The sequence below is a fragment of the Squalius cephalus genome (assembly GCF_949319135.1).
Source record: "Squalius cephalus genome assembly, chromosome: 23".
NCBI classification, from domain to species: Eukaryota; Metazoa; Chordata; class Actinopteri; order Cypriniformes; family Leuciscidae; genus Squalius; species Squalius cephalus.
Window position 1 is genome coordinate 16,943,179 of NC_137144.1, and position 71,052 is coordinate 17,014,230.

At 36.3% G+C, this 71,052-nt stretch overlaps 6 protein-coding genes across 13 annotated transcripts in view; 2 read left to right on the plus strand and 4 right to left on the minus strand.

The window, feature by feature from the left end:
* Window positions 1-1,050: 1,050 nt before the first annotated feature.
* On the minus strand, window positions 1,051-5,135 carry hapln3 (hyaluronan and proteoglycan link protein 3). The gene is made up of 5 exons (XM_079858683.1): window positions 4,299-5,135; window positions 3,642-3,815; window positions 2,913-3,284; window positions 2,459-2,761; window positions 1,051-1,710 (listed from the first exon to the last, which is right to left on the minus strand). Exons 2-5 carry the CDS (start codon window positions 3,772-3,774, stop codon window positions 1,424-1,426), a joined length of 1,095 nt encoding a protein of 364 aa, XP_079714809.1. The 5' UTR covers window positions 3,775-3,815; window positions 4,299-5,135; the 3' UTR covers window positions 1,051-1,423.
* Window positions 5,136-9,708: 4,573 nt separating this feature from the next.
* Window positions 9,709-32,996, minus strand: mfge8b (milk fat globule EGF and factor V/VIII domain containing b). Of its 2 annotated transcripts, none has more exons than XM_079858579.1 (10): window positions 32,773-32,996; window positions 24,857-24,982; window positions 24,591-24,722; window positions 18,332-18,445; window positions 17,915-18,096; window positions 17,680-17,835; window positions 17,071-17,215; window positions 14,024-14,208; window positions 12,516-12,671; window positions 9,709-11,343 (listed from the first exon to the last, which is right to left on the minus strand). In XM_079858579.1, exons 1-10 carry the CDS (start codon window positions 32,852-32,854, stop codon window positions 11,200-11,202), a joined length of 1,422 nt encoding a protein of 473 aa, XP_079714705.1. In that variant the 5' UTR covers window positions 32,855-32,996; the 3' UTR covers window positions 9,709-11,199. The 2 variants fall into 2 exon arrangements, with proteins under 2 accessions (XP_079714705.1, XP_079714704.1); XM_079858578.1 differs by having other exon boundaries at window positions 14,024-14,226; window positions 32,773-32,985.
* Window positions 32,997-35,972: 2,976 nt separating this feature from the next.
* abhd2b (abhydrolase domain containing 2, acylglycerol lipase b) lies at window positions 35,973-49,173 on the plus strand. Of its 2 annotated transcripts, none has more exons than XM_079858833.1 (11): window positions 35,973-36,094; window positions 36,749-36,815; window positions 37,207-37,439; window positions 39,143-39,318; window positions 39,563-39,730; window positions 40,874-41,057; window positions 41,406-41,498; window positions 41,637-41,738; window positions 41,880-41,949; window positions 42,028-42,112; window positions 47,441-49,173. In XM_079858833.1, the coding sequence occupies exons 3-11, from the start codon at window positions 37,228-37,230 to the stop codon at window positions 47,614-47,616; spliced, it is 1,266 nt and encodes a 421-aa protein (XP_079714959.1). In that variant the 5' UTR covers window positions 35,973-36,094; window positions 36,749-36,815; window positions 37,207-37,227; the 3' UTR covers window positions 47,617-49,173. The 2 variants fall into 2 exon arrangements, with proteins under 2 accessions (XP_079714959.1, XP_079714960.1); XM_079858834.1 differs by having other exon boundaries at window positions 36,011-36,094; window positions 39,143-39,240; window positions 47,441-48,497.
* On the minus strand, window positions 49,084-58,320 carry rlbp1b (retinaldehyde binding protein 1b). Of its 4 annotated transcripts, none has more exons than XM_079858837.1 (8): window positions 53,317-53,580; window positions 52,456-52,492; window positions 51,882-52,010; window positions 51,348-51,552; window positions 51,059-51,237; window positions 50,372-50,530; window positions 49,809-49,919; window positions 49,084-49,722 (listed from the first exon to the last, which is right to left on the minus strand). In XM_079858837.1, exons 2-8 carry the CDS (start codon window positions 52,465-52,467, stop codon window positions 49,594-49,596), a joined length of 924 nt encoding a protein of 307 aa, XP_079714963.1. In that variant the 5' UTR covers window positions 52,468-52,492; window positions 53,317-53,580; the 3' UTR covers window positions 49,084-49,593. The 4 variants fall into 4 exon arrangements, with proteins under 4 accessions (XP_079714963.1, XP_079714965.1, XP_079714964.1 ...); XM_079858839.1 differs by lacking the exon at window positions 53,317-53,580 and adding an exon at window positions 58,267-58,320 and having other exon boundaries at window positions 49,095-49,722; XM_079858838.1 differs by having other exon boundaries at window positions 49,095-49,722; window positions 53,049-53,322.
* isg20 (interferon stimulated exonuclease gene) lies at window positions 54,573-59,207 on the minus strand. Of its 2 annotated transcripts, XM_079858836.1 has the most exons (5): window positions 59,131-59,207; window positions 58,054-58,721; window positions 56,000-56,200; window positions 55,653-55,892; window positions 55,078-55,596 (listed from the first exon to the last, which is right to left on the minus strand). In XM_079858836.1, exons 2-5 carry the CDS (start codon window positions 58,696-58,698, stop codon window positions 55,459-55,461), a joined length of 1,224 nt encoding a protein of 407 aa, XP_079714962.1. In that variant the 5' UTR covers window positions 58,699-58,721; window positions 59,131-59,207; the 3' UTR covers window positions 55,078-55,458. The 2 variants fall into 2 exon arrangements, with proteins under 2 accessions (XP_079714961.1, XP_079714962.1); XM_079858835.1 differs by having other exon boundaries at window positions 54,573-55,892.
* A 1,672-nt stretch (window positions 59,208-60,879) lies between these two features.
* The window catches only part of cacna2d4b (calcium channel, voltage-dependent, alpha 2/delta subunit 4b), a 40,997-nt gene continuing 30,824 nt past the window's right edge, over window positions 60,880-71,052 (plus strand). The window contains exons 1-8 of one of the 2 annotated variants that reach the window (XM_079859591.1): window positions 60,880-61,385; window positions 61,470-61,600; window positions 64,148-64,229; window positions 64,450-64,566; window positions 64,715-64,774; window positions 64,993-65,155; window positions 66,478-66,609; window positions 66,735-66,795. In XM_079859591.1, coding sequence (XP_079715717.1) covers window positions 61,380-61,385; window positions 61,470-61,600; window positions 64,148-64,229; window positions 64,450-64,566; window positions 64,715-64,774; window positions 64,993-65,155; window positions 66,478-66,609; window positions 66,735-66,795 — 752 coding nt within the window. In that variant the 5' untranslated portion in view covers window positions 60,880-61,379. The other variant, XM_079859592.1, reaches the window with a different exon arrangement.

The window sequence follows — 71,052 nt, forward strand, 5'->3', positions numbered from 1 at the left end:
TTTTTTAAAAAAAATTGTGTTAAGGTAGAAAAGAAAGTCCAGATCATTTTTTGTCTTCATTTTGAACATTGTTTATCTTTTGATTTATCATTTTACAAACGTCTGTTGTGATATATATTGGGTGTACCAAATGGTACAAAAGCAGTCGCTGTGGTGGTACCCTGTACACCTTTGTACCTAAAGAGTGCATATTAGTACCTCAAATGGTAGGCTACATATTAGAACTTTTTTAAAGGGTACCTATCACCCCAGAGACAGCTTTTGTGCCATTTTTTTCTGACAGCGTTTTTCTTTCTTTAATATAAATGTACTGATGTGAGACACAGGTCAAAACAGTTAATGTGGATATACCCAACTTAACTCAACACACAAGACCTCAATTAAAAGGCAAACAACACCGTGCCTATGACATTTTCTCAAGGGAAAAGAAAATCCTAAAAGCTGATGAATACACCTCTCTTACCTAACACTGTGCATCTTTATGTGCAGTTAGCTGAGTGAAAAAGCCAGACTGAGGAACACTGCTGGCTTTTCATGTGCCTCCCCCGCCCTTCATCTATGTTTGGGAAGCAGGTGTAAATAAGGCACAACTTTGACGCAAAAGCATCCTGGAATCCTGTGGAAAAAAGGGTGGGATAATCATACCCTCTCCCATATTTGTTAAACAGTGACACCGTTATGAATGAGGTCGGCGGTTAGCTCTAACTGAGAGAGTTGTTGTTTGTTTTAGTTCTCTGCGCGATCCCGCTGACTCATTTAAGCGCGCCCCCTGTTGGTCAGGATAAGAAACTACTCAAATGCCATACAGAGGACGGGACAAGGATGATTTATTCCAAAACACAAACAGGCCTTGTCTGCCTGTCTACGTGATTTATAGGGTGGTCTGGACATTTGAAATGGCTGTAAGTAAACACATACAGAATACTTGTTGGTAAAAACTATTTATTGGCAAGACATTTGGCTTTTCGGATGACGACGTCTCATATGACAGTAAGAAGTCATGCATACAAATGTGATACCAGCAGATGGCACAGACTAACTGAGATTGTATTATTTTTTTGCATTAAAATGCTACATAATTCAAGAAATCAAATCATAAAAGCATTTTTAAAAAAGACCCACCACAAACTTCAGGCTTTAACCCTAAAGAAAACATTGTAGAACTACATGCTGAATGAAATGTATAACCACACAAAGCGAGTTAGTTTTAACCTTCAAGTTTTCAAATGTAAATATCCAAATCAGCACTGGGAATGTAGTTTTGCCACACAGTATAATATTGTTGGGGAATTCCAGGACATTTCAAATCAAATCAAGACACAATGCAAACACGTTATTATGATTTGAATATCAGTAGTGTATAAAAATAAGTACTAAACTGTTCATTGTGGTTTTCTAATACATTTGAAATGAATTGTACAGTTTACCAGCGGACTTTGTAGCAATACACGCCATGTTTTAAATGCTTTGGAGGGAAGCCAAAGCTGCGCACACCTGGTTCTGATGTACCACAGTTCACCCTGGGTTGGACGATTGGGTAACGTACACTACCATCAGCCAACCAGCCCGCATCACACTGGTCAAATCCCACAAACCTCCAGGCTGCGTATAACTGGCCAACTTTAGCAATGTGACCTCCATCGTTCTGACAGGCCTCCACCGCTTCAGTGAAATTTAGTTGGATAGGATGTTGCAAGAAGTAGACCTCTCCTGAAGTTGAAGAAAGACATAAGGTAACTTGTCACATCATCCCCTGGTTTCACAGACAGGGCTTAAGACTAGTCCTAGACTAAAATGTAAGTCTGAGCTGTTTCCACTGAAATAAACTTGCACTGACTGATCTTAAAAATATATCAGTGCCTTTTTAGTTTTAAGATGCACATCGGTAATGTTTTTTTCTAAGCATGTTTATAAAAATTACTTAAATGTCCTAATTGATCTATGGTCTAATCCTGGCTTAGTCTAAGCCCTGTCTGTGAAACCGGGCCCATATTTGGTAACTTATACAAATATGACCTCACCTCAGAATTGAATGCCAATAATTGACCCCAGATAGACTGCAGAAGCAAACTATAACTGGCATATAAGGCATGCACAGCTTTAAAATATATGCATGACTGATTAAAATGGGGAAGAAGGCCATTTTATTAATAATCCTTGTTGGCAGGTTGACCCAATATGTCAACCTGAACTTATAGTTATAAAATAGGAAATTTTTCAGAATAAGCCATGCAGCCACAATTACAATATGCCGAGGGGAGTTTACTATTAATCATCTTTGTCTTATTTAAAATATAAAACACCTGTTGAAAGGACAGCTACAGGAAATTTTAAACATTTATCGTTAAAGATTCCATGGAAACACGTGTAGCCTAAACCAAGACTGGATGAAGTTATGCAATGTTATAATAATGTTATATAAAAACTCCACTTGTAAATATATTACAAATATTATTACCTCTAATGGACGAGGTGAAGCAGAAGGCATCAAACCGGTCCAGACTTTTGTCTCGAACGCCATAGCTCCGCACACCAGGTGCCAGGTCAGTGCCGCCACAAGCCTCTCGTGGCACTGAGACAGGATATTGTGCCGTCCCATCAACAAGCCACCCAGCGTTACACCAGTCCAGACCTTCCTGCCAAGCAGCGAAGAGCTGCTCAAAGGTAGCCAGGTGTGCATCTTGCTTCTCGCATGCCTCCTTAGCCTCATGAAAGTTCATCAGATAGCGCCCCCTAGGGGAGAAGTAGGGGAACACCACACCTGTGGAGCACAAGAGCACAATGCACCACTGAAGAAACTGTACTGAACTGTAATATCAGAAATATAACATAATTAAAAAAGAATAATATCGCACAAAATAATAAAATAAAATGATATTGTTTAGGTAACGCGGACTGAGCTCATGACGCACCTCGAAACTTAAGCTGTACAGTCACGCTCTCGTCCTCGAGACCATCAATAATTTCACACCGGTAACGGCCGGTATCGTCGGACTGTATCGGGTTGATGACGAGGGACGCATCGCCTGGGACGCTCCGGCGGAGCCGCACGCGTCCTTTGAAGTCTCCGTAACTCCGGTGACGTGTGCCGATGGCCACCATGACGTCACGTTCCTGCCCTCCGCCGTTTACGGGCAGCCAGAACCACTTGACCCGTGTTCTGCGGGGCGCACTGAGCGCGGGCTCGTAGCGGTAATGACAGGGCAGCGTGACATTACTGCCCTGAACAGCTGACACAAAAGACTCAGGAGATTCAACGTGAAGACGGATCTTGTGGAAGTATACTAAAAAAATTATAAAAAACATTAAATGATTAGGCCTATCTATCTATCTATCTATCTATCTATCTATCTATCTATCTATCTATCTATCTATCTATCTATCTATCTATCTATCTATCTATCTATCTATCTATGGCATAAACCATCCTAAATGTAGGCCTATATTTAAAAAAAATTATACAAGTTCCACTGAATTTAGGCAAATGTTTGTTCTGCAATTTTAAACAATTTGAAATAATAGGCCTAATTCAAAATCTTTATAGCACTTTTAGCTTTTGGAACATGGTAGCTGGTTTGTTATTTTGCACACTTGAAAACACGTGAAAATATCAAGAGCAACTCATAAATAAATCAACTTACTCTCCGTATTTGCATTGCCATTTCCATTTCCATGAACAATGTCCTGATAATAATAGCCATTGGAGTATCGCTGTGCAAAGCTTCCGAGGATCAGGTGCATAAGAAAAACCAGCAGATGGCGTAAAATCCACATAGTCACGGTGTTCCCCTGTGTCCCGCAGATTTCCAACAGTCCTTGCATTTTAAGACAAGCCAAGATGTGTATAAAGATCAGAAATGAGTTCATCAAACAAACCTAACGCAACATAGATTTATCTTTTAGTACTTTTAAAGTCTGATTTATTTAAAAAAGAATTTGATTTGCTCGCCATAACTGATCGTCATACAGTTAACTTAGCCTACAACAATAACTGCATATGTACACATAATTGCTGCTTAACAGAATGCAGAAACAAAAGTAAAAAAGATACAACTAGCTATCCTACATTAAGAGATAGCCTATAAAAAGTAGTTAGCCTACCTTTAGTTAAACTTAGTTCACAAATTCCACAATAGTCAAACTTAAAGATATAGGCTATTACACATTTAACATACAAAGATTTGAAGTCATAATCGAATCAGGCGTTTATTGTAGCCTATTATGTAGTTAAATTCAGCATTCAAAGGATCTGCTAACATGCACATTTATTAAATAATAAAAGAATTTTCGCAACTTACCAATGAAAAAATACTTTCTCAGGCTCCTTTTGCTTCAACTACTCTGTTCATCGTCCGAGGTGAGGGATAATAGCGCTCGATCGCTCTCTCTCTCTGTAATATTGTGGAACCGTGAGGTGACGTCACTCAGGCATCTCTTTTGAAGTTCTCCAGCTCGCGAACAATAATAATTGGGGGGTCTACAAAGCAGGCGAGGGCTGCCGTCCATCATCACGGTATAATTTTACAGCATAAGGTGTGTTGATAATTCCCCAAAACTGAAACTGGAGCTTGTGCTCACGGTGCCAGAGAGAATACACCCATGTCTCTTGTTACGTGGATTTGTCACAAAAAACAACAATTCTTATTGGCCCCAGAGGCCAATGCCTGGCCTAATAACACAGTTGGTAATAATAGAGTCACATTGTCGCATTCTTATTTGTTTTTTTACATTCCTAATGCACAGAGTGTTATAAAGTATGCCCTTTTAGGTGAAAACATAACCTTAAAACATGTAGCCTACAGTAAAAATATATTCACAGACATTAACAGTAATGAAACGGGAATACTACAAAAATTACGCTAATGCAAATTACACACCAGAAGCATGACTGCTGACCTTTGACCGAGGTCTCAAAAAAGATTACCATGGGAAAGTCAGTGGTTGAAATTCCACTTCTCCTCAGTAAAGCCTCCAAAGTGTGCTAATTTTCCAAAGTCAATAGCAGAGGAAAGTATCCAGCCTTGCAGATGTGAAATTTTCCTCTTACTCGTGACCACCAGGGATTCAAAAGTTTGTAGTTCTCTGTCAGCACACCTCTGTCCAGCAGCCAATTGTGTTCATCTTTTATCTCTTCCCCTAAATTCTGACATTTTTTCCTTTTTATTTAGTGCTACAGTTGATGTGAGATCTAAATAGCAAATTTGAAAGAGGAAAGGACTGTTAGACGGCCTTTGGAGGGACCAGGATGTTGGACTGACAGCATCACTCATTATTGTGACCCCTAAATGTACCACATCGCACCGCCCTTTTTCTATCCCTTTCTCTTTTTCAGTCACACTTACCGTAATTCAGTGAACTGTCACGGACAAAATCCAGTAACTCAATCCACCTTATTTTTAAACCACCTTCCGGTGTCTTTAGCTTCCTGATATTTCCAACTGGTATTTCTTATCATATTGTTTTAATGTATTGTCATAATTTTAAACACGTTTGTAGTAGTGCAAATTGTGTTATTCTTCTGATGAACGATAAAAACTTTGACAGCCAATCAAAAAAGCGGCAGAAGATAGAACTGCAGCACGCTTCGAAAAAACAGAACGATATCGTGCGTTGGTGTGGACGCTATTATAGTTATCGTTATCGAAGTTATCGTTCTTGGTGTGAATGGGCCTTTAGTCGCAAAACTCCCGATCACCTTTTGGAAAGACTGGGGGGTTGTTTACATGACAATTTTTAACTAAAAACTGAAAACCTTTTATGTCTTTTGGCCGTTCATTTACTGGACGAAGGAGTTTTGGGGGCCTGCAAACAGCTTTCAAAGTGCAAGTAAAAAAAAAAAAACGATACCTTCATTGTCTCCGTGTAAACTACGAAAAAACGTGAATTTGTGAAAATACACTCGCGCGTATTATGTGTTCAGTCTATAGGCGCATTTATGACATCACCGATTACTGGCCTGGCATGCACAAAACACGTTTTTAGTCGTTTTCGAAGATCCGTGTGAACAGATCGTTTTGACGACATTATCTGTACGTGAAAAACTCGTTTTTAGTACATCGTTGTTGTCGCCGTACAATGGTAAATGTGCCTGCACCTTTCTGGTTATTTAGCAACTAATGAATGAGAAGTCTTGCATAGCTTAGAATAAAAAAGTAATTAAGATAAAAAAGAATTAATTAGCTAATTTACGCTTTGCAAAATAATGTGCATATGAATTCATGAAATCGGGAATGTCGCTTGAGACTAATTCGTCCCTTTGACCAACAGAAACGCTGTTAACAGGGAACATTCTCAGAATTTTGGCTAACGTTCTGGCAAGATTTGCTCAAAGTTATAAAAAAGTTCTTCCACTAATATTAATAGAATGTTCTTTTGTTATCATCTGGTCTTTAATGTTCTCAAAACATTAGCACAAAAACATTATTTATATACAGTGGGGAGAACAAGTATTTGATACACTGCCGATTTTGCAGGTTTTCCTACTAACAAAGCATGTAGAGGTCTGTAATTTTGTATCATAGGTACACGGAATCTAAAACAAAAATCCAGAAAATCACATTGTATGATTTTTAAATAATTAATTTGCATTTTATTGCATGACATAAGTATTTGATCACCTACCAACCAGTAAGAATTCCGGCTCTCACAGACCTTAAGTTTTTCTTTAAGAAGCCCTCCTGTTCTGCTCCTGACAATAGGCAAGCAGCTTGGTAAGAAGGCAACAACTGTTGGCGCAATTATTAGAAAATGGAAGAAGTTCAAGATAACGGTCAATCTCCCTCGGTCTGGGGCACCATGCAAGATCTCACCTCGTGGGGTATCAATGATCATGAGGAAGGTGAGGGATCAGCCCAGAACTACATGGCAGGATCTGGTCAATGACCTGAAGAGAGCTGGGACCACAGTCTCAAAGAAAACCATTAGTAACACACTACGCCGTCATGGATTAAAATCCTGCAGCGCACGCAAGGTCCCCCTGCTCAAGTCAGTGCATGTCCAGGCCTGTCTGAAGTTTGCCAATGACCATCTGGATGATCCAGAGGAGGAATGGGAGAAGGTCATGTGGTCTGATGAGACAAAAATAGAGCTTTTTGGGCTAAACTCCACTCGCCGTGTTTGGAGGAAGAAGAAGGATGAGTACAACCCCAAGAACACCATCCCAGCCGTGAAGCATGGAGGTGGAAACATCATTCTTTGGGGATGCTTTTCTGCAAAGGGGACAGGACGACTGCACCGTATTGAGGGGAGGATGGATGGGGCTATGTATCGCAAAATCTTGGCCAACAACCTCCTTCCCTCAGTAAGAGCATTGAAGATGGGTCGTGGCTGGGTCTTCCAGCATGACAACGACCCAAAACACACAGCCAGGGCAACTAAGGAGTGGCTCCGTAAGAAGCATCTCAAGGTCCTGGAGTGGCCTAGCCAGTCTCCAGACATGAACCCAATAGAAAATCTTTGGAGGGAGCTGAAAGTCCATATTGCCCAGCGACAGCCCCGAAACCTGAAGGATCTGGAGGTCTGTATGGAGGAGTGGGCCAAAATCCCTGCTGCAGTGTGTGCAAACCTGGTCAAGAACACCAGGAAACGTATGATTTCTGTAATTGCAAACAAAGGTTTCTGTACCAAATATAAAGTTCTGCTTTTCTGATGTATCAAATACTTATGTCATGCAATAAAATGCAAATTAATTACTTAAAAATCATACAATGTGATTTTCTGGATTTTGTTTTAGATTCCGTCACTCACAGTTGAAGTGTACCTATGATAAAAATTACAGACTTCTACATGCTTTGTAAGTGGGAAAACCTGCAAAATCGGCAGTGTATCAAATACTTGTTCTCCCTACTGTACATTGTTCATGGAAGGTTTTTTTTCGGAAACATTGTAGTAATACGTCTTTTTTTCCCATTGTTACTACTTGTTTCGGAACGTCCAGAGAAAATTCAAAAAGCAACACCCATAATGTTTACCAAACGATATTGCATAACCGAAAAAACTGTTTGAATGTTCAGAGAACATTCGGAAATAATCCCAGATGGCACAGGTACGTCTCTAAGATGTCTGCTAAAGAGCGCTTAATCTCGAAACCATCTGTTGTGTACAAACATCTAATGAACGTCTTAGAAAAAGCAGTTTTACATACATTCTAAATCATTAACATCTTAAAGACGTTTTCTAAACGTCTATTTAACATCTCTCAAGAAACGTCTTAGAGACATATTGCAGATGTAAATGCAGACATCAAATAGACGTCTCTGATAGCTCAGAAGCTTGGTTTGAAAGTGACTTCTGTGTGAGTTTCGTACATCACTACACTAGTAACGGACAATGGACCTTTTTCCCCACACCTTAACACCTTAAAGGACGGTGAAAAAGAGGGAGCAGATTTACATTGCCTCTCTCACAGATGCTCAGAACATTAGCGACGCATTTGAAGATCCCCAGTCAATTAGTCCCACAACCAAGATGAAAGCCCTCGCCTAAGGCAAGGAACGCCAAGAGCCTTTGAATAGCTGTGGGCTTCACAGAAGCATGAATTTGGCAGCTATCTTCGGGAAGGACATTGTACTCTAATTGTTTGCCCAAAATGAATAGGTTCAAAATGGCTGGATGTAAATGTTTTAGATTCTCCTGACGCACTTGTCAGTCTTAGTTACCACAGCCTGCCAGAGAAAAACTTTCTTCATTTTATTAGAAAAACAAGATGTTTAGGATTTTAAACACTACATCAGACAAATGAAGTTTTGAAATGTTAATAATTACATTGTGAAAATCATTCTAATAAATTCTAAAAAATAATATTTTTTATTTTTAATATTATATTTTCAGTGTCCTTGCTGAATATAAGCATTCATTTATTTCTTTTTTTAACAATAGTGTTGTTTTTTACATGAGGGACAAAAATGATAGGCATTGTGTAGAATCAGTAGTATATACTGTATATTTAGATTACATTTTTTCTTTAAAAAGGAATTTCTTAGGGGTTTTGATCCTTATGAATAAATGCGTTGAGAGGCCTTGAACAATACATGTACATGCTTCCAAACGTCTTTCTTATTCTTGTCGAATGACTATATGCATGTGAATGAAAGGAATTCAGCCACACAGTTTTGTGGGTTTTTGATTTATTTTGGCAGTTTCCAGTGAAACTCTAGTAATACTTGTGTTTATGCTGATGATTTTGACATTGAGGGTGAATTTTAAAAATGTTGACCCAATTTAAAACCCCTCATAAACCTGTCAAGCAATGAGGCGACGAGGCGAGATTTCCTTTGTAGAGATGTTATTAGAAAGCAAAGAAAGTTTGCTCCTGACAAAATATTTGCCACAATACCTCATCCAAAATAGCTTTGTTTTTCCAGAAAAGAATCCTTCCTGGCTTTGCCCATCGGGTGCTGCTGTTTTCCTGCCATTCTTTAGACTATCACTTGATTCTCTCCTGCCTTCCTGCTTTAAGCCTCTATAGAGCAGCTATTAGTATGTCCCCAGTCAATCATCAAAACACATAATAATGCAATAAAATCCTCAAATCATTTTCTTAAACAATCAAATAAAATATTAAATTTACTGTTAAAATAATTGTATAAATTATGTGTCATATATATCATATTATTAGTGATCTTATATAATTAAAAAAATATATATTATATAACAGCATGCTACGGAGAATTCATAACAAGACACAACATGTTTCAAAAGCCATAAGTATATATTTATATTCTTTATTTCTTTCTACATTTGAAAACATGAAAATATTTCAAGATATACTAAGGAAATGCATCTAGTCTAAACAATCTGAACACAAGAAGTGCTGCAGTATGAGGCATTAAAACAATTTTTTTTTTTTTAAGTATCATTGAAAGAGCACACTGAATCAATGCGTCAACTTTCTGAGAAAAATCAAATGCTAACATCGGTACAGAGTCCAAAAGAAAGAAAAAGCATGCAGCCTAGATGCAGAAATCATGCTGGATTATTAGAATATACTTCAGTGTTTGTTACCTTGAATACCACTTCAATTGTTCTCAGAAAATATCTCAGAGAAATACTGCCCATATTTAAAAGCTCCATTAATATTAATTCATATTAATACTTATATCATATTGCACAAGCCCAAAATTGTAAATTTATTCGAGTGGAAGGGTTGGGGGGGGGGGGGAGGGGGTGGGTCACAATGCATCATTTTGAAAACATTATGTAGATTGGACGGTCATATCAGAGATTCAGTGCCACCGTAGAAATTATTCTAAATTAGATTCGCACCCGTCCCCGCATCTTATTATGCGACCAAGCTAGTGACGGTTTACGTCAAAGCTTATACTGTAAAAAACAAAACAGATTACACATTTGCAAAAATGAGACCACTTTGGTTTTTAAGAGTACTTTTTTTGAACAAAAAAAAGGTTTATTTCAGATTTATGTTGGAATAAAATAAAAAATTTAAATTCAGTAGCACACTGCAATTGATTCAACTGCACCTGAGATCCGTGGCAGCTCTGGCCAAGGCATCAAATTTACAACAAAACTGATCAAATAATAATAGATGATTGACTGTCACATTTCATATTTAGGTGTGATGAGGTTTAAACAAATGCATTAGTCTTAAAAAATGTTTTGTTGATTTAAAGCAAATATTGTTTTAAAAGAAGAAACATGATCAAATGGCAACTATCATTACACAAATTAGCGCAGAGCACAACAATATTTTGTGATTCATCATTTGCTAAATTTAAACTACTTCATAGGATAAACAGCTTGACTGCAATCACAACCAAACACACCGATTCATGTGAAAATAAATAAATTATGACTCATTTGGTATGTACAGTATTACTTCTTTCCAATTGGTTGTCATTCTTCGGTTAGTAAGCAATTTCCTAATGTCTAATTTCCTAATCTAGGGCAAATAAACATTAATATAAATTAGCATTGACTTCATCTTCAAAGGGCCACTGCAGTCAGACTCACGTTAGTAGAAAACATTTAATGCTAAACGCTTCACACTGTGGGTTTGAGCTTGGTTTTCTGCCGGCCGCCGTGACGTCAGTCCCCTCGCAGTGCAGAGTCGTGTGGTGATGGTGCCCTCTGTTGCTAAGAGTGAGGCAGTGCAGGTGTGGTTGAAGGAAAAAGGAATGGAGGGAAGTATAAAAGAGGAGAAGGAGAGAGAGAGAGAGAGAGGGAGAGGCAGAAGGAGGAGTTCTACTCATCGCAGCCCAGCAGCTCCATTCGCAGGGTGATGCGTTCATGCCACGCCCACGGCAGGACGCGGACGAATCGTGCGAAGAAGGGGGGCTCGAACACGTTCTTTTTGTGCACGTTGTTGTCACTGTTGCCAGGGAAAATCTGCAGGTGAAGCAGAAGAAAAGAAAGATGGGGTGAGACAAGGACATGACAGATGGATAGGGAAAAAAGAGCTAAATCTACTCAAGATGACGGTTGAAAAGATGTGGGGGAAGTTTGGAATCTGTTCGATGAAAATTCTACTATCATGTCGTTCCAAACCTCTAGGACTCTTTCTTCTGTGGAACGCAAAATAATAAATAATGCAAAATGATATTTTGAAGAATGTTTCAACTTTTTTTAGTCCATCTAATGAAGTCATTGGGGTTCAAACAACATATTGATCACCATTCATTTTCATTATATGAGGAAAAAAAATTCAAAACATCTTGTGTTCCATAGTAGAAAGTCAGTCAGTACAGGTTTCTATTTTTATTTTTTTCATTTTTAAATGTGATTTTTTTATCAAAATGCATCTGTGTTTTTGAACTTCACAGATCCTACAAGTAGACCAATGTTGAACACAAACATCACAGCCAGTGTCATTTTAGTATTATTTATATACTATTATAATATTTAAAAAAAAAACTTTTATTTTTATATTTTCAGTTTTCATTTCAAATTTTAAGTTTAGTAATTTTGTAATGTGCTTTTGTCATTTTAATCATTAAAAAAAACATTTCTATTTAGCTTTATTTTTATTTCAGTTTTACTTTTAATAATTTTAGTACGTCAAATTTAACTTATTTTATTTCATTTAGTTGCCAAGGCAACATTTATCATTTTTGTTTAATTTGTAACTTTAAGTTAAGTTTTTCATACAGTATAATATCTTCAGCTTTATTTCATTTAACGGAAACAATTTTGAATAGTTTTAGTCACCTATCACAGCCACTAAATACATGAAAACAAAAATTATTTTAAATCAAAATGAAACAACATTTGCAACTCATTTGTGTTCTGAGTCAAACTTTTAATGTGTGGAAAGGGACTTTATCCAAAAGTAGCTAGGTAACATAGGCTGTGTCCAAAATCGCATATTCTCTTACTTATCTTGAATACGTACTTATTGTGAGTGCTAAAAAGTATGTTCTATTGTATGATTGTGCGTAGTATGAATGTAGTCACCATCATGTGACCTACCAGCGTCAGTTACGTTCATTCATTCATAAAAGTGTCAATTTTGATTTCATGCTGACTTAAATTGAGGCATTAAATCTTTTTTAGAAACTAACCTGATCTGTTTTTGTCTTGTTGTCTTTGAGTATGGTCCAGTACTTGCCGTCATCACTGTGAGCTATTTTATAGGCGGACACAAACTGCACATTGCCAAAGTCTTTGGCCCCTTGCGTGATGATCCCTGTGACGCGCTTTGGTCTGAGCAGATCCACCTTAAAACAGACAGATAAGAAAAACTCAGCATGTGGTCTTACATCAAAAACCAGCATTTAGTTATAATCATCCACGCTATGAGAGATTCATTATTGGCCTCCTGGTAATTGTGTAATTGTAAGAGAGGATTGGTGTGTAAATGATGGCCTCCCAGGACAATGCTTTCAATTTCAAGATCAAAAATTGGTGCGATCCAATTGCGTTCAGCCTAAGAAAGGTTATCCGATGTGTGAATGTGCAAAGATCCCAAAGCAACGATTAAGAATGAATTCATTTCCTATGCAAACATTTAAATGGTGCCAGACATTAATAGAAGGGAAGACACTCAAGCTCAACATGGACAGTATCCAGGTAATACTCCCACTTAATAAAACATTGGAGTGATATAATACACCGTATATGACCTCATGTATACCATTTAGTGCCAGTAAGAATTTTTTTTAAAAGGTATTAATATATTTATTTATCAAGGACCCATTAAATTAATCAAAAGTGACAGTAAAGACATTATTAATATTTTCTATTTCAAATAAATGGTTTTGAAATTCCTATTCCTATTTAAATGTATCCCAATTTCCACACAAAAAAATATTAAGTTGAAACATAATAAGAAATGTTACTTGTGCACCAAATCAGCCTATCAGAATGATTTCTGAAGGATCGTGTGACACTGAAGACTGGAGTAATGATGCTGAAAATTCAGCTTTACCATCACAGGAATAAATTACATTTTAAAACACATTGATAAAATATCACAATATCAATGTGTGTACTGTGTTTTCTGATCAAATAAAAGCAGTCTTGATCAGACTTGAGCCTTTGCTATTGTAGAACATCCTTCCGGTTTACATCAGATCGGAATTGTTTTAAATCTTCTCTTAAAACCTACTTTTTTTCCTTAGCTTTTAATTCATTGTGAGCTTCTGTCATAAATGTGTGGTTTGCCCTTGTCTCTTCATCTTATGTTTCGTTCAGCACTTTGGTCAGCCATTTTTGCTGTTTTTAAATGTGCTATATAAATAAAAACAAACTTAAAACTAACTTTAGCTGGAAAATAACCTTATTAAAGAACCGCTATAAAGCCAAAACAATCTCTGTTACCCTAAATTATACGTTTGTCTCTGTAAAGCTGCTCTGAAACAATTAAAAGCGCTATATAAATGAGGATGACTTGACTTGACTTGAAACTTGATGAGCAGAAGACACTTTTTCAAACTTTTCTTTTTTCCCCTTGTGAATTACAAAATTCAGCTAAAGGCATAAATATTACTCTAGATTTTACACATGGCTGTTAATGTAAATATTTGACGTTATTCTGTCCCTTTACAGCCTTACAAGCCTGTCATCTCACCTGCAGCCACTCTGAGCGGTCATTGGTGGCTGCTGTCCAGGCGTTGGTCTTGCCCTGCTTGTCCAGACGAGCGTAATGTGGGTGCCAGGTGAACGACTCGATCCCCCAGGTGCGGAAAGAGCTGGAAGCCGTCAGCTGCCTGTCTTCGATCATCCGTGACTTGATACCTAGCGGCTCGGAGCAACCTGTCGTGTTCAAATACACTGTGAAGTGAGACAACAAAAAGAGGGAGGGGGCGGGGACAAGAAGTGGCAGAGAGATGGATGGGAAGCGTGTCAGCACAAGCGGCACAAACCACATCAGCTCAGAGTGGATCGAGAGCAAGTTTCATGCAGGTGAGTGGAAAGATGCTGTGTGTGTGTGTGTGTGTGTGTGTGTGTGTGTGTGTGTGTGTGTGTGTGTGTGTGTGTGTGTGTGTGTGTGTGTGTGTGTGTGTGTGTGTGTGTGTGAAGCGCATGCGGGCGATAGCCGGCGGTGTGTGAAGCATGCATGCAGCTGTGATAGACAGCCTGAGAGACACAGATGGAACAGTGAAGTGGGCAATACTGTGAATAAAACAGACATTTGCACCATTTCAACGATTATAAATTAGACTTTCATGTAGGGATGCATTTTTTCATGCATTTAGACAAAATAATATAGTATATTATTGTAAAAGTACATTTAATATTATACATAATTTTATAATAATATAATAATAATTTTAATATCGACCATTAAAAAATTATAATTAATTTAATAATTTATTATATAATATATAATTTATTAATGTATTAAAATGTATGCATATTTTAAATTATTTTATTCTTACTGCAAAATTTATTTATTATATTTTTTAACCCTCTGGGGTCCTTCGGGTCCAAATGGACCCGAAGCCTTTAAATAAAAAAATGTAAAAAATCATAGCTTCATCGGAATGATCCGAAATTTGGTGACTTTGTTGGTACTTGGTATATGAACACCCAAAAAAATTGGGGACAGGATTTGAATAGTCTAAGTGGTTGTAAAAAAAATAGTCACACTCAGGACCTTCGGGTCCAAATGGACCCGCCATAGGAAATGAATGGGAAATTGGCAAAAATGTGACAATACTGAGTTTTTTTGTGCGTACAATCTACAAATCAGCCACGATCCAGAAAAAAAGCACACAACAGTGAAGGGGTGAATCTATAAAACATCAAGAGTGCAAAACAGACACATCCACACACACACACACACACACACAAACACACTTTTATACACATACACACTAATAAATTCAGATTACAAAAATCTGTTTTGAATTTTTAAAAATCACAGCTTCATCGGAATGTTACGAAACTAGGTGACTTTTATGGTATTAGGTATGTGAACACACAAAAAATATTGAGGTCATGATCCAAGCATGCTAAGTGGTCATCACACTTCTGCTCTTTGGTCAAAAATGACCCCCATAGGAAATGAATGGGAAATTGTCAAAAATATGAAAACACAGAGGTTTTTTTGCGCATACAATCTACAAATCAGCCAGGATGCAGAAAAAAAGGACTCAACAGTGAAGGGGTGAATCTCTAAAACATCAAGAGTGCAAAACAGACACATCCACACACACACACACACACACACAAACACACTTTTATACACATACACACTAATAAATTCAGATTACAAAAATCTGTTTTGAATTTTTAAAAATCACAGCTTCATCGGAATGTTACGAAACTAGGTGACTTTTATGGTATTAGGTATGTGAACACACAAAAAATATTGAGGTCATGATCCAAGCATGCTAAGTGGTCATCACACTTCTGCTCTTTGGTCAAAAATGACTCCCATAGGAAATGAATGGGAAATTGTCAAAAATATGAAAACAGAGTTTTTTTGTGCATACAATCTACAAATCAGCCAAGGACTCAAAAAAGGACTCAACAGTGAAGGGGTGAATCTCTAAAACATCAAGAGTGCAAAACAGACTAAATCTGTTCAGGCAAAAATCACTAGAATTCGCAAGCCTTTCTACAGAGAGCTGTAAATCCACTAGTGGTAAAAATGTGCTATTGCGTGATAAAAATGCTCAGTGTGTCCACCAGTTGGCGCCCATCTCATTTCAAAAATTGCTTTCATGAGGCCTAGGCTTGACTCTAAAATGAAATACAGCTTTAATAAAAATAAAATAAAAATTATATATATATAAAAAATTTCTATTATATTCAATGGGAAAAAATGGGTCATAATTATTGCATAAATATTAATTATAAATCATAAAATTATCTCAAAACACCAAAAAAGAAAAGAAAAAATATTATAAAAAACAAGTAAAAAAAAAAATATTAAGATTTTTTTATATATATATTAATCCCGCCCTCCGGGTCCATTTGGACCCGAAGGTCCCAAGTGTGACTGTTAAACGAAGGACCCCAGAGGGTTAATAATAAATTAAACAATTTATAATAAATGAATTTACCAATTTATAATGTTAATTTAATGTAAAGTTGTTACTAATGTAAATTTAATTCATTTATTGGCCAAAACATGAAAATAATATAATATAATATAATATAATATAATATAATATAATATAATATAATATAATATAATATAATATAAATATATAAATTAAAATATAATAATATAATATAAATTAAAATAAATACATTATGAAAAGACTTCATCTTTCTTAAACATCGGCAGAAAACAAGATCGAAATGTACTAAGCTCATACCACACAAATTAACCAGTGTGCTTCATCATCACTATAAGCAGCTCAAAATTGTGTCACATGTGCTAAATAAGTCAAAATCTGAGAGTTCTATGCTCAGAACATTTACTGGCTAGAGTCCCAGTTTGGAGAGATGTGACTTTGTTCCTTCAGCCAATAGACTGCGGTCCTCGACTTCACCACAAACGAAGAGGAGCAGGAAATAGTGCAAATTGTGATGCTGCTTGCTCAATTTTTCTTCCATAAAACCACAGCAGAATTACCATATTCTAGTGGAGTTGTTTTGTCTTTTGGCTCCCATCTATTCATAAGAATGTATAAACATGCAAAAATATTGCTGGGACTTTACCGTTGAGTTCACAGCCCACCAGCTCCAGTCTCAGAGTACAGGCTTTACGACACACAACAGGAACGATTCGCATGTACTGAGCTATGATTGGAGGCTCAAACAAATTGGTCTTTGTCCCATCGTTGTCAATATTACCAATGAAGATCTGGAGAACAGAAATGTATACATTTATTAGTTACTCAGAGATTATAATATAGTTACAGGTTATGAAAAACTTGATGAATACTAATTGAGTGAATATATTTGGCCACATTTTGGAATAACAATTTGTTATGTTCAAATGCCTATTGTGTATTAATCCTATTGTTTACCCTTGTCCAGGACCCAGACTTGTAATCTTTTTATTATTATTTTTTTATTAATTATTATTACTACATGTTTAAAGGGGACCTATTACGCCCTTTTTCAAAGTCTTGATTTTGTTTTTGGGGTCTACTAGAATAGGTGTTCATGCTTGAATGTTCAAATAAACATTAGTTTTCACATATTTCACATTTTTTCAACAACTACAACTGACCAAAAGTGCCCATAGTTGAATAAACACCAATAAACACTTTAAAGCTCAAACCGAACAAAAAGTAAAATGAAATAAAATGACTGAATCATCACCATGTCTTTGCTTTGGCCCTCGGGTCTGTACATGGTGTAGGTTCGCCCATCCAAACTGGACGCCACCTTGAAGGCTTTGATGAACTCGGATGTGCCCATGCGACTGGCACCCTGGGTAATGATGCCAGTGAAACGCATTTTCCTCTGTAGGTTGATCTAAAATAAGTGATTAAATGGGTAAATTTTGGGTAAATATAGATCATATTTTGGGTCCAAATTGAACATACTAGTTTACCTCTATCCAGGGGTTCTTGTCATGTGTCGCAGAGGTCCAAGCATTAACAAGTCCCTTGTTATTCAGTCGGGCCAGCTCGGGCCCCCAGCGCTGCAGTCCCAGAATGCCGTAGTACACCGAGGAGGCGGAGATCTGAGACTCTGCAATGCCTCCTCCTTCCATTCCCAGCAGAGAGATGCATCCTGGGAACCAGAGCCAGATATTAGCAGACATTCAAGCACTCATGAGACAAACAGGCTTACTGGGCGACAGACAGATGGATAAACAGTGTGATGACCACATTCACAGGGGAGAGACACAGACATTCTGTGCTGAATTTAGTTACCAATTGAAAAGCCAAATATGTGGAGGAAATAAAGTGAAAAACAGTTTGCGTCCAAGAGCCGGACATGTGTGTGCTGGCAGTGTCCTACTTACGCAATTGGCAGTGCTTTCCCACATAGGGTGAGGGACATTTACAGGTGAAATCACCATCAAGATCTCGACAGACGCCTCCGTTCTGACAGGGCTGGCCGGCACAGTCGTTCACATCTGCGGGAATCATAAGGTTTCTGTAAAGCTAATCAAAACTGGTCTGGAAAAGCCTAAAGTTATCAAAAAACAAAGCTTTGTGACCTCTAGGTGGCGCTCACTAGCTACATGCAACTTCTACATGGTCTGAGGTAAATAAAATATATTATCTAAAGAAACATTGTTTCAAAAGATAATTTTATCTAATATACATATTTATTCTGCAAAAATGTCTGCCTATTAAGTTCAGAACATAAAGTCATTAAAGTCACTCTCATTTTATAAATTTATTGTCCACATTTTTTAACAGCTTTTTGGGGGGTTCTGATGCCCTGCTTTTGATAAGACACATTTCTTTTTGTGACCTAATGGTTTACTTTATGCAAACACGAGTCACCAAATAAAACACTAATTAAAGCTGTTAAAATACAAAAAAAAAAAAAAAAACATCTAAAAAATATTCTCATCTGAAAAAAAGGACAATGTAGTGGACCTGAAAATGATCTAGAAATGTAAGCCACACATAAAAATGATGCATGTATGCGTTTAGATTGGTTTTGTAGAATTAATATTTCTCATTTTATTGTAGTTTGTTTAGCTATACAGTACCAACTTAGTACTCAGTACGAGAACATGTACATCACATTTATAATTCCAGCTGGATTTTTGGTTTTGACAGCTATGTGAAGAACTAATCATGGATTTTTCTTAATGTATACAGTCTTGAAAAATTGCTGTTCCAAGAACCGTTTGCTCATCCGGTTAGTATTTGTGTCATTCAGTTAACAGCAGGTGTCCAGGAGGTAGGTATTAAATCGAGGTCAAGAACTCTTGTCATAAGGTTTTCAAGTTAATATGTTCTGTGACCTGAATTGAGAGCACATTAAGAAAACCCACATATATGACACAACATAATCATAGCACAACTGGATCTTTGCAGTCGTTCAGTAAGAGGATATACCATCTGACAGCAGACCTATTGAAGTTCCTAATCCACTTATGACCAACAGGGCTACGTCAAATCGCCAACATGCTTCGGAATGATTAAACGGTCAACATGATGACTAAGTGCAATGGTGTATAATGGTTTCAGTGTATGTTGTGGAGGGAAAAAACAATCAAGGATTTCAGATGTAAAATGGCACCAATCAAAAAAAAAAAAAAAGAATAGAACATTCCAGCAAAACTGAAGGAATTCAGGGGGATTATCTGGCGTGTGCAGATGGAGCGTGACTGAATGCGACCGGTCACAGCGGTCAGTGCCAATGCAGTGCTCAGACATACTGAAACACTTCCAAACCTCAAGAGGTCAGCGAGCGACACTTCCCTTATAGGTGTAAAGAGCGGTCACAGTCGACTCGTGTTGCACTGACTTAGAATGTTGATCAAATTTGAATTTGTTTCAAGCACTAATTATGTGATGTGTTTAAAAAAGCAAAAAAATTGACAATGCTTTTTTTACCATAGAACGTCAGCTTTCTAAAAGTATTTCATGTCAACTACCTAAATGCTAGACATCACACCCTGCAAAAACTCATTTCTATGAGAAAATGACAAAATCTGCAAGTGGTCACAAAAGTCGCATTTGAAACGCGTGATAATACCAGATGAAACGGTAATGCATCTGATCAATTGCTGACCACTTGTGCGATCGGTTCACCAAAAAACGCATCTTAATAACAGGTGGAAAGAGGCTTTCTCTCTTGCTCGCTCGATTTCCGGAATATTGTATATAATTCTATCAATATGAGGGAGACTCTCAGACCTTCCGAGAGAGGTGTTTAGCTGTCTAGCCTCTAACAAGCTAATTAGCAATGCTTTTAGAAGTCATCTTTCCTAAAGCATTTCATGTCAACTACGGAACACTAACTGCATCATTATGAACTCGCTATGAAGCTAATTTGCTAATTAATTTTTAAAACTTGAGTGGCTTTTAATATTTAGCTGCTGATAACTACACGGTTGCCAACTCTGACTGGCTTGTTATATTAGCTAGCTAATATGGTAGTTAAAGTTAATGGGGACAGATTCTAAAAAGTGCATTAAGTACAACATTAGGCTAAGGTATTTTGATAATTTGCTATAAGGCTAAATTAAAATGAAAGGGTTGTATACTTGAATCCTTAAATAGGGCCATGTCATTGATTCAGCATGTCATCAAAATCTCACTCCAGCCAGGCAACCAAAGTTGGCAACCCTAGGCGGCTATAGATGGGATTTAGCACTGGACCAAATACTAGCATTAAGATTTGAGACCCTTTTAGTTCAAGTTCCTTCTTCAGGCCTGGAAACTAATAAAACCGCAAAATGCTAACCGTTATTCCTATTCTAATGCTATTGAAGCACTGAACAGAGAAGCCATTTAACACAGTAGTGTATTGTATTACTCTGAGAACATCAATATCTAGCTACATAATGTGAAATGCAATCTTATATCAGTTGCCACATCATCCAAATCAATAAAATGCAAAGTCAGCAGGTCTCTACTTCCATGTGTGACAGTAAAATTGGGGCATCCAAGAGAAAAGACTGAAGCACACTGGGAAGGAACAATGGAAAGCTTTTATGACTTGCTGATTCAGTAATCTTGTCTTGAAATGGCCTCCCTACAATACAGTAGCTACACATTGAGTCTATGAACAAAAAGAGTATATAGACATTTTCCACTTTTTTTCTTGTGTTTTTTGAACAACGGTTCATAAAGGTTGCAGCACCATTATGCTTATATAGTTATTCACTTTCTGCATAATCTATACCTGCTTGCCATCATACAGTATCTTCCTGTGGGCAGTTCTTGACCAGAATTTTGCTAAATAACCTCTAACTAAGAAGTTTAAGACCCATAAATACAGTCAGTTAAGTGAAACAACAAAAACATTGATGAGATAATGTTATGCATTTTTCATCAGCCATGGTCTGTGGACCAGTGTTGTAATTGTTAACTAAAATTAAACTAAAACTATTAAAAAATAGTTTTCATTAATTGAAATAAAGCTGAAATAAAATAAATATGAATATTTAAATTAAATGAAATAAAAATAGAAAAAAAAAACTGAAATAAGTTTAAAACAAATTAAGCACGTAATATATATTTTTTATTTAAATACCAAATTTAAACTGAAATTCAAATGAAAACTGAAAATATACAGATATAATATACAAAGATAGAATAGAATTAAAAATATTAATAAATATAGTAGTATATAAATAATGCTAAAATAACACTGCTGTGGACCACAGTTTGAGAAGAATGCTTTACGCTCAAGCTCTAAACAGCCATTAAAATCCCTTGACTGCACTGGCAAAAAAGAAAATAGAGACACTAGTTGAGAAAAATACAGCAATTAGAGGTGGGAAATTTGAGTGAGAAATCAAGCTCTTATTCAGTGGAAAATAGGGAAATTACACCGTAATGGCAAAAAGGCAAGCTAGCTTCAGATGCAAGAATTGAGCTCTCGTTAACTCTTCGACTTACTTGCAGACACACAAAAGAGGCACTGACTCTACATTTAAACCCTACAGCGGGTTTCTATTTCAATCACCACAGCTAATGTGACCAGTGCTCCACTGCATAAAAGCTTTTGACACAGATTTCATGGCCTCCTGCAGGGCTTTCAGACCAATTTCATGCTGTCAGTGAAACATTTCTGCCAGCTGAGAGCCGAGGATGTGTGCGGACTTCATTTACTTTGCCTCCTCCACTTGCATTTTACCCCAGCAACAGGGCCAGTGTGCGACAGTGTGGGTGTGCAAGGCTACAGTCATATTTTAATTTGTGCTGCCACTATGTTTGCCACTAAACTAAACTATGCAGTGTACGAGTTTGCGTACTCCACAATCTTCGCCATCATCCAAGCATGACTTGGACGTCTCCCTGAGGGATTAAGAAGCTTTTAAACAGTCAATTCAATGTCATCGTCTTTCTAATCTAGCCACATTCCAGCAGCACTCTAAAGATGAGCCCGCATACTATACTAAACCCAGTCAAAACATCAAAACCCTGCTATCAAGCGCGGGAAAGCTGGCACCGAAGCCATAATATCCACCATAATCAGAAAGAATGTGAGAGAGTCTCTGTGGTGAACTAAATAATCCATGCTGTCCTAAATGTATAGCGTGGAAAAGCAACATTCAATTATGTGAGGATTTCTGGCTTATCTTTTTCTCTTCTCACTGATTAATTCCTTACCCACAAAACAATGTTTACTTGTCAAATCTGTGAGAATGGGAGAATAACAGTTGACCAAAACTGACCCAATATAGTTTCTTAACACAGGGATTTTTTAAGACCTGCACAAATAAAATGAATGCCATATATCCCATTCAAAAATAAATCATGTATCTCAGATTCTTTAACTCAAATACTCAAGATGTTTTATTCAACATATGTATTGAAATTGGTTTATTTAACGTATCATTCGAATTAGAGGTTGAACGATACTAGATTTTGCTGATTATAATATGCTTAAAGAATGGCAATAAACTTGTTTTATTGTTCTGGTACAAGAAAAATCTCTATATTAAATGTGTTAAATAACGTTCTTAGTCTTTCCTATTTATGACGCACCAGCCCAGAGAGAAGCTACAAGAGTTTACATTGAATTAAATGGCAGATTCAATTGATTGTGTAACCAAAATATCAATATTCATCAAAAAAAGATTGTATGTGTATTGAGAAACTTTTAATTATAAATAAGCAGAGATACACTGAGACTCACTGATACACTGATTTACTACTTCCAGCTGCTCATTCAAAAAGATGAGAGTTAAAATGTATAGGCTACTCTTGCGACATGCAATATATTACAAAGTAAAACCAAAAAGTAAACGCTGTCATAATTCATCAACATGAGATAATAAACAATCGCTTATTAAATAAATAAATGTGCAGTATTCCTTGATTGCGAACTGCTTGAACATGTTTCTGATTTTACTCTGAACTATTCTTCAGTTCAAGTTATTCCAGAGTCAAATGTTTGTCTTCGTAATCTTTAAATGTACTTTATGCATGACATCACCAAGCCCTCTTATTTTTAAACCCACCCCATTTATTTATTTATTTTTAGTTCCTTTATTTTTCACTGAAGATCCTGTTTCACTTAGAAATAAGGCCAATATGGAAGTAAAATTGGTTGTAAATGCATGTCCTGTTGATTCGATAACAATTGTGTTGCAATTTAGGGTCATGCTTATGTTATTTGTCTAAAATGTGAGATGCAGTCATGACTTGGCTGTTTGTTGTGTTGTTTTGTGCTGAGGCCTGTAGGACTGTTCGCCCATCAGCCAACGGCAGACGACAGCAGAGACTGAAGCGGTTCTCTGCTGTCTTAACACTTGCATCTGTTAACATAGCGGAAATTCGACCATCTGCCCTCATTACATCCAGAGAGCTTTTGGGATTGACATAGACCACGGTACTTGGTGAAATAATTAGTCACACATTTGTGAAGAGAACAGCTGCATGTGATGCAATCGCCTTGCTGTGCAAAAAAATGATAACTTCTAATAAAAACTTCCTGCAATACAGTATCAAAATTGTCTTCACATCAGAGCTACTGACCAGTCAAAGTAAAAAAAAAAGCTAAATAAAATTTGCGTGAATATAAAATGTGTCAACTAGTATTCAACATTCAGACTGCTCACAGATACAGCTTAAGCGTAGGTTTCAGACCTGAGACTATTTTGCTTCATATTCAAAGTTGAACACATTAAAAATGCACTATAATCCTATTATTTACAAATCTTTTACAATATTGGCTTTTCTAAAGCAAAATAATATCTGAGCATCTTATTCACTGTTAAAGTATGGTCACATTTACCCTTTGCTCAGCAAAATATTATGGGTGAAATCCAGTCTAGAAGTAATTTCAATAGGAATCCATTTCGAACAACAACACACAAATTCACCATGTTGACCAATAGAAAGTTGTTTGAATTGAAAGTGTAAATCTGACTGAATCCAGATGATTTAGGCAGTTTATAGGTACAATTTGCCATTTGGGTTCTTCTTTGTCAATTACAATTTGGATACAAATGTGATCTCTGTCCTCATGTACATTTTATTTCACAACAATCAAGTTAGTCATAATTCTCAATGGTGACACCTGATAACCACCAACACGTTTGTAATGAAAAAGATCAAACAGTTTGAATAGAAGCGACTCACTGTTCTGGCAGTGGATTCCATCGAAGCCTATTGGACACTTGCAGACGTATTCGCTGAAGACGTCTCCTCGGCGGGAGTTGGCGATGATCTCACAGACACCATCGTTTTTACAGGGGTTAGGGTTGCAGGGCCCTGAGAGCAAAGGTCATGTGAGAAAAGATCTGCCTCAGCTGAAATGGATACAAGTAACCTTTGCACATACAGTATAGCTTCTTAACTAAACTGTTTTTCCCCACATAAATATAAATAATAGATTAGATTGTTACCAATCTCTGTCTCGTTGCAGGTGTGTCCAGTGAAGCCATCATTACAAATGCAGATAAAGGGATCTTTTCCCGCACCCGTCACACAGGTTCCTCCGTTCAAACACACATTTACTTCACAGTAGTCAGCTGAGAAAAGACAAAGACAGTGGATTTGATTTTACATTCATTATTGACAAAATCTTCCAAAAAACTCAATGGCCCTCTTTCATTAAACATGAGTAAAATGCACATGGAAGTTTAGAAGAAGAAGAAAATAAAATGCATTATTGAATAAAGAAACTCCTAAATCCTAAACTTCTAAATGCAAATACATAAATACGTAACAAATACATAAATGCAATGCAATATATATATATATATATATATATATATATATATATATATATATATATATATATATATATATATTCATCCAACTCCAACTTTTTTGGAGCTGTTAAAGGTTAGTTTTAGCCTGACACATATATGCCTTGAATTTGCCAAGTTACAACTTTCCACAGTCTGTGTTGGCTTCCCATAACTTTGTAAATGACACCTCACTGAGAGACTTCCTGCGCATCGTTGTGTCCTCCCCTGGCGCCCATCCAAAATACCACAACGGAGACACTCAGCAGAGTTTATTCGAGGTGAACAGCACTCAAAAGGATAATTAGCACATGTTTAAAGCAGCTCCACCGCAGGATTCAACCGTGTGAACTTTTTTCGCGCCAAGACATCAACAATCTCCTCTAATTGTGACAAAAGGTAGCGGCCTTCATGCTCAGGGTTAGAGCTTCTGGGATAAGGATAAAGCCATGGCCTGCATAAACAGAAACCTTCTTATCCAAACGATTGCTTGTTTATCTTTGGAATGGAATGCATCCTCCTTTTCACGCTATACCAGAAGGTTGAAAGCACAATTCCATTTGCTCTTTTCAAAGAAACCAATTTTAGTGCTGGAAAAAAAATTGGAATTGCCTAACATCTTTGATATAATCTTCCTGGAAGAAACTGTTTAGATCTCAAATAAACCCATCCATCACTGATTAGCACAGAGAACTCCATTGGGAACAGAAACGGTCTATGGATAGCCTAAAGGTTTCACAGAGTCAACAAGTTGTTCTTGCCGGACGAAATTGACGGGAAGTTGAGAAGTGAAAGTAGTTCATTGCAGATTAATAACTTTAAACACAACTCATATCTAGTCACAGTTCTGCTTGCGTTTCCAGAGAAATGGAAACTCTGAACAGAAACTGTTGCTGACCATCTGCATGGAATGTCTTTGCCCGCTTTTCGAGGTGCTGACAAGACACGGCACATTGTGGGCAAACTCTTACTTCTAACAAGATAAGTAACCAAAATGAAAATTGTGCCAGGATTTTTTCACCCTCATGTTGTTCCAAACCCATGTGATTTTCTTTCTTCTGTGGAACACAAGACCTTAAGCAAAATGTCCAAGCTGCTCTTTTCCATACAATAAAAGTTAATGTTGACCAGGGTTGCCAAGCTCCCAAAAAATGTATTATTTTATAGTTATATTTAATTATTATTTTAAACATGAATTAAACAAACAAAAGTTTGAACCATGTCTTTTTTATTTTTATGTTTAAAGCTACACTGTGTAACTTTTTTAGTTGATTCTTAGCAAAAAACACTTAGTTCTTTCAAAAATATATGTGCTCATTAATATATATTTACTTCTTTCAAGTAATAAAGTATTCTCTTAAGTTTATAATCTGCCATTGAAAGTACATACGGGTGAGGGGTTCGAATGCCGGTCGCCATGTTGCCCCTCCATCTTGAAACTACATTAGCCAAAGAGGGACATGCCTGTAAATTCAAGCTTCGCCTTTTGCGTTTTTCACTCAGTGACACCGTGACGAATGCGAGGGGGAGATTACTCGCGAGCTCGCGAGTGCCGGCAGATTTGAAAGATAGTGTGGTGTGTGTGTGTGTGTGCGCGTGCGTACTCACATTTGAAAGAGAGAATTAAAACGTCAACGCGACAGACAAATCAGCAAGACCAAAGTCAATATTGGAGTAACTTTTCCCAGATGGAAAGAGCTCATGAGGAGAAAAGATTTTAAAACGGACGCCAAGGTTGCCTGCTTTCTTCTCGACAGGTAATTCAGCCTGTTATTAATTTGTGTAAATTCGAAGTTTTATAGTTGCTTGTCCATAGCATGGTTGTGCATAACGCCAGAACGACCTCTAGTATAACTTCATCCTCGCGTCAATGGTGAAAAAGTATTGTTTACCTTGTAACATAAATCTGTGCTGCGACGGATCACAGGTAATGAATAGTTTTAAAGGCGCAATTTTTTAAGCTATATAAAAAAAAGGACACTGTAAATTTTTGTTATTTTTAATTGCTTTTACTTTGTACACATTGTAACGTTAGCCTAATCTGATTATGCTGGGATAGCCGATTCCAAGGGTGACGTTTACGTCCTGACATCTGTCCTGTAGTTTTATTCATTTTAGACGTATTGTTTATTATTGTCATGGACGAAGTGATAACTGGAAGCCATGTTAATCTTGGAATAATACGGCCACCGTAGGAGTTTAAACGCCCTCGGAATTGAGAGGAACAGAAACTAATTTTCACTGGGTAGTCATATACAATTTCACAGCTAGATGGGGGAAAAAATCACACAGTGTAGCTTTAAGTGACACTAGTCCTCTATAGCCATCACTTTCATCTTATGGAAAAGAGCAGCATAAACATCCTGCCTATCGCCTTTGGTAAATTCTGAAAAATACCAAATTTATTCAAAGTTCCCCTTACCACAAGTGTTGCTGGATTCCCCTGGATGTACTTTTTATATTGTCTTCTTCCATGTCTTCCACCTTAACTATCTCTTTTTATCACCTATAGTTAAATAAAAGCAGCTTTGGAACAACATGAAGTTGAGTATAACCATTCCTTTAAACTATACCTGAGATTATATGTATGAAAACAGGGTGGATAATTGTAAATGTCAGGACACATCATGATGTATCATCTCATCTCACACCAGCTATACCTGGTTTAACTGTCAGAGAACTCAATGTCAGCCTAATACGTTCTGGAAGGCCAATAGACAGAACTGAACACATCAGCTGACTGCAAAGCTGTTTGATGTAGTGAAACATCTGATCAGCGTCTCATCAGCTGAGCTGGCCTTTTGATCAGCAAAAGCTCTGAAATGGAAGTGAGAGCGGATTATTCCCACAGGCTTTTGGATAGATAGGCACTATAGTATATCACATGGTCTTTTTCTGAGTTAAACGTGTATAGGCAGGCAATTGTGGGAGTGTTCGCTGCTCTGTCACAAATGAGCCATGAAAACAGAGACAAAAAAAAAGAAGCAATGGAGTTTGGCCAGGCAACTGAAAAAACAAGCAGGGCAGCGCCGAGCCAGCTCATAAAATGAGTAATAACCAACATGCTATGTTGCTATTGACCTAGTCCCAATATGGTAAAAAATAATAATAATAAAAACAACATAATTTTGACTGCCCTGATACTGAAAGTGTGCAGGCTTAAAAGGATATTCCACCCCAAAATGAAAATTTTAGAATGACTTTGGGGCACCAAAGGTCGGAACCAATGGCTGGCCGGTTGCAATTCAGTTTGGTGAGACAGAAATAACACATTTCAGCTTTAAATTTTGGAACAACTTGAAGTAAACTGTCCAATAACACATTTGATGTGCGACTATTATGGTTATGGTTTGCCAGAAAATCACTAACTAAAAGAACCAAAATGAACAGTTCAAAACTGTAAAGAGCAGAACCATTCAAAACCCAAAAACCACTTGCTCTCTCATTTCAAGTATCTGGGACGTAACTTTCAAAAAGAAGCATGACCTGATCTGCAATCTTACAAGCACAACCATTATACAGTTACCGATAACGTTTAAAAGTAGGGAAGGGCTTTAGAAATGAGTCATCGGCATGAGGAGTCATTCAGCTACAATCTGCTGAGCGGATCACGCACACTTGGCCAACAAAAGAACCCTTGACTGTGGTATTAGGAACAGGTGCAAAACAAAAACAACAGACTGGAGGACAACCAAAACACTGCACATGTGTATGTGAGTGCATGCAAATGCAATAACACAACTATGCTGAATCCCCAGTTTGATTCTAGAGGATTCATAAAACAACAGGAAATGCAAGCTTACAATGCAGTGCACTCAAATGCATGAGTCTCACACCAGCTAATTTGGTGCTAAAAATCTTTCTTCTGGTATTACTTGATACTGCTTGATACTGGTACTTTAGTGAAAATCTTAAATGGTATATATGGGGAACAAATTATTGTACTATGAAAAGAATTCTGTAACTTTAACAACTCAAAACTTATGTACGATAAATGGCTGACAATTTTTTTTAATATATATTTTGTATATGAAATATACTGTAAACTGAAATTGTATATAGGCCTAATGTACAGTATGAAAACTGGATTTTCATTTAAGGGGATAGTTCCCCCAAAAATGAAAATTCTGTCATCATTTACTCTCCCTCAAGTTGTTCCAAACCTGTATGAATTTCTTTGTTCCGCTGAACACAGAAGATGATATTTTGAAGAATGTTGGTAGCCAAACAGTTGACGGACCCCACTGACTTCCATAGTATTTTTTTTCCATACTATGGAAGTCAATGGGGTCCATGGTTTGATTACCCATATTCTTCAAAATTCAAAAATCTGTGTTCAGCAGAAAAAAGAAATTCATACAGGTTTGGAACAACTTGAGGGAGAGTATACACTGTAAAAAGTGAATAGTTGGATCAACTTTAAAAAATTACTTCAATTGGTAATGAAAAACGTGATAATTTAAGTTGAGAAAACTTAATTTCTTTAGGTGTTACCAATTGAAGTAATTTTTTTAAGTTGATCCAACTGTTCACTTTTTACAGTGTAACTAATAACTAATAAGTAATAACTTCACCAACATTATAAGTGGACAACATATAATGAAAAGTTAAAGAATAAATAAATAAATAAACAATTCCCCTGTAAGAATTGAAATATCATACAACATCCAAGTAAAGTAACAGATCCTTTTTAGTCGTTAAAAATAGGTGTCTATAGGTGCTGATTTGTGTTCATGTGTTCATACCTTCATGTATATTTAGAAGCCTAAGTGTTACAACCTTCATGTATATTTAGATGCCTAAAGTGTTACTTTTTCTTTTAAGACCGACTTTATGGCTTATGGGTTCACATTTACGCTAAAGGTGTCCTGGAAAGCTATGTGCTCATTCACACATACACAGGCCTGGGGAACTTGGTGTTCCAAACATTGTGTTCCTACGTCACAGAATCCCATAAACTCCCAGAACAGATCCATGCACTGAGGCATTCAGCTTGCACCTCTTAAATGACCAAGCAAATGACCCATAAAGATATGGTGTGCACACAAGAAACAGCCTGTTCTTGGACCAATAAACTGCTTTCTTTGTTGTTTTAAAGTAAACTTTCAGTGAGCTTGCATCTCCAGGTGAGATTTCTATAATCTAAAGGCATTTCTCCAGAACACCACAGCAATCTGTTCTTAAAAATATCCCACCAAGTCTAAAAATACACTCTGACGTACACAGAAAACAGCCATTCTCTAAGCAAGGCAACGCAAATAGGCTTATATTAATCCTACTTGGAAATGCGATAATGCAAATGCATAATATTTTGACATGTTAAAGCCAAAGATACAAAATAGACCTTTATCATGCAAGCAGCAAAGCTTATTTGTTCCAATTCTGGTGACAAAAGTTTCTAGAGAAGTGTTGGAATAAGTGATTTTAAAAATTCAATGCAGCAGATTGGAAAATGGAGCATGAGACCAAGATGGAGCGAAATCATATGAGAAATGCCATGTTGCGCTGCCTATGAATGAAACATTGATTAGGGCTTATTGAAAATTAATCACAGGAGAATCAGCCCTCATTGGACTGCTATTAGAACTAGAGTCGGCAGGACAAATGAGCCCATTCCCGGAGGGGAAGACCCCGCTGCCAGATGGCACGAGCCACACGGCAGCTTTTGAACGACTTGCAAACACATTCGTGCAAAAGAGAGCGAGTGAAAAGCAGGAGGCTGTGTGGTTACTATAATTAGAGTACTCTTCGTCAGCTGACCTGAGAGGCCTGAGTTGTGTGTTTTTTTTTTGCATTGATAAAATCCTTATTTGCTGATTTTAAGCAGTTTTTACTAATGAGGGTAAGATTTTGATGGATGAGTGTTGATCTTAAATCAGCTTGAGAGTGCAACTTCCATCCAAAGCTGTTTACCTTCTCAATCCGATAAGCGAGACAAACAATTCTCAACATTTAAAGGGATAGTTCACTCAAAAATGAACATTTTTCGTGACATTCCAAACCTGTATGATTTCTTTCTTCCGTCAAAAACAGAAGAAACATCCTTCCGTTAGGTATGATGTTGTTGACCCTGATCTTTTGCATACATTTGCCAGTGACCAGCAGCCATCAAGCGCCAAAACGCACCTAAAAATTTCATAAAAGTAGTCCATATGACTATATTCCAAGCCTTTAAGTCCATATGTAGCTTTGTGTGAGGAACAGACAGATATCGAAGTCATTCTTCACTGAAAATCTCATTAATGCTATTTGAATATGTGCCTTGTGATCTGTTACTAGATTCGTTAGTATTAATGATGGTTGGCATTTTTGACATCAAACCAGGTGTGCAACATTTTAATATGCAAGTTTGAATGTGAATACATTTTGAGAGCTGTCCAGAGAAGATTAGTGTATAACTGTTAAATTTGTATCTTCTCCTCAAACTAAATATGGACCACTTTTATGAAGATCTTAGTCCTAGTCACCATTCACTTGAATAGAAAACAGCAGTGTGAACTTCCTACTAAACATCTGCTTCTGAGTTCCATGGAATAAGGAAATTACAGAGGCTTTGGAAAGACATGAAGATGAGCGAAACTGGATTCATTTTTTGTTTGTTAAACTGCATCTAAAATATCAAAGAATGTATAAAGTATGAAAAAGGAAGACCAATAAGGCGACAACTAAGCCATTTGAAAACTCCACAGAAAACGCTTTGACAGTGGAAACTCTCTGGAAGCAGTCAACTTTACACTAATGAAACTCTGCGGGAAAGAGGATGATTTTTCCGAAGTTTGCGCAAACCTGTCCTGCTGCACTGGTCATTTGTGGCAGGAAGTGCCCTGGCCTCATTGGGCTCCACAACATACTGTATGAAAGTGGCCACATTCATGGGAAGTGATTCAGTCATGTGAGCCACACCTACAGACTGGAGCCATATCACAGCCTGAGGCTTAACGGCAGATGGGGAAGTGTGTTCTTAAAACGGAGAAGAACATCAGTGGGGAATAAAAATTACTAATAGGGCAAATCATTCGTTTAGACATAAAATTTTTATGGAGAAAATTAATTTAGACATGCTGTCAAAAATCTTAGCACACATGAGTTGTCAAGGCATGAAATAAGTGCCCAATGCTCTTCCACATCTCGCCATGCAGCTATAAAAGCCTGTAGGTCACTGGTAATGGATTGAAATCAGGACATGGTGTTTTGTATACACTATAACAATAAAAGGACGAAGCAGAGAGCCAAAGGCGTTAGACGCAAGTATGAACAAGAATAATGTAAATTTTGGTCCAAGAGAGACATCAACTAGATGTCCACAGGGACTTTTCATTACGTGAAGCCGCCAAGACTTATTTACAAAACGATAGTGTAAGAATGGCCACTAAGCATCATTCATTCATTCATTCATTACTCCAGTATACCATAGGCTATATACTTAAATAAAAATACACAGAAAAGAAGCTGTTATGGTGCTTTGACAATTAAAAAAATGACCTCAAATAAATAATGACCGTAGACTGTAACTTGCTTTGTAATTTGCCATGCTGTCTCTATAGCGCTCAGACGAAAACAAAAACACTTACCGCTCGCACTGAAGACTGAAACAGCAAGAAAGCACGCCGCAAAAAGTGGGAAACTAACAAATAAGCTTGGGAAAGTTCTCATGGTGCCGAAGTGTAGTTCTTCGGTCAACTTCTCGTCGGTCTCAAGAGTCGTTCGGTGTGAATCCGTTCGCCGTTATGACTACGGGCAAGATTAGAAGCGAGCGAGGGACAATATGTGCGCTCCCACGTGTATCTCTGCTCTCAGCCAATTACATTCTGTTTTTAACAAATGGCCCCGCGCATGACCCCGCCCCTCGGATAGTCATTAGTTCGAATAACGGTGCTCTGCTATTGATTGACTTGATACTGTAAACAAAGCAGCACGGTTTGCCGAACGAGAAAACATTTGGTGGTTTCAGGCATTTAGCTGTTTACAGGGATAGTTCAGCAAAAAAGAAACATATTTGCTCACCCTCATGTCGTTACAAACCTGTAAAACTTTCTTTCTCCTATAAAATACAAAAAGGACCCAGCTCAGGTCATCAGAAAGTCCATTTAGCGATCGTTTTATGAAGGTTTCCTTTGGAAAAAAATCCCTAGCATCGCGCTGGAAAATAAGAATCAGAAAAGCTGAAACCAAATAAGAACTTTAGGGGAACATCTTAAGATGATAATGGAAAATGACGTTATAGTCACCGTTTATTCTTATTCTATCTACTTTCCGTTCAATGAAAGTGAATGAGGCTGTGTTTCAGTTCAACTATAAATATGATGAATAAATTATGACAGAATCTTCATTTTCATAATTTTTCTTCATTAAGGCTTCTGAAGATGTTAGAAGTGTTTATTTAAAGTTCATCTATGCCTAACTTCATGCTGTTAAATTATGCAAATGAAGATAAATGGTTTTGTTGTTTTATAACAGTAATGAAAAGCGAGTTAAACCGGATTGTTGTGACATAAACAACTGCTGCATTCATGCAAAAGCAGTTATTTGGGCTTTGAAAGGGTTAAGGTAGTGGGTGTGTTGCTCTGGAAAAGATGCATTTATGCATGCAGGTCGATGCAAAGTGTGGGTGTTGGTCAATTGGTGATGTTCTTCGCTGAAAACTTGCTTTTTTTAGTATCCTGCCTGTAATGTATATAGCAACATGAAAAGATGCTGGACAGTGTAAACTGGAAAATAGAGTAACCTAAAAAAATAAAGAGAGATGCTATTAGTTAACCCCAAACAAGGACTTCACAAAGTCAGAACGTTTAAGGAGACCAATTGTTCATGCACCACTAGATTCTATTTTATGCATAATGAAAAATAGCTTGTTAATGTCTCTCTTGGCTCTGTTGCTGGGGCCCTAAGAGCTCGTGTCTAAATGCTTCTCCACAGACACTTTAGCCTGGCCCAATTGATTTGATTGAACATAAAGTGAGGTTAATTTTCCTCCAGTGGAGCCACTAATCTCTAATAGCATAATGGATGTCGGCTGTGGGCAAATCATGGAGCTGGATTTTAAACACCAGACATTTAAGATCCTGGTTGTCTTACAAAATATCCACATTATTTAGCGTCACTTAGAGTGACTAACTGAGTTTCATTTATGGCACTTACGGGAAATAATCATTTATAAAGGGGGTATAAATCAGTTGCTACTACAGAGTGCAATTATTTGTTGTGTAATTGCTATACTGAGTCTTCGAGATGTTCTTGGACTGCTGATCCACTGCTGTTGTCACTTTTGCATCTGGTCTCTCCAGTTCTCTGAATTTCTGTGAGAACACATCACTCTGACGAAAGCACTTGTAATACATGGAGATTGTAAACAACTTGCGCCACACATGTCATGGTGTGTGTTTTCAGTTGTATCCTGCCACCTTGTGGCAATTATCAATAAGCACACTGTTTATGATATTGCAAAACTGTATTAAATTAAAAAACTATTATATATGTATTTATGTTGTTGTCAAATCGATTAATCGCGATTGTGTTTAATATATGTGTGTGTATATATATTAGCCTACTATATTATATAGGCCTACATATAGGCCTACTACACACATACACACACACACACACTAATATATATATATATATATATATATATATATATATATATATATATATATATATATATATATATATATATATATATATTAGGGCTGTCAAACGATTAATCGCGATTAATCGCATCCAAAATAAAAGTTTGTTTTTACATAATACATGTGTGTGTACAGTGTATAATTATTTTCTATATATAAATACACACACATGCATGTATATATTTAAGAAATATTTGCATGTATATAATGTGTATATATATTTATATTATATATAATTTATATTATATATAAATATTTTATATATAAATAACACATTTTCTTAAATATATATATGCATGTGTATTTATATATAGAAAATAATTATACTCCGTACACAGACATAAATTATGTAAACACAAACTTTTATTTTGGATGCGATTAATCGCGATTAATCATTTGACAGCCCTAATATATATATATATATATATATATATATATATATATATATATATACAGCCTATTGTGTAAACACAAAGTTTTATGTTAGATCTATGCGATTAACCGATTCGACAGCACTAATTTATGTATTTATTTAACTATCCATTTCCCCTCATTTTTTTCAATTTTGTGCCGTAAAACATCAAAATGAATAACATTATTTTTAAATTTATTTATTTAGCCTATTTAATTTATCCATAATACAAAATCCACATTTATTCCTCCTTTTTGTTTTAAGTAGTCATATTTTCGTTTTGTGAGATAGGCTATGCTAAAACATAAATGTGCAGTAAAAGAATAACATTATTTGTTTGTCATTTAATTGGGTGGGAAAACTTTATTCTGTTGAGCAATGCAAATACAAAGGAGAAGAAAGTTTCTTTCTTAACTTTACAAATTTCCAATTAAAAGTTTACTTTTGCTTTTAAATGCTTAAACAGGCCTCTAATTATACTTTTCGAAACTTTTTTGGCTAAATATTTTGACTCCTACTTGAGAAACAATTTGACACAGTTTCCATACTTCAACTTAAGTATAATTTCTTTACATTTTTGTTGAAATATTGAATGACAGTGAAACTGACGCTATGCTAGTGCACAGTGATAGTGCAGTAATGAATATTAATAGCACTGTTGGCGCGCCGAATCTGACGTCATTCTGACGCTGCTCCAATCAGAGAGCACGAATGAAAACGCGCTCCAGTTGCTGGGTATAAAGTGAATGACGATGCAGCTGCTTGTTGTTTGTAGTCGTCTGATGTCTTTGAGTACAGTGAAGATGCCAAGAGCAGCGGCACAGATGAGTCTCTCCGGACAACTTTGAAAACAAGGTGTGCATTGTTTTCTTTTTACATGTTGATTCGATTTTATAGTTAGGCTTATATTCTATTAATATAACAGCATAACGTACAAGAAATACATAAAAGGCTCAACGCTCCTGTATTGTCTTATAAGCAGTACACGTTCGATATGACTCAAAAATGCACACGAAAAATGACACAGCAACTTTATAATGAGTAAATAAGAATTAGAAAAATATTCTGTTTATTTTTTCATATCTTTAAAAAAGTTTGGTACAAGAACAAAATTAATGGTAATTTTCTGGAAGCGTAATGTTACATGTAACAGTTAAGCTAATTAACACACTTCTTATCTACGCGTTGATGTCAGAAGTATGCTTAATTCTATGGATGTATACAGTATATGTTGCACACATTTTGTACACAACAGGCAGTTCAGGAGCTCTGGGGTGCGTTTCCCGAAAGCATCGTTGGCCAACTATTGTCGCAAGTTCCGTCGTTACCAATAGAGTTCAATGGACATTGCGATGAACTTGCGACCATAGTTGGCCAACGATGCTTTCGGGAAACGCACCCCTGGTCTCTCTGTAACTCTGTAACCCTCTGTAACTCTTGCATGATGCAGGATACTTTTATGACTGGATGACACATATGGGTCAGTAAAAGTGCCTCTTTTTTCTGTAGGACTGAACCTGAACACTGAGATTCAGGAGATGCTCTGTAACCCAGCACAGATTTTTCAAGAGTCAAGGTGTGGTATGAATTTATTAGCATTTTACGTGCAATATTCTGTCCAAATTTTCTTGGAAAACTATACTGGTGATATAGTTGTTTGCTTTATCCAGTCCCTACAGACTAAACCTGACTTTATCAGTGGCTCGTTAGGGGCGACAGAGAAATATATTTTAATTTTTTTTTTTTATCTGACTAGATATGCGTTTAAACTAATTTTTCAGTATGTACATTTTACACATAATTTCATAATTATTGAGATGGTTTCTTGGACTTTTTCCATTTGATCTGAACAAAAGCATATAAGTGATATTTAGACTTTGTTATATTTAAATGTGCTTATGTATATATTGTGTATGCATTTATAAGTTGAAATAAAATTCCTTTTATTACAATTTTCCAACATACAGCTATTAGTAAACTAATCCACCATGAGTGCCCAAGTGGAGGCAGACGTCCGCACCATATCTCCTGAGATGCCTGCCATGTTTGATGGCGTGAAGCTAGCTGCTGTAGCTACGGTGCTGTATGTCATTGTGCGGAGCCTGAATCTGAAGTGTCCCACGGTGGCCCCTGACGTCACCTGTCAAGATACCCCTCTCAATCGCTACCTGCTGAAGTCTTGCCCCATTCTAACCAAAGAGTGAGTGCTGTGACCTTGAAGACTTTCTTGTCATCTTTCATCTGACTTCTCAGACATGGCAAAATACAATAAATATGTAATCTTTCTCTCTGCTGTAGAATGACTGTAGAAGAATCTAGAAGTAAATATTTAGTTATTCATAAATAAATTTAAATAAAATATTTAGTTTTTAGCACTTGGATACTTTTGAGCAGGGGTGTCCAATCCTACTCCTGTTGGGCCAATGTCATCCAACATCCTGAGTTTAGCTCCAACCAGCTCCAACACACTTGCCTGGAAGTTTCTAGTGAGTCTTAAGATCTTGGGTGCGTCTCAATCAGCTCTCTAGTTCAGTAGTCAGGGCACTGATCAGGGACTCTTGTCTCAATCGCAAAATCCTACCAGTGCAATGAAACGTTCGCTCCTTAAAGGGATAGTTCACTTTGAAATTAAATTTTGGTATGTTTTAGCTTACCTCAAGGGCATCCAAGATGTAGGTGTCTTTTTTCCGCAGTAGTTTCAATTTTGATATTTTTAGGTCAAACCGTTCTTGTCTGTCAGTCATTTAATGCAGGTCTATGGTCACCACCTCAAAGAGCATGCACAGAGAAGTCCAAATTAAACAATTCCCCATCATAAGTACACATTGATGGCCTAAGACACGAAACGAGCGGTTTGTGTGAGAAAACGAACAGTATTTATATCGTTTTTTAACTCTTGTACACAGCCACGTCCAAGTGATCCGAGGGCGCGCGCGCATCCTGCTGTGTGACCGTGACGTGTGCGTAGACTGGTGCATAGATATATATACACTAGATGTCGCCTTGGCTACGGCAGTTCATTGGAACGAATGCCGTAGCCAAGGCGGCACCTATTCTAGTGTATATATATCTATGCACCATGGGGAATTCCCCTACGATGGGGAATTGTTTAATTTGGACGATGGGGAATTGTTTTAATTTGGACTCTGTGCATGCTCTTTGAGACAGTGACCACAGACCTGCATTAAATGACTGTCAGACAAGAACGGTTTGACCTAAAAATATCAAAATTGAAACTACTGCGGAAAAAAAGACACCTACATCTTGGATGCCCTTGAGGTAAGCTAAAACATACCAAAATTTAATTTCAAAGTGAACTATCCCTTTAAAAAGTCCCACAATGCACCGTGAAAACCAGGGAGCTTTGATGCTCACTCTGTTCCCTTAACAGACGTTCTAAAGCGCAAAACATAAATCGCGTGAGCCAGTTCACTACACATAACGACACTTGATAGATCTTTTTAAAAATACAAACCATTATTTAATTATATTTTAGCATAAACATACATCGCTTAGACAGCTAACATCTATCATTTATTTATGGCTGAAATGTTGCATATGTAACAAGCAAAATATTTATCATAAATGTACTGTAAATAACATTAAAAAATATATTATAAAGTTCTACAGTTCAACAGTTCTGCTGTTGTTCATTACCAGTAGTGATGTTGTACATTGAGGACGTTGTCATGTCGCCAGAAATAGTGTCCTAATGTGTAGTGAGCCAGTGTCCTTTACTGTCCTTACCAGTGCCCGAATTAAGACGCACCCCTTGATTAGCTGGTGTCCGGTGTGTTTAATAAGGGTTGGAGCTAAACTCTGCAGAGCGCTGGCTCTTCAGGAGCAGATTTGGACACCCCTGCTTTTGAACTACAGTTTATAACCCTCATCCTGTGCATCCAGGTACATCCCTCCCTTGTTATGGGGAAAGAGTGGACATCTCCAGACTGCTCTTTATGGGAAGATGGGAAGGGTGAAGTCCCCTAAACCCTGTGGGCTGCGTAAGTACCTGCCCATGCAAGATGGAGCCACTGCCACCTTTGACCTGTTTGAGCCACAGGGCGTCCACAGCACTGAGGGTGAGCTTGGGTTTTGCATCGAATGGATAGTTGACCCCCCAAAAAACACACAAAGCTATTGTATATTTTTAAAAGATTGGAATATTGCACACAAATTATATGGATTACTTTTTTGACCTTGACAGCTTGTCGTTCACATCCACTAAGGGTGTTTACCGTGTTGATAATTAAGACGATTCCTCTGGAGAGGGAAAGGTGTTGCTCCTACTGTTACTGGAGTTTATCTGTCTCTGTCTCATCACAGATGACATCACCATGGTGATCTGCCCTGGGATCGGTAACCATAGTGAGAAGCATTATATACGGACCTTTGTGGATTATTCCCAGAAACAAGGCTACAGGTGCTCCGTTCTCAACCATCTTGGGGCACTACCAAACCTCGAGCTGACTTCCCCAAGGATGTTCACCTACGGTAAGCCACGTGTGTTTGTTTTGAAACCACACACTTTTGAACGGCAGTGTACAATGTTATATATACAGTACAGGCCAAAAGTTTGGAAACATTACTATTTTTAATGTTTTTGAAAGAAGTTTCTTCTGCTCATCAAGCCTGCATTTATTTGATCAAAAATACAGAATAAAATGTAATATTGTGATATATTATTACAATTTAAAATAATTGGTTTTCAATTTATTATACTTTAAATTATCATTTATTTCTGTGATGCAAAGCTGAATTTTCAGGATCATTACTCCAGTCTATCACATGATCCTTTAGAAATCATTCTAATATGATTCATTATCAAAGTTGGAAACAGTTCTGCTGCTTAATATTTTTTCATAACCTGTGATACTTTTTTAGGATACTTTGATGAATAAAAAGTAAAAAAAAAAAAATATATATATTTAAAAAAAAAATAGAAATCTTTTGTAACAACAATATACACTACTGGTCAGTAATTTGGGGTCAGTAATTTTTTTCTTTCTTTTTTTGAAATAAATCAATACTTTTATTCAGCAAGGATGTGTTAAATTGATAAAAAAAAGTGATAGTAAAGAAGATTTATATTATTAGAAAATATTTTTTTATTTTGAATAAATGCAGTTCTTTTTAACCTTTTATTCATCAAATGTAATAGGCAGCAGAACTGTTTCCAACACTCATAATAAATCAGAATATTAGAATGATTTCTAAAGGATCATGTGATAGACTGGATGTCACATGTGACACTGAAGACTGGAGTAATGATGCTGAAAATTCAGCTTTGCATCACAGGAATAAATTATTTTTTAAAGTATATTCAAATAGAAAACTATTATTTTAAGTTGTAATAATATTTCACAATATTACTGTTTTTTTTTTCTGTATTTTTGATAAAATAAACGCAGCCTTGATAAACATTAAAGACTTCTTTCTAAAATATAACAAAACGTAATGTTTCCAAACTTTTGACCTGTACTGTATATATATATATACAGACATAGACATTTTATATGATTTGAATAATTAATTTATATACTTATACTCTATATACTCTAAATACACATGTATAGCAACCACTGAAAGCTAATTTCTGTGTTGTTTGTATATGGTTTATAATGTAACACTATGTAGGTTGTACCTGGGAGTTTTCAGCCATGGTGGGCTACATTAAACGCACATTCCCACAAACTCAGCTCATTGTGGTGGGATTCAGTCTGGGAGGGAACATCGCCTGCAAGTACCTGGGTGAGAATCCAGCCAATCAGGAGAGAGTGCTGTGCTGCGTCAGTGTCTGCCAGGGATATAGTGCTCTGAGGTGAGACATTATTATTCAGTTGTACACTTGCTGTTGTGTTTAGTTAAGTAGTGTTTTACATTTATATTTATTCATTTAGCAGACGCTTTTATCCAAAGCGACTTACAAATGAGAACAATAGAAGCAGTTAAACTAACAATAGGACAACAATAAGCAAGTGCTATGACCCTTCCCAGTTTAATTTAACGCAGTACATGTGCTTTTTTTTTTTTTTTTTTTTTGATGATAATAGATATAGAATAGAAGATAAAGTGTTAGAATTAATGGATCAAGTGTTGCCGAAAAAGATGCATCTTCAGCCGTTTCTTGAAAATGGCCACGTTTTCTATTCTATATATTTGTGTTTAGGGCTCAGGAGACATTTCTACAGTGGGATCAGTGCAGAAGGCTGTACAACTTCATCATGGCTGACAACATGAAAAAAATCATTCTATCTCACAGGTTAGTATTTTAATTTATTGTGCGGCTCTATTGGGAATTTGATTGCATTCTGGGGTCAATGCACACACAGTTAATCAATAATGATGATACAATAGTCTCAAAGCATGTGTAACTAAGTCAAGTAAATCTGTCCTGTAGGGGAAGTTTATTTGGCATGAGCTCTAGCAAAATGGAGTTTGCCGACCTCAGCCGTCTATATTCAGCCACCTCACTCATGCAGATTGATGACAACATTATGAGGTACTGCAGAAGCTTTCATGAGACAATTCTGACCTGCATTAAAGCATTAATACCAAGGATAGCTCAGTGTTTCATTTAGGATAGCAGCAAAAAACTGTGATGGACTGCAGTTATGTGCCTAATGATTTGTATCTCTATTAGGAAGTTTCATGGACACAACTCCCTAAAGGAGTACTATGAGAAGGAAAGCTGTGTGCATTATATTCACAATGTAAGTAATATAGTTGAAAGCAGGTCATATTATTTGGGCAGTTTTTCTGAAAACCATACTCTGCTTCTCTTATGCCAGATCAGCGTTCCTCTCCTCTTGGTGAACTCTTCAGATGATCCATTAGTCCACCAGTCACTGCTGACAATCCCTCGCACACTAGCAGGTATTTATCTATTATATTATCTATTTTATTATTTAATATGTTTATCCACTGAAGGACAGATTGTGGATTATCGTAACATGCTTTCCATTTCACTGCAACATTTCAGTACTTTACAATAAATTATTTTTATCTTTACAATTATTTTACATTAATATACTACATTAATTAAAGTGACCCTATAATATTATTTTCAAGGTTCCTAATTTTGTTTTGAAGGTCTGCTACAATAGGTATACATGCATCCAGAGTCAAAAAACACTTGAATTTTCTCATAATATACATTGCAGCATCACCTCTGTTCTCAGTTTCTGAAACGGTTCAATAAAAGATTCGGTCTCACTAAACCCCTCCTTTCTACTCTGCATCTGATTGGTCAAATGGCTCAGTCTGTTGTGATTGGTCTACTCTGCTCTGATTGGTCAGATGGCTCAGTTTGTTGTGATTGGTCTACTCTGCTCTGATTGGTCAGATGGCTCAGTTTGTTGTGATTGGTCTATGGAAACGAAACTCCTATTACCATATGTGAATTTCAGCTCTGGATTCTTCCTCAGCACTTGTATACACAGCGATACGAACAGTAACGATGGTGTCGCTTTTACCGTATCAATTCGAGCCATGTCATGTGTGTATTGGCACTTGCTCTGCAACAGCAGCAGTGTAGCAGATCTATTCCGCCAAGACCAAACATACCGTATCAACATTGTCATATCCATTACATTGTCCAACACTCTGAGAGTTGTCATGACAGAATTATATTGCTCATAGTTAAAGTTAACAAATGCATTAACTAATGTTAACAAATCAGACCTTATTCTAAAGTGTTACCAACATATCAGCACCGTAAAGCAAAAGGCCATGCGTTTTCGACACGTATGGCCTAATAGTGCTTTTAGGTGCTCTCTGCACTGTCGAGTCTAAGATCCTGCATTGGACACCTGTGCTGAATTTTTCAGGGCCATCTGATCCTTCCCTCTGTGATTATTTATCAGATTACTGCCTTAGCTTCTTCCTTCAAGCCTCGGGGGTGAAAGATCCATCAGCGAGCCCTTATTAACAAGTCTGCCTTGCACAAAGGAAATATGCGTCACTTAATCTTCAGCTCCTTGCACTGAGCTTCAGTTGATGCATTTTTAAAGAGGCCACAACAGAGGTTTTTGCAGATTTGCAAGCTTTGGATTGATTATTTAGCCTTCTGAGTATATGTCTAATTGATATTTTAATGCTGTTAATCGGGTTATATAATTTTTTCAATTTATAATGATAATAATATGGTCCATAATAGGAGTGAGAACCGGTTCTTATTCTGGTTTAATGCGATGCACACAAAAAAACAATATATAACTTGGTTCTTTTTAGTAAATTGAAAAAATATTGCGCAACCAGTGTAGTCTGATTCCCGAACAAATGCCTCTCGTGAGTCGGTTCTTTTTAGCAAATCAAAAGCCTGTTGCATAACCAATGTAATCTGATTCCCGTTCCCGAACAAATGCTTCTCGTGAGTCGATTCTTGTTAGTGAATCAAAAGCTTGTTGCTCAACCAGTGTAGTCCGATTCCAGAACAAATGCCTTTCTCGTGAGTTGCTTCTTTTTCAAAGGATCATGACATTGATCTTTATTGATTTTTACTTTTTTTATTATAAATGTTGATGTTCTCTCACAATGTTAATGAAGTTTTTTTGCACAAAAAAACGATATACAAGACAATATCTAATCCTAACTCATTTATGATTTTTAAGTACAATCAACTTGGATGTTTAGGTCATTTCAACTTAAATTTTTTAAGTAATTTTTTACATTAAACCGACTTAAAATTGGTTGAATCTTGTATAACTATAAAAAAAATAGATTTTAATTTAAACAACTTCAAAGTAGTTTAAATAAGAAACGAGTTATACATTTTTTTTAATTGCTTAACTTATTTTGTTGAGTTAAAGTAATGTAAAAACATGTTGTTAACTTATTGATCATATAATTTTCTACAGTGCAATATTCTTAAATATTTGTGTTCAGCACACTTTAAACCCGAATAAGCTGGAAAAACTCGAAAAAATTGAGTTACGTAAGTTACTTCAAATTTAATTTTAGTATTTACTCTCCTTTTGAGTGTCCTTTTTGTACCCTATTTGTGGAAAATGTCTGATCTTTTGAATGAATCAAAGCATATTGCGCAACCAGTGTATTCTAATTTCCTAACAAATGCCTCTCATGTTCTTTTTAGTGAATTAAAGCAACCAGCGTACGGTTCCCGAAACTTTTTATTTATCGGTACTATAAAAACACACTACGACCACCAGTTAGAGGTGGGCGATATATCGTTTAGACGATAATATCCAAATTGTTGTCTGGACGATATGCAAAATTGGGATATCGAATATTTCATAATTTGTACAATCCGACCCCCCAAACATGAAAAGAGCTGAAAGAAGTTAAAGAGAAAACAAATAACGCACACTATAACATTCTAAACAATTATATGTAGCGATTTTTAACACTGTAGGGCAGTAGGCTACTATTCCCGGAAGCAACGAGTGGCCAGCCCATGGTCCCGTGTCGTCAAAAACGCACGAAATAGTGCGCGCAGAAGCACATGCGCAAAACCGTTTTGTAAAATGATATAAGAATTATTTTTATTTTATAATATGTCATTTTACAAAAGGACATTTTACAAACCTACGTTTTGCGCATGTGCTCCTGCACGCACTTTTTCAGTCACAACACAGCAATCAGAGGAGGACGCGCTGAAAACTGTAATGCTGTTCTCTTCCTTCATAACTCGTACTGAGAAGGTTTGAGTTGCAGAGGAATTTGTGACTTTTTCACCTGTTCAACCACATCAAAGTTTCGTAATTAGTAAGTCCGTGCTTTTTCTCTTTTTGTTCTTATGTGCTGAAGGGCCGCTGTGCCTTGGTGAAACGGTGTTTGTACGTGAAGAGCTCTTTTCCAAAACGCCATAAACCTATAAAGCTGCCTCAAAGAACCAGCAAAAGTAATGATTATGTAAAATATTGCAATAAGACATTTTAATTGTTTATTAATTTCTGTGTCGGCTGCAAAGATGAAGTTTATGATAGGCTATTCTATTGACTCGCGATCTTTGCAGTAGGCTAGTGAACGCACCGGAGAAATGCACATTTATTAGGCTACATAGTTTTATTTTTATTTTTATGCATTAAATCCAGAAATTGGTATTGAAAAAAATATTAAAACTAAGATACAATTAATACAAAACGAAATTCGTTTTAAAGAAAGGCTTTGTGCTTTCTGTTTTGAGGTCTCTGTGAAAGTTTGAAAGTCTTTTAGTGCGCTATCAGAGCGCTCGCGTCCATAATGGAGAACTGTCACGTAATATTGTTTTTTCCTCATAAATGCAAACACGAAAAATAAAAGACAAAATACTTTTTTAAAAAGACAAACCATCAATTTTTGAAAAAAAAAAAAAAAAGATGGATTTTGCGTTTTGGGGAAAAAATTGAGGGATTTATAGCGTTTTGAAAAGAACATTTTTTACTTTGAATTTATCATCAACAATATTGTTGTTTGATTTAAAGGGGTCATGAACTGGATTGTTTTATTATTTTATAATGTTGCCTGGGGTGCCCTTATAATGTTAGTATGATTTTTACAACAAAAATTGTAATAATTTATAAATAAAAGCCATTTTTCCAAGCCTGATTTCAGCTTCAGATCTGAACGCTCCGTTTTAAGGGGCGTGTCTGCTGTGAGACTGCAATGCAAACGCCCACTGCTGTGATTGGCTGACATGCTTGCATATGAAATAGCTATTATTACATGAACTCTCTCGAAAACTTTGACTACGTTTTTACTATTACAGCTATCGAGATTAACACATCATGAAAAGTATCGTTTAAAGCATTATATTTAAATCTATTCCATCACATGAAAGGTTGCAGCATGATGAGCACTGAGCAGATGACAGACAGTTTGTTGATCGCGTGAATAAAGATCTTATCATTGCAACGCAATTTTTGCACTCTCACAAATGCTTACACCAAATCACAATGCAAACACGATGTGAATACACAGTAAGAGCTTCGTTGTGTAGTGTAACAGTGTCATTATTTCATCACGAGTTTGGTAAGTGTCCAGATAAGCTCTCGCGGCTCGCGCTGTGCTGTTTGATTGACATCTTGGACGATTGGAAAGGGATCGTTCTTTGATCGCTTTCTGTATATAATTTAATAATTAGTTATTATTTTTTTCATAATACTACGAGAAATTATGTGAAGTTGATCGTTTAGTCACTGATGCATAAACAGTATTGAACGATTTTAAGAGAAAGATATCTGAACTTGAATAATTACACATCGGAAATCACTGATCGCAGATCAGGCATTAGAATACACATGGTTACTTACATGTTGCTGGCAGATCCGTGTCGGGAAATTGTGCTGATTGACTGATTTAATAAAGTTTAACCATGCTGGAATCCGAAGGAAGCTTATGCAGACTGTCTTCTTGCACAACCAGGCACTGCACAATATTTAGTAAACCGCATGTTTATTGCTTGTAAGTAGCTCGATCCGGTAGCAATTATCATGTCGTCCTATGTTATTTAGCATGTTTGGGCGAATCGGTGGGCGGGGCTAAACAGGCCGTGTTGAAGTAGGCGTTGATCTTCTTTTGTGGAGGCGGTGTTTTATCCTCTTTGACGTCATTGTTCCCCACTTTGAAAAACGAGTCGTTTGCTGAGCCTGATGTCTATAAAAGCTTTTATTGGACTAACAAGGTAGTTTTCAGTTCTGAAACTTACAGGATATTATTATAGTATGATGATCTCTTATATGTCAAAAGCTCAAGGAAAATTTGATTTCTCAGTTCATCACCCCTTTAATAATCACTGTTGCAAGAGGTGCCTAGTTCCGTTTTTTTTTTTTTTTTTTTTTTTGTAAGTGCACAAAGTATATATATTTTCTATAGCCTACAATAATAAGTCAAATGCAGCAAGTCAAAAGACCAACTGGACCTTCTTTGCCAGTTTGCACACATTTCTTTGAAGGATGGCAAAAATATCCTCTGAATATCGATATCGAGATATTGGAAAAAAATATCGAGATATTCATTTTTGTCAATATCTCCCACCCCTACCACCAGTGTAGTTTGACTCTTAAATGAAAGACTCTTATGAGTCAAATCTTTTTAGCAAATCAAAAATATGCAGTGCAGTAGGTCCCATTCCTAAACTGATGACACTTATTTTTTGATAGTAGGCTAGTATTTTACATTGATGAATGGATTGTTACCACAGTTTTGTTTGTATTGCATCTATGCTTCTTCTAAAAAGACTAAATCCTTACTGTTTCCTCGCAGAAAAAAAGGAAAATGTGATCTTTGCGCTGACACTGCATGGAGGTCATCTCGGCTTCTTTGAAGGTGCTGTCCTTTTTCCTCAACCCCTTTCCTGGATGGACAAAGTCATAGTCAGTTACGCCAATGCTATCTGCCAGTGGGTGAAACACAGGCCACTGTGCCTCAAGGAAAAATAATGCAGTCTGCAACTCAAAGCATAACACTTTCTGGAGTTTTGCTTGTTCGCTCTGAGTTGAGGTTAGATGATGGTTTCTAAAGGTTTGACTCACTAGAGTTTGCTCTGACCTTCAAGAAGGAATTCGAGAGAAACACATACAGTAATTTACACTGACTGTACGTTGAGTCAGATGTCAGTGGTGTATCGCTACAAAGCTGGACAAACTGTGCAGAGGGATTCCTAACACGTTTTTAAAAAGAAATCTTGTGGAAAAACATATTTGGAGGAGATGAGGAGATGGTAAAGAGGTTAAGACTAGTAACTAACACAAGTTCACCAGATGTCATTTACATAGTTTTTAATATACTATGTTGTCAGCGTATCTGTTTTCAATTCACCTTTGTGAGATGTTAAAATTTTGATTAGTTTGAAAATGATGTTAATATTTAGATAAGTTTATTTGAATTTGTAAGTTTGCACATACATTAAAATGGACCCAATTTTCTTTTGAATGGTCTTTCAGGTTGCCTTGTGTTTTATTGACACTCTATTCCATTTTTAAATGCATCACTTTATTGCTGCTTCAGTGGCACAATTATTTACAGTAAATGTAGTGTTTGCTGTAGATGGGAGCGCAAACTATTGTAGCATTATTCATTTGTCTGGGGATGTCTCCTTCTATTGGCCTCTTTTATAAGCACACATTTTTATTACTATGTGAATGAGTTCGGTCTGCATTTATGAAAATGTCATATGTCCAACCAGCAATGGTGAAAATATGTTTTTCTTTTCAATCTCTGTTGTTCTTACTATCATTCTCTTTGTTGTGATATATTAGACTAATAATACATGTCCAATTATTTGCTTTAAATGTCACATTAAACCTAGGTAAGAACAATGACATGTGGTGTTTTTATTGCTCTCTAAAAATCGTTTAGCCTTTTTTTACCTCATGTCTTGAATTGTCATTGAATGATAACCACGTAAAATCTCTTCTCGACGGTATCTAACAACTGGAAACAGACAATATCTAATCCTTACTCATTTATGATTTTTAAGTACAATCAACTTGGATGTTTAGGTCATTTCAACTTAAATTACATTAAACTGACTTAAATGTGTTGAATCTTGATAACTATAAAAACTTCAAAGTAGTTTAAATAATAAATTAGTTATACTTTTTTTTAATTCCTTAACTTATTTAGTTGAGTTAAAGTAATGTAAAAACGTTAACTTATTGATCATATAATTTTCTACAGTGCAATATTCTTAAATATTTGTGTTCAGCACACTGTAAACCCGAATAAGCTGGAAAAACTCAAAAAAATTGAGTTGCGTCACTTAAGTCAAATTTTTTAAGTAAATTTTAAGCATGACATAACATTTAATTTTAGTATTTACTCTCCTTTTGAGTGTCATTTTTGTACCCTAATTGTGGAAAATTACATTTTTGTCTAGCTTGTTGTCCAGAAAAAAGATCGATGTTGCACTCAAGCACAATGTTTGACATTCCAAATGGATTTTATTTATTGTCTTTTAAAGGAAATACATGATAACGGAATAAAGTTGTCATTTCAAGTGTGCACTTTATTGCTGTTATAACATAACTGTTATAATATAGAAAGTTATACATTTGGAACATCATATATTCTTGTAAATATGCTTTTAACATTCTCAGTTAACAAGAGAAACAACAGAAAAGTCTGGACTCTTCATCTGCCATGTTTTCCAAAAGAATATCAATGTTTTGCAGTAAATTTAGAAATGGCCCTGCCCCAGATTAGCAAGGAATGTAAAACACTCTTATAGAATTCAGCGTACCAGAGAACTAACAGATCTTATCTGTTTTCATTCCTCTTTGATGACATCTGGAGACTTATCCTGTGAGGATGGCTGTTTGGAATGGGAAAATGTCTATGCTGCTGAGTTCACTCTCAGACAATACAACTAAAACAACACACTGTCACATTCTGGTACAGTGATGGATAAAAAGTGCTCAGTCAAAAAGATGTGCTGCTGTGACCTTGCCATCATATTTCAGGCCTTTCCCATCAAAGTCTGAAGGCAGGATTTCAGCATCAAACTCCTTGTAGTAGTTCTCCAGCTCATCACCGTGGACAAACACCTTCAAAGACACAGAAAGTCAGAATCACGGGAGTCCATCATAAATCATTATTTCTACGTTAATTCTTCGCAATAGACATAATTTACCCTTTCCAGCAGTTTGCCCTTCATCAGGGGTTTGACCACATTGTAGGTGGTGGTGAAGTACCAGGGCTGGTGGATAAAGTGCACTGCTTTGAAACGTGCAGGGAAAGAATCCTGCCATACAGAAACAGAAATTAAATGTAAGCAATTAGCATAATGTAAAGATTGACATACATTTAGAGTGTGTTAACGGCGCACTCAATGTTGTCATCTTGGACTTACGCTGACACTTAGTGGCGTAGTTGCTGCATTACATAAAAGCAAGTTTTCAGTTACTGATTTTAATTAGGTTATTAGCAGGTGGCATAATGTAATACCTGTCTTTTTGAATTTCACATGGTTAAGTTTGGTATATTTAATGCAACAAAAAAAAAAGGGTTGAATTTTTATGTAATAATATTTTGATTAAAGGCAAGTTTTATTTACACAAATGTAGATTTGTTAGATTTGCTCTAGGTTTTGTGGTATTTAAAAATGATATGCAATATATATTGATTAACTCCCCTTAATTGTAACATATTTAAGTATTTATTTATTTTTCTCTTTCAATGAAGGTGTTGAGTCACCTGCAACATGTCCACCATTTTCTTCAGCTCTGTGGGTTTGATGCCGGAGGCTTGCTGCATGGTGAAACCCTTGAAGTTTTCAATGATGCAAAACCCGTTGATCTGTGTCTCCTCGTTTTCCAGAAGCTTCTCCAGGATCACACAATAGGCTCTGAGGATCTGGAGCAAACACAATATCAATACATGAAGCAGGCTTAGTTTTGTGTTATAGCAATGAAAACATGCCATTTTCTACATAAAAACAAATAATACAATATATTTTTATTTAAAATGACAATACATAATAAATATAAATACAAAAAAATAATCAAATATACAGTAAAATTGTGAAATATATTATTAAAATCTAAAACAACTATTTTATATTTACATTTTAAATTTGACTTTCTTCCTGTGATGCAAAGCTGAATTTTCAGCATTATTACTCCAGTCTTCAGTGTCACATGATCCTTCAGAAATCATTCTAATGTGCTGATTTGCCACTCAAGAAACATTTCTTATTATTATCAATTTTGAAAACTGCTTAGTATTTCTGTGGAAACTATTATATTTTTTCAGGATTCTCTGATGAATAGAAAGTTCAATAGAAAATGCAATAGAAATTTCAATAGAAAGTGCAAAAAAAGGGAAATCAAGCAAAATACAAACATACAACCAGTTCAGCCTATTATCACAAAAACAAACCACCTCATCAAAGGTGATCTCCTCATAGTCCCAGTTCTCAATGTTGAAGAGCAGCACCACACGGCCGTATTTATCTCTGCTCGACAGGATCCCTGGGTATCCGGCCTCAATGGTGCTGCGGACAGCTTCAGGGGTCAAGTTTTCAAAGAGCTCAGGGTAATCCCGTCTGAAGCGCACATAACCTTTAAGACAATAAAACCAATAATAATCTGTAATACCAATAGTAGTCTGTTTTAGGGCGAGTAGCATTCAGATGGCAGCAATCATAAACCTATCTGACGAAAATGCTTACCCCTCATGAGTTCATAGGCCCTGTTTATTTCATATTTCCTGGCACGGATGAACCTCACCAGCACGCCATCGTCTTTTTCCCCAAAAGTGTCCTGAACACCTTTAGCGAGTTCGTCTCCAGAATCGGCCTTCTCTTTAATAATACCTCTTAGTTCCTTTACGGCTGACACTCGCTTCTCATCTGTCTCATTTAGCTCATCTTTAGCCTACAATGACATCACAAGTTAAAAATGCAACATTTGTTATTAGTCAGAATGGGCAAGTATGCTAACTTGTTAGCAGATGCTAGTTTATGTTGTGGTAATTAGATTTTTACATTTTCCACATCACCATGATGCTGGATGTTTGCTAAGTTGTTACTAGGGTGTTTTGGGTGGTCAGTATGTGGTTGAAATATAATAATAGCATCGTCTGACTTAGCAAACAATGCTAATAGTGAATTAGCTGTAGTAAATTCATATTTAGACAGCTAAAATGTTGAGTTCAGTGTAATTGCGTTTATATACATTCAAACTTTCTAAAGACTTGCTCACACCTTCTGCACCGTGTGGTCGGGTATTTTTTCACAGGATCCGAACACAGGCCCGTGATCTTTGACCGTGAGGTGCTCCAGCTTAGCCCTGAGGGCCTGCTCCTCCTCGGACACCATCCGGAATGATCCACTCTTTAGAAAGTTACGGAGAAAGACTTATGAAAACATCCTAATCCTGAGTTTGAAGCAAACACTTTAGTTTAGTAACCCTAATCAATGGAAGCTAGTGTGGGCCAATGCTAAGCTCACTCACATGAATTGCATAAAGCCTAGTAAACCGGGTCTGAGATTGGGGATAAGCTGCTGATGTTCATAGTTCTATCCCTGTACTAAAAACGGCTTGTTCTTAAAACATTTGTTCACCAAATGAGTGACAGTTTGGAGGAAAGAGGGTGAGATCACGTTGTGTGACATAACAGGGACTTAAGACTTCAGATTAGTGGGAAATACAAATTTAATGCTAATAAAACAGTTGTAAAAGTTCTCTATTAAAATAACATAATTTGGTCAGTAAGCATCATTGAATGTGGTTTTACATCTTAATGTGAAAAATGAGACATAACAAAACTGTACTTACAACAACAGCCATTGCTTCAGATGCTCAGTGCAACGTTCTATGGAAAGAGAGATATTTATCACAAGAAAAATGCTTACACTCCAACAAAAAAGGTTTTATGACAAGGGATCACAAACCATGAGAAATTATAAAAGTTGAGTGACTTGGTAAAACTTCTATCATCATAACAAATAAGTTATTCTGCTATACTTGATATACTTAAAATGTTATATAAAAAAAACACATAATAAAGACAACATGTTGTTTCTGAAATAAAATAAATGGCTTTTATATTGTCATTGTACTAAAGGAAAATAAATGATAGAAATATAATACTACATTTTTCACATAATATTTTAATAAGTATATTTACCTACTTTTAGAGAAATAAAATACCAAAATAATAAAAAATAAAACAAAACAAATAACATAGTTTTTTTTCTTAATAAAAGACTGTTTTCTTATTTCGTATTGTTAAAATTAGGGCTGTCAGTATAATATAATTGTGATTAATCTCATGATTTGTGTAGTCTTCAGAAAGAAAAATTAAACAATATAAATAATAATTTTGATTATTATTGGTATTACTTTGTATGAAGTCTTTTTAAACTCACCATTAGAGTAATAAAATACCAAAATAATCAAACAAATGAAATAAAATATTACCAATAAAATACAATAAAATAAAACTGATTTCTTATTATTAAAAGATGGTTTTCTTTAAAAAAAAAAAAAAAAAATACAAAGTTGTCCTCATTGCAATCACCATCACTTTAAAAGTAAGAATTATCCATCCATCATCATTATTAATATTTTTAAACATTCTAAAACATAAACAACAAAACAAATCCCATGCTATCCTAGGCAGGAATAGGCACTTACCTGCTCAAGCCACCAGAACTGAGTGAGGTGAGGAACAGGTGGCTTTAATAATTTGTAGTGTGACCCCTGATGGATTAACAGCGTCATATGGGATTATGCAGAGCAGATTTGATGTTAATCAGCGAAAAACATTGAGAAAAGGAGCAAAGAGAACATTGACCAATAGCCTGCAGCCAATAGCATCACAGCTCTAATATTTTAATCAAAAGAAGCCTTCCACCACCCCAAACCTTGACTGAATAAAAATATAGCATTCACCAAAGGGAGTGGACAGGAATGTGCCAAAGGTATAAGAGGTTAATAATATTCAAGGTTAAATGAGGAGGATTTGGCAATCCATGGACCAATAAGATTTGACTGCATTCCAGAACCAGTGAAAAATATGTGCTGGCAACGTGAACGGTGTCTGGAAATAGACCTTGAGTTGAGACTTTAAACACAAAGCTGTGTTCTCACATGCCAGGATATAGATGTAGGCATTTTCACTAGAATCAGATTAGAAAATAGTTATAGGATAAATAATGCATCGACATAAGACTCCATCACATCAATCCTATGTGTTGATATTTATATGCTACACAAATAAATGCTGAATTCAAGAGGGTTGAAAACCCGTTGTAGAGGATGGACCGAGAGTTTGGGCCATAAATGTTTCAAAGGGCACAAATCAGTTCTAATTTTTAAGTTGTAAGTAGCCAGTGGTTTGCCTCCCACGTCACTACAATGTTTCCCAGTGATACATTGACCGGTGGGGTGGCTTTAATCCCTTAAAGCAGGATTTAGCCTTTGAATGTGAGGGTCTGTGTTACTAAAGCAGTGGGATTGCAGCACAATGGTCGTCTCTGTGCTACCAGAGCTGCTCAGTGTCTCAGTTGCATGACTCTTTTGTAAAGGCAATGACAAACAAATAGTGGAAAGACAATAAATGTGATGATTTGTTATTATGCAGGTACTGTGTAGGCTATATTGTTTCAGCCAAAGCAGAATATTTAGACTAATGAAGAACTTTTAAGACCTTGCTTCCATTACATCATAGTTTCAATCTAACCTTTGTCAGGTGCCAGTTAAAGCTTACATCACACTGTAGTCAGTGTACAGAATTAAAACCAAAATACTAGATTCAGGGTTTTTCAGGGACACAGGAGAGCTTGTATAATCGTTTACCTCGCCAAATCAGATGGCAAAAGTGACCACTGAAGAGTCGTCGAATTGGCATGACAGCAGTGTGAAGCACAAACATGGCAAAAACTGAATTAGGAGCATTATTATTACATTTTATTGTATTTTATTATACATTTGGGTTTGTCCGTAACCAGTTACAACTTAAACTACTTTAATCATGTAATCTTTGGGAGTTCCGATCATCTTCTTGAAGACAAGTATGAACACAACTTCTGAAACCAAATGATTAGGCCTACATTATAATCCTAAGGAGTTGACGTCAAAAGCCAGTGATATTATAGATTTAGGCTGGATTGTGTTTATGTTAACATCTATTCATGTAGAATACAAAGTCATAAAGTGCTAGATCTCAAAGATACAACATAAACCTGACGCATGTAGATATCTACACCCCAATTGACAGTTAAGACGTGGTCACATTAATTGTTATTTGGCGAATATTCGTGAGTGAAATCCGATTATTTGTGCAGATTTCACTTGTGTTCAAATTCGCCACATTGACCGACAGTAATTTCTTTGTTTGAAAGCGACAGTGCTTTTTCGACTATCTTTTGGTCACTAATGAATAAGTTTAAGAGTAATTTCGTATCCATAATCTTTATTTAGACATTTTTGTATTTAAAACTTTTGACATGACAGTGTTTTCAGGATGAAGAGCATTGTCAATATAACAAAATGCTAACTGCAGCATAATGATTGATATCATTGATATCATAACAGATTGATAACATTGATCATACAAAAGAGAAACTCACAATGGAGTTAATCCCTAAAATACAGACTGTGTAGATTCAAAAAGCTGTTATTCATTTAAAATCCCTTTATGAACATTATCAACTTTTACAGTCAAAGTTTAAGTTATTAAATAAGTTTTTCAAGTGCAATATTACAGTTCTACAAATTACACTTCCCCCTTTCCTTACTGAATGTTAACATGTCAAGTTTGAGGTTTAAATAACATTAAACAACAAAGACGATTCCTGGCATTGAGGTTGGCATTGTTATATTAACTCTTGGTCTTGGCTGCAGTCCATCAAACTTTCCTTCCAGTACTGGTCTTCCACCAAACTTTCCGTCCAGGACTGGTCTTCCACCAAACTTTCCGGCCAGGAGTGGTCTTCCACCAAACTTTCCGGCCAGGAGTGGTCTTCCACCAAACTTTCCGGCCAGTACTGGTCTTCCACCAAACTTTCCGGCCAATACTGGTCTTCCACCATCAAACTTTCCGGCCAATACTGGTCTTCCATGTAGTGCAGGGAGTTGTCGGGGTTTGAATTACGGTCTGTGTTTGAAACCCAGGACAGGATGCATTTTTCCCACTCGTCCCCTACCAGCTTGTACAGGTCCATGGCAGCACGAGAATCCTCAACAGAGCAGTGACCCATCCTGCCATTCTGAGAAAAATATCCAGTATGTCAACAAGTAGCAAGTAAAGAGAAAATGTATATATACACCAAGCCTGATGTCCCCACATTATCTCATTAAAATGACCCGATCTTACCTGTATGGTCCTATTAAGAAGCGTCTGAGCCAGTTTCTTCAAAGAGATTTTGCATTTTTCAGCAGCATTATACAACTTTCGCAGCAAGCTACAGGAAGAGGTATCCCTAATCATTCGTGCCGGGATGGAGATGTCAAGCACCATGAAGTCATTAAATAAGGCATGGCCAACAATAATCTTCTCTTTGAGGATGTTGGCAATCTAGGAAAAAAAGAAAGAAAAGAGTGCATGGTGTTATTTCAGACATTTCCTATGAAATTCAGTAGTCGTTTATATACAGGGCTCAACAATGATGTTATGGAGTTACATTAAAGCGGTGTAATTTCCAGCTACAACTAGGCTATATTGAAAAACAATAATGTAACTAGTGTATACATATTTTTAAACTTAAAATGCATTTAAAATGTATAGAAATATTTTAAATATATTTAAAAATAGCTACCGTAAATTGTAAAAAGGAAACAATATTAAATCCAATATAAATAATAGGAAAAATAAATAAATAAATAAATAAATAAATAATAATAATAATAATAATAGGAATATAAATAGAACATAAGAAATAGATAAGTATAAATAATATATATATATATATATATATATATATATATATATATATATATATATATATATATATAGTACAGGCCAAAAGTTTGGACACATTACTATTTTTAATGTTTTTGAAAGAAGTTTCTTCTGCTCATCAAGCCTGCATTTATTTGATCAAAAATACAGAAAAAAATGTAATATTGTGATATATTATTACAATTTAAAATAATGGTTTTCAATTTATTATACTTTAAATTATCATTTATTTCGGTGATGCAAAGCTGAATTTTCAGGATCATTACTCCAGTCTATCACATGATCCTTTAGAAATCATTCTAATATGATGATTCATTATCAAAGTTGGAAACAGTTCTGCTGCTTAATATTTTTTCATAACCTGTGATACTTTTTTAGGATACTTTGATGAATAAAAAAAAGAAAAAGAAAAAAGAAAAGAAAAAAAAAGAAGCAAATGTTTTCAAGATAGAAATCTTTTATAACAACAATATACACTACTGGTCAGTAATTTGGGGTCAGTAATTTTTTTCTTTATTGTTTTTTAAATAAATCAATTTTATTCAGCAAGGATGTGTTAAATTGATAAAAAGTGATAATAAAGAAGATTTATATATATTAAAAAAAAAAATTATTTTGAATAAATGCAGTTCTTTTTAACCTTTTATTCATCAAATATATTAGGCAGCAGAACTGTTTCCAGCACTCATAATAAATCAGAATATTAGAATGATTTCTAAAGGATCATGTGATTGACTGGCTGTCACATGTGACACTGAAGACTGGAGTAATGATCCTGAAAATTCAGCTTTGCATCACCGAAATAAATGATAATTTAAAGTATAATAAATTGAAAACCAATTATTTTTAATTGTAATAATATATCACAATATTACATTTTTTTTCTGTATTTTTGATCAAATAAATGCAGGCTTGATGAGCAGAAGAAACTTCTTTTAAAAACATTGAAAATAGTAATGTGTCCAAACTTTTGGCCTGTACTGTATGTATATATATATATATATATATATATATATAAATACTAATAAAAAGTTACAAATTAAAAAAATAATTATTTAAGCTATTTAAAAAAAAAAATCTATTATCACTCAAGTTACTAAATTAATAACATATACACGGTATAGTTCGATTTTTTTTTTTACTGAGAACAGTTACAACCCTAGAATTTATACTATTAATTATATTAATAATAATAACACCTTTAACTTAATTTAATAATGTTATATAAATATCAATTCCATTCCCTTTGTTTTTACATTTTTGTGGTTGGACCAGTGAAAATATCCACAGGGCAATTCAAAATCTACTGGCCTCACTGAGCAAGCAGGAAAAAATCCTTATAGTTCAAAACTACTAACTTACACACTGTAAACACACCTACACACACACAAAAAAATAAAAAATAAAGCAGACCTAATAATAAACCCACAAGAACAGAATACAGTGGTTTAAAGAGAGTGCCATCTCACCTCATTTTGAGCATCCTCAAAAGGCACTGCTTGTGCTAAATGATGTTTTCTAATGCCACTCCATCGTGTGCGGTAGTCTGTGACTGGATGCCGAGGTAAAATATATTTATCATATATAACACTACCATAATAATTTACAATACTACAGCGTGCCACTTCACTACGCCGGCCACCAGGTCCAGTGCCGACCATTTCACAGTCCATAGCTACTACCCTAGAGTGGTCTATTCCCACACATGGCGAACTCCTGCCACTAGTGGGAGGGCTGGTTTCAGATGAAAATCCACTGTCCACTTCCCAGCTGTCAGTGAGAGGTAGTGCAGACTCAGCTTCACCAATCAGTGTATGAGGGGTTATTCTAGGCCTTTTGAATTGCACATGATTTGACTGTTCAGATACATCTCCCGAAACATCTCCATGTTCAACGCTCCCCGTCTTGTTTTCCAGATGCTCATCTGACTTTCTTTTCTTTCCTCTTTTCTGGTCACATGACAATTCAATGGTGGAATCTTTTATTTTATTCTTTTTCCATCGTCTACATCTTTTAGCTTGATGAGAAATAGTGGTTGTTTCTTTGTTTGAGGCTGACAAGATGTTTCGGTCCACACCGTGGCTGGTGAAGTATTTCCAGGGTAAAGCAGCCATTATGTCAGCATGTAGTTTAACAGCTGTCAAAAAAGAAGTTACTTCTGTCAGTAAACATTTGTGTAAGATGTAGCCTACATTGTAAGTCGAGAATCAAGACATTAAATCTCTATCCTAAAAAAATAAATGACAAATAATATCAAGAACAGTGCAATCTTAATAAATTATGCAGCTAGCAAGATACTAAGTTGAGATACATGATCAATATTAACTCCATATTTGACTATAAAAACTATGTAAGGAGTAGATGGTAATTTAGCACTGGCTAGCTAATCATTTAGCAAAGAAACAACGTCATTTGTCGCGTTTACGTGTAATAACAATACATAACTGACATAACACTAGATTGTAAAACACCCCGACAAACAAAAACACTTATTAACATGGTAAAAGTTGACATTTGTACACAATAGCGCTGTTAGCAGCACATACCTCTGCGTACACGTGGACCCGGTTAGAAGCAGGGCTATGAGAACATGCAGAGACAAGACCCAAATCCCGCGATTTGATTGGCCGGCCAGTTTGGACGGCATTGCACTCTGATTGGCCAAAGCGAATGCCAGCACAGAGCTCCTCCCTCAGGATCTTCCAGCCTTGTTGTCGAAAATAAATTGATGTAAGGTTGTTTTATCTTTGTAAATCGATATGTTAACTTGACGTTAGAGAAAAGAGACTTTTCTTTTCTTGAATAAGTCAATTAAGAAGATATTTTAGTAGGCTGAATAAACTGCTGAGAGATAAATGACAATAATGTCAAAGAACAGTAGCCAGTCTGAAGACATTTGACGGCTAGCAAGATACTAAAGCTGAGACATAAGCTAAGCAACAGGCTATCATATTTGACTATACAGAATTCATCAAAAGGGAGATTTATATATATATGTGTATATTAATGTGATATCGCATTAAAGTTGTGAATGTTTTTCAATATAGTTACTTGGCACTAGCCATACAACAAAGAAATAAGAACAATTTGTTGCTTTTACATTTAACAACACATAACGTATATAATATTGCATTATATTACAATGAATAAACTGCTTTTGTGTGGAAACACCTCGTCGCATAATAAACTGACTGCATGTCCGCTTAACTTCAACATGTTTGCATTACATATTCATTTTAGTGTGAGTCATATTTGGGATTTTATACTATAAAACAGTAGCTGTTTTTAAAAATATAGGAAAGATTGTGTGACAGCAACGATTCGTTTTACGTAGGTATTACATATTCACTTCGGCTCAATTCGTAAAAAGTATAATCTCTGAGCATAATACGTTAGAAATAAGTTAATATAGTTTGAACCTACAGTAATTTGCCGCTTCAGTTTGGTTAAAGAGGTGTGATGAAATTGTGCGTTTATTAACCCCCTGAAATCAATAACCACAAACCAGCTTTACAGCTACAGTTTTCAAATGATAAAATGCTGTATAAATGTAACATTGTGACGTTTTGCTTTTCTGATTTGTTTTTCTTTTTTCAGTTGTTCAAGTGAGCATCCTTGGATACCTTTGGCTGAGGACTGAGTTTTATGTGCTTGTAAGTGTGTCTGACCTTTTTTCTCTGAATGAAGTTTGATCATGATGATCTCTGCTGTATTTTGCCTCTTAATCATGAAAACTGTGCTTGTTTATTTCTTTTATTTCCCAGACCCAGATGCACATCAGGGCTTTTCTGGAAGTCAAGGTATATTTCGGCCCTCTGAGATCACTGATGATGATCACAATAGCAATAAATATTATTAAATGGAAAGATCAGCCAAAAAGGAAAACCTGTTATCATATAATCACCTTCAAACTTGAATGACTTTCTTCCATCCATGGTACACAAAAGGAAAATTATGAATAAAATAGCCTACTGGTTGTTTTTTCCTATACAGTTACTATGAACTGAACAGGCACTGGAGTTTTACATAAAATTATAATAAATGATACGGCATGAGGACGGCTGCAAATCATGATACAAAACAAATGACCGTGCCCCCACTAGATGGCCTTGTCCTTCTACAAACCAAAGCTGTTCACTTCCACTGATTGGATGGACATGGGCCAACCTCCTGAAATCACTATTAATCCTCTTAGAGACAACAAAATGCTTACTCGCCCAATCCGCTGCGTCTTTCTAATGTGCCCACCCTTTTCTCCTCTCTCCATTTCCCCTCCCCACTCTTATGAACCCACTGTGTGGAGAGATTGTAATCCAAGTGGATTATACTGTAAATTGGGTGATGGAGGATTGCATGCTCTGGAAGTGAATCTCAACTGCAGCATTGTGCTTGCCTTTCGTTTGATTCATATACTATAACTGGGATTATTTTGTGCCAAGAACCATGGAACTTTGGAGAACACCTTTCAGATGTGATGCTTTGCAGATGACATGATGGAGAGAATCTTAAAATATTGATATCACGTTTGCCTTGATTTTAACAAGAAGGAAGAAGGACTTAATGATAGCATTAAGTGGATTATTTGGATTATCGGTATCATCCCAAATATGAGAAGCACTGATTACTCAAAGGAGCCCAATGGGAGTTTGAGAAGTTTCTGGAAGATCTGAGCATGATTAGAAGTCTTCCGTCGTGGATCACAAGGCCCTCCAAGAACTTTTGGATGTGCAAGTTCAGTTGATGAGGAGCTCAGAAGGGTCGTAAGAGACGTTCGAAACCATTTAGGCCAACATGAATGGAAGTGAGTGGAATGGAAGTTGGGTTTTAGTCGTCTTACTGGAGTCGTGGATTCTTTGAAACGTCTTCTCATGACTTCACCATACAGATGTTGCTCTTAAGCATAGATGTCAGCATCATGGGTCATATCAGAGGGTCTTCCTGGGTCACATTCCTCATGGTCTACACATGCTGGCTGTGTATTTTTACACATGCACAAATGAAGATTCCACCTGAAACGTAAGATTCACCTTAATTTGATCTGTTTTATTCTTATAGGCATCCTTGGTTTGATTTTCAGTGAAAACAATAGATGTTGAGCTTGTTTGATGTATTTTTGGGTAAATGCTTCCATTGATGATATAATATTAGGAGACTGTTTTGTTTCTATTGTGTTACTGTCCTGTTTTATTTTATCAATGGTTTGGTAGATGCTTGTAAGACCAGACAGACTATTTCCGGGTCTAATTTGCTCTGTGCCATCTTCAGTTTCATGCACATTGGAAGACAGGAAGTGAAATTCATTTTTAGTAATTCCCTGATTCCCTGAGTTTGTTGAGGTGTAAAATTCAGTTCTCATGAGGCTTGGAAGTCGTTCAGTGCAATAGCAGATGGCAGACACTTTGCGATATACGTAAGCTAAGCAGCTGTGAAAATATTTTAAGGTGGAGACGCAAGATAATTTGGTTGAGTATGCACAATTCTTTCATTACTAATACAGAAATATATTATTATATAATTATTATCTGTATAATTTATATAATGATTATATGACTTTAAATATAAAATAAATTTAATTATTATTGAAAAGTATGTAAACTATTTGTATAGTACACCCAAAAATGAAAATTTTGTCCTCATTTACTCACACTCATATCATTTCAAATCTTTATGACTCTTTTTTTCTGTAGAGCATAACATAATGTGTTATAAAGACATTTTTTGTCCATTAAAAACACTCAAAATATTTTCATTTATGGTCCACCGTGGAAGAGTCATACAGGTTTGGAACAACATGAAAGTGAGCAAATTATGACTTAAATTTTTTCAGACATTGTCAACTAGTAGGTTAATGTCCTGACTTGAAGTGGTGATACACTGATGGATCACACCAGCTCGTTCTCAGATGGCAATGCAGGCCACAGGTCCTGTACACGAAGGAATATCACTGGATTTGAGCTTTTGAGTACTGATAACGTTATTTTCATGCATAAAAATTATAGTTTTATAACAGTATGTGTACTAGACCAGCTCAGCATGTAACACAGAGCATATTTCAGGCCAGTGCATCTGTGTTTTAAGGATTTATTGCTGAAAACTGTTTTTCTCTTGACCTTAATCCCAATGTTTATTTTTAGATTTTTTGGATTTATATAACTACAACAATTCAAGGACAAAATTGTTCCACTGCATTTAAAAAAAAAAATAGAGTCATCAATAATTAAAAATATAATTATTAATAATTAGTATATATTTTAAAGGTTCGGAAGTCTCTTATGCTCACTAAAGCTGTGTTTATTTAAGCAAAAATACAGTAAAAAGAGTACTAATATTTCAGTTTCAAAAAAATGTTTTCTATTTTTATATATTTTAAAGTGTAATTTATTCATGTGCTGCAAAGCTGAATTTTCAGCATCATTACTCCAGTCTTCAGTGTCACATGTCCCTTCAGAAATCATTCTAATATGCTGATTTGGTGCACAAGAAACATTTCTTATTAATTAAGCTTAATGTTTTTGTGAAAACCGTGACTTTCCCCAGGATTCTTAAATGAAAAGAAAGTTGATTGAATAAGTACAATTTGTTTTAAAATAAATTATTTTATACAGCACCATATTGTACTTTTATTCCTAAATTTTGCTTATGCAGGGGAAAAAAAAATATCTTCATGGTTGCTTCCTAATCTGTTGTGTTGTTCTTGACTCCCTGTTGATTTCCCTCGCTGTAATAGTATCAGTATCCGCAACATTGCCAAGCTATTAACACAATTCCCCTAGCCCTCTTGATGATCCCAGACTCCTTAAGGTCAACAGAGATTCTTCAACATAAGCCTGATGACGTTTAGACAGACTGACCAAGATCTCAACTCTTATGACAAAATGCTGACAAGGCTCTTTATATGACTAACCACAATGTAGATATGCTCTGTCATGCTAACTCAAGCATGGCAGAGGTGTTTTATTATAGTATATTTATTATATATATGTATATTTGTGGAGTTTATATCATTTACAGTGACCTCATATGTACTTAATGTATAGGATTGTTTGAGTTTGGATTGCAAAGTCTCCATTCACTGTCAATGGTCAGAGATCAATAGATTACTTGGAATCCTATAAAGTGATTATGGGCCACCTGCAAACTAAGACAATTCTGTATATTTATAGACCGACAGATGGGGGGGGGGGGGGGGGGGGGGGCAAATGTAGACATTTGTTTAATAATTTTAAGTTTACCAGGGGTATTGCAACTAAATTCTTTACTGTGTACCTACCCAGCCAACAGGGAACGTTCACAGAACTTTAGCTACGTTCTGGCAAGCTTCTTTCAAAGTTTCAGAATATTTATAGATCATTCAAAAATAATGTTCTCATCATGTTTGCAAAATTATAAGACGGAATGTTCCCTTAACATTTATATAACCAAGAAAAAATGTTTAAAAGAAGTTGAGCATTCATGGAAAAATCTGAAATAAAGTTTTCATAACTTAATGGGAACGTGAGCAAAACATTCTTAGAATATATTTTTCTGGGTAAACACTCAATTCAATTTTATTTGTATCTCTAGGGTTCAAAGATGGGCCATCACCCTTTCAGAGCAAATCAATGCCATTGCATCAAAATATTCAGGAGCTGCTCTATTACAAAAGGTAAATATCAATGAAATTGTAAACTTTCCCAGTCTATTTAAAAAAAAAATGTTTTGTCATATTAATAGTCAGTAAAATAAATGAGCTAATTATAATGACTGTTTCTTGCTGCCTTCTTTTTTGCATGTTCAATCAGGAGAACCATTGGATATATTCCATAAATAAAAACAAATTGTTCTTGAAAATCAAAATGCTAAAACCATTCTCTCTGTTTGTCCAGAAACTCAAAGATGTTGAATCCATCATCAGAATAGAGGACGTGGATGGAGCTCGATTAGTGCTGGATTTTTCCGAAGAAATCGAGAGAATGCTTGGCAGCAAGATGAAGTCTGTGAAGGTCAGTGTAAGGTGCTCATTTTTTATTTATTTTTTAGATTTATCCTAATTTTTAAGACTCTGATTCACAGTTTAGTGTTATTTTGTGTGGAACTTTGGTTTTAACTCATAAGAATGAATCGAAACGATACTGTTCTCTTTTTCCTCAGAGGCTCGCAGACACAGCTGAGGATGCCGACCTGTATCATGAGTTTAATGCATCTTTAAAGGTAAAAAATCATCAAAATAAAAATGATTTGGTATGTAAACCTGATTGTAAAATTATGGCATAAATATCACTTATTAAATTGAAATTAATTAAATAAATAGATAATTAAAATATATTAAATATTTGATTATATAAATAGTACATTTATATAATACATATATTAAATTAAGTAAATACAGTTATTGCATGGTCATTTTTTTTGTTATATTTTTCTATCAGTTTGACTACTATAATTCATTATTGGTGAATACTATGGATGAAGAGGGAAATTTCATTGAACTTGGAGGCGAATTTCCATTGGAGGAGAATGAACATTTCAACAAGCTATCAGTCAACACTTTAATGAGTGACATCCAAGTTCCAACAAATGTGTACAACAAAGGTATGATAGCAATGATGAGAATCTCCACTGGCTTTGTATCTGATTTAAATAGGGCTGGGTAAAAAAGATCGATTTCTCGATTTTAATCGATTCTCATTTTTACGAAACGATATCGATTCTTAAATCCCAAGAATCGATTAGTAATCCTGTTTTCAGTTGATGAATGAATGGAACATTGTTTCGAGCATCCCATCCAATAAATCGCAATAATCTTTGTGCTTTGTTATTATTGATATGAAACAAAGTCTCAGATTTCAAATTACGTCCATTTTCTTACGAAATTCAAAAACATAAATACCGTTTTTGGCGCTGTGGCGAGATCGCTCTGGCGAGAAGCAGCAGCGCGGAGCGCACGTGATCTTCTCTTCCGCCTTAATACCAGTTACAGCGCGAAATAAACATGAATGAGCATCTGCAAGTGTGTTAAAAGATAGAGTAAAACTTATCGAAGTCCGTATCATGTCACATAGAATCGCTCAATCAGTGTTTCAACCGTGGAAAGACGTTAGTAAACAATGTCATGTAACGTCATTTCCTCAGAAAAACCATATCCAGTGACCATAACTCGTTAGTCAGCTAGAAAAATTAACTCTAGAGAGGAGCATTTTGTTAAGTATATGCACCATATTACATATTCATTATAATTTTTAATGTGCTTCAATATTTAATGCATGTTTGAATATATCTGGAAAGTTTTTTATGACAGCCACCATTAAAATTTGTATATAATTTCATATATCTTTATTATTATAAAAATAAATAAAAGTGTATTTTAAGTGTTTGTATACAAATCAGTTAATTTTTACCAATATTATAGTTGGCTAATGAAGCCTATAGGCAACAACTGACTCCCATAGTTTACAATAATAGTTAAGAGATTTGTTTTCCTTGAGAAAACTTGCAATGTATTGTACCTGATATCCAAAATAATCGATATTGAATCGAATCGAATCGTAATCGAAATCGAATCGAATCGAATTGCAAGCTTGTGAATCGAAATCGAATCGAATTGTGAAATTTGTGTCAATACCCAGCCCTAGATTTAAACACTGGTTAATCAATGAAAAACACTGTTATTTTTAACTTTTGTCTTAACAATTAAAATTCAGTATAAAAAAAGAGTCAGTATATTGTATCAAACTTCACTTATGATTTGAGTGCTTAACTCTATATATGATGGTTGCATTTATATTCTGAACGGTGTGAACTGAAATTAAGATTTTTTTTTTTTTACATTATTAACAATGAACTTTTCGATGCCTATTTTGTGCAAATGCAATATTTAAACATCTAAAACTAATTTGTGTCGTGTTTATTTGCAGATCCGGACATTCTTAATGGAGTGTACATGTCAGAGGCCTTGAACGACATCTTCATCAGTAACTTCCAGAAGGATCCCACACTCACTTGGCAATATTTTGGCAGCTCATCAGGCTTCTTCAGACTCTATCCAGGTTTGATCAATTCTGCTTTCAGTAACATTGTTTCATATTGATCAGTCCTACAACTTCAACGACTAAAAAAATGTGCATTATTAATGTAAAACACATTTCGTTTTGCTTGTCTTTGTACCTTTTAGGAATCAAATGGACCCCTGATTCTAATGGCGTTGTTGCTTTCGACTGCAGAAACAGAAACTGGTGAGACAAAGTAAAGCATTTGACCTAAAACATTTGACCTCCTGCATGTCCAAGTGCTTGGCAATGTAGTGAGGTTGATTCATTCATATGAAATGAAATCTATGCCAATTGACTTGGATTCAGCCAGGTATTTTCCTGACCCAGAGTGCAACGCAGGATTATCTGTGTGGATGCCACCCAAATGTCTGCTTGTGTCTCAGTTAGGCTCTGATACCAGTGAAAGACTTTAATCTCATTCTTAAGTGGTTAGCAGCTCAACAGCCAGGTTAGTAGGACTGACACAGGCTCCATATGTGAGTGTTTATACAAAGGCAAGTGATTGCAATGAATCTGAATAAACACACCAGTACTAAGACACGGCCATTTTGAAACAAGACAGATTTGGATGTACGTCATCATTGTGTTTGTGACTGTCTAGCCCTATATAGGACTGAGAAAATGAGAAAGTATCTTATATACAGTACATTTGGATATTTATGCGTTTGCTCTAAAATGGCTTAAAATGGTGATTTGTTTTTTCAATGTGTTTTTCAGAGCCGTTTTTGCCAAAGAGATGAATGGTGCTGAAATTAGATGAGATGATGTTAAACTAAAGAAAATGTACTGTTTTAGTTCAACATAAACGGTGCTAGGTACTACATTTGAATTTGAACTTACTTTGCGACCGTTAAAAAAGTATGTTCTATATAATATGAATGTGTAAGAATGTAATCCGGACATACTACATCTGCCATGTTGTCATTATCATGTGACCTACCAGTGTCAGTTGTGTGGCTTCACTGCCATTCATAAATCCTCTCCCGTGGCCTCATGGGATAGTAAAGTGTCCATCGAATGCGCATTTCAGAATCTCGCTGGAAGTAGGTCATCTGGGAACTATGAATTCTGACATACTACTCTGTTGGCGTACTGTTTTTCGCATACTAGGGAAGTATTCAATTTCAGATGCAACAAAAGTGTTTAATAGTGATGCACGATATATCGGCCACCATATCGGTATCGGCTGATAGATGTTCCATTTTAATGTTATCGTTATCGGCCCGATAAGAAAATTTAGCTGATATTACAGTTTTTCTCGATTGCTTAAACACATTTCTTGAAACTATGCCTCGTATTCTCAAAACTATAAACACAAATCCATAACGTCTCACCCAATTCCCCAAACATCCTATTTTCAGGTCAAAATGAAGCTCTACACTCAAAACCATTCATTCTTGCTGAAAAACCAAACTTTGCCCTCAGACAGGACACACAAGCCCTCAAAATCACACACACTACAACATAGTCTAAGACACTGGTGCAATAAATTCAAAACAACATTTCCAAAACTGGTAAGTTATGTTGCTTGTGGTTCCCACCCTCACAAACCTTTTCACATGATGAACACAAAAGACACAACCAGTGGATATATTGGCACATTTGTATTCATACACAGAAAACACACACACACACAAAAACATTTTTTTTCTGTCTGTTTTACTCTCTTTTTTTACTCTTTTTTTTTACTCTCTTCTCTATTTTTTTTTTTATATTTACTTACGGTAAGATGTGTGTGACCAACATATGACAGTAAAAGAGCACACACAAACCATATTCTAATATGGAATTCGAATTGTATTGGAATGGTAAAGAGTGTTGGGACGTAACAGGAGGGCCTCCACTCAAGGATACAATATGATGGACACGTCTAAGAATGTTCCACATATGGTTGAAATACCTAGAAAGATAACATTCTGGGAGTCAAGACTATAAAGGAGAAAGGAAGCCCTCCCTTCGCGGTCACACTCTGTGTCACTCTGTGTGACTGTACGATTGCTGGCCTTTTCAAATACACCTCAAAGACTATTGGAAATGTTTGTCTCTTATTTAGTGATAGAATTTTGTTTGCCACCACACCTCCCTGAAGGTTCTCGAGGCGACGGTAAAGCGACTCAAATTTGGCCTTACTTGTAGCCGAGCCTTCCTCATAGTCATACCATTGATAAAGACATGGGCAACTAGAGTGGCTTGAATTTCATCTGAGACTGCTTGTCTTCTTGTCCTTGCCCTTCCTCCTCCTCATTCTTATCCCTCTTCCTTCATGTCTTTCTGGATCCATTGTTCCAAAATGCAATAAATTGATTTGGGCCCTTTTATATATCTATTGAAGGATCTGATTGATGTGTGCTAAATTTTGACTCTTAGTGTTTCCACTTGGGTAATTGTGTGCTAACTGAGCTGAAGCTGTGCTAACTTGAGTGAACAATTTTGAATGCTAGTGCTTTCTAAATGACAACATGGTCTAGGCAATGAGAAATGAAGGGATTTGTGTGTAGAGTTTTGCAGTGACAGTTCAACAAATCTGACTCATGTGTCAAAACAGGGAATAGTGTTTATAGTTTAGTGAAATGGGTGTGCTTTTTGATAAATGGTGTTATGGTTTTGAAATTTTAGTTCAAAAGCCTGGTTCTGTTTCATTCTTACTGACCGCCAGAGGCAGTGTAAACACTATGGATAATCGCTGCGCCAGCTAAGATAGGTCGAGTAAATATACCAACAAAGTCACGTTGCGTGACGTATGCTGAGCCCTGGAGGATTAGCCTATAGGCTACAGTAGCTCAGCAATCTACCTCTTTCGCTTTCTCGCCTCTTTGAGATAGGTTCTATTCATTGTATTGGATTGGATATTTTCGCGCTGTCAAGTGCAGCTTATTAGAGCAGCGAGATTCGTCCTCACAAGCTGTGACAGCGCGCATCTACAAGATTTTGGATTACTTTACAACACTTGGTGAGTTATATCACTTTATCGGTAACACTTTGTGCCTCTCGGTGCAATCCGGTGGCGTGTGTTTACTGCACCTATATTAACGGTCTCCCGTTGATCTAACGTAACGTTTTCTCGGAGTGTTGTTTTCTTTCCTCGAATGCATTTTACCTTTATGGTTCCTCGGTTCTATCCGCCGACCATTTTAAACGCTTAATATTTTCTTTTACTTGTTGAATATTACCTGTCGGTTCACCGAGGTAATTATTTTATTTATTTATTATTATTTTCATTCCGCTTAACTTAACCTTACGGTTCACCGAGGGTGTTAGCGAGTAATGATGGCTAACAGCTCGATCGCCACTGGTTTCCCAATGGCTTGTAAGCTGTGCCCTAATCATCTTCTCCCTGACGACGGTCATGACATCTGCCCGTCGTGTTTGGGCGTTCAACATCTGCGAGAGGCTCTCACGGACCCGTGCATGCACTGTAGCCTTTTGCCTATGTCGGAACGACAGCTCCGTCTTGCCGAGTTAGACCCTAATTCAATGGTGAAACTTGGGCAGGTAGATGTAGCCCCTTCGCGCACTCGAAAACGCCGTGCCTCGGCGGCAGCTAATGCTCCCCTCCCATCTAAAAAGGCCAAATCGCGAGACGATGTACATTCACATGTTGAAAAAGGCTCACTTTCTATGACGGTATCGGCACTTTCTTCTGAGATGGCGGAGCTGAAACGCCTGCTTCACTCGCTTCAGCCTGTCACATGTGCTCCGCCTGTAAAGATGACACAGGAGGATGAAAATGTTCAAAGTCGGGAAGAGTCTCTTGTCTCCCCTTGTTTTTCCCATCATTCTGAGTTCGATGTGCTTTCTACAAGTGCTTCAGATTCATTTTTTCACGATCATGGGGATACTTTGAAGGTTGCTGCACAACCTTCACCTCAGGCTGTTCTCACTGGTTACCCAGCAGCAGAGGGGTCTAGTGGGGGGTCTGTTCAGTCGTCTGGACAGGCCCAGCCCTCCTCCGATGATACTTTGGCTGTGCTTCGAATGGCAGTTGCTCGTTTGGGACTTGATGAGTCACCTGCACAATCTGCCCAAACAAATGTGTTTTTCAGACAGACCACAGCTTCAACCTCTTTTGCCATGCCACCATGTAAGGATTTTGTGGCTGAATTCTCAGATGCTCTCACCGGTTCTGGTCCGCCTAAGCGGCGCCCAAAGACTGCTCGAATGCTAGCATCCATGGCTGGAGCAGATTCTATCGGGGTGGGTCGCGCTCCGGAAATTGAGCAGCCTGTGGCAGCTTTGGTGGTGTCTCCTGATGAGGCTCTACGTGGGAACGTACGATGTCCCAGTGCGCAATGCGGTCGTACGGATTCCTTGCTTAAAAAGGCATATGAGTCAGTTGCCTACATTGCCCGAGCAGAAAATACAATCTGCCAGTTACTCCTTGCTACCACCAGTATGCTTGAACCGGCAAATGCGGATCCCTCGGTTTCACAATTTCTGCAA

Bases quoted from the DNA above. Each gene is read 5' to 3' on its own strand.
- mfge8b (XM_079858578.1), bottom strand. From the start codon at position 32,854: ATGAGAACTTTCCCAAGCTTATTTGTTAGTTTCCCACTTTTTGCGGCG. The intron at 24,723-24,856 runs GTAACAATCTAA...CTTTGCTCTCAG, and splicing joins CTGCAACGAGACAGAGATTG to GGCCCTGCAACCCTAACCCC. The intron at 17,836-17,914 runs GTAAACTAGTAT...CACTTATTTTAG, and splicing joins ACAAGAACCCCTGGATAGAG to ATCAACCTACAGAGGAAAAT.
- hapln3 (XM_079858683.1), bottom strand. From the start codon at position 3,774: ATGTGGATTTTACGCCATCTGCTGGTTTTTCTTATGCACCTGATCCTC. The intron at 3,285-3,641 runs GTAAGTTGATTT...TAATTTTTTTAG, and splicing joins TGGCAATGCAAATACGGAGA to TATACTTCCACAAGATCCGT. The intron at 2,762-2,912 runs GTGCGTCATGAG...TGTGCTCCACAG, and splicing joins TGTACAGCTTAAGTTTCGAG to GTGTGGTGTTCCCCTACTTC.
- isg20 (XM_079858835.1), bottom strand. From the start codon at position 58,698: ATGGCTGCTTTACCCTGGAAATACTTCACCAGCCACGGTGTGGACCGA. The intron at 56,201-58,053 runs GTGAGATGGCAC...TTTTTTTCCTAG, and splicing joins TTGAGGATGCTCAAAATGAG to ATTGCCAACATCCTCAAAGA. The intron at 55,893-55,999 runs GTAAGATCGGGT...TATTTTTCTCAG, and splicing joins TTCTTAATAGGACCATACAG to AATGGCAGGATGGGTCACTG.
- abhd2b (XM_079858833.1), top strand. From the start codon at position 37,228: ATGAGTGCCCAAGTGGAGGCAGACGTCCGCACCATATCTCCTGAGATG. The intron at 39,319-39,562 runs GTGAGCTTGGGT...GTCTCATCACAG, and splicing joins GGGCGTCCACAGCACTGAGG to ATGACATCACCATGGTGATC. The intron at 41,058-41,405 runs GTGAGACATTAT...ATTTGTGTTTAG, and splicing joins CAGGGATATAGTGCTCTGAG to GGCTCAGGAGACATTTCTAC.
- rlbp1b (XM_079858837.1), bottom strand. The intron at 50,531-51,058 runs GTGGTTTGTTTT...TGTTTGCTCCAG, and splicing joins AGGAGATCACCTTTGATGAG to ATCCTCAGAGCCTATTGTGT. The intron at 49,920-50,371 runs GTGACTCAACAC...TCTGTATGGCAG, and splicing joins AAATGGTGGACATGTTGCAG to GATTCTTTCCCTGCACGTTT.